The following is a 70,850-nucleotide window of genomic DNA, read 5'->3' as shown; positions in this document are numbered from 1 at the left end:
ATCAGCCTTGCGCCTCTTGCAACCGTCACCGCTTTCCAGGTTTCTCTTCTCTGTTCAATGGGTGCCTCTGTGCAACATCAAAAACGTGCCAAGTCCCATCGGTGCACAGTTGTTCGGGCTGTGTGTGTGTTTTCTTCTCATTTCAGTTTTCTCTCTGGAAGAAAAAAATAAAGCAAAATGCATCGTAGTTACTTTTGGAGCCAAGCTCTTGGCCTCTGCGTTCAGAAAATATTTAGTATCTCTTTCATTTATATAAATAAACTAGCAGCCTAGAACATTTCATATTAAGCACTTAAGTGTTTTCGAGAACCACCATGAGATCTAGAGACCCACAGACAGGCAGCTTGATTCCTGGCCATCTTCCATTGTGCAGGACTCTCCTAGAATGGTTTTTTAAAATGGTGTTCACCACTCAGCTGTTGTTGCCCGGCTTGATGGAGGAAATTCTCCTCTTTAAACGTAACCTCCTCCCCTTAAAAGAGAAGAAGAGGGTAAGATCCAGGACAGCCCCGGAAGGTGGAGAGCTCAGGGCTAGTGGAGAGCGCGTTGGTTCACAGTCCCAGATAGGAAATGGACAGGAATCCGTCCCCTGGACTGAGGTAGGAATGTGGGTCAGCATTTGGAACCCTGAAAATTCCTTCATGGAAATCACTCCAAAGGACAGGCCAGGACTGGTGAGGAAAGGCGTGGCTGTGTAGGAGTGACCAGGTTTCCTGAACATCTTTATCTCTGTCTTGACCCCGGACTGGGAAGTATGAGACTGCCATCTGGGGTATGTGGATGGTACCGTCTAGGGTGTGTGGATGGTGGCATTTGTGGTGTGATGCTTTCTTTCCTTCTCTCTAGTTGGAGGCTGGCAGCGATGAAGATCGAAAATTAAACCTCAGGTAAGCAGACTTTTCATTTTTGTTCTTAAGTCTTCCATGTAACTGAAGAATACTATATTGTTCCTTTCTCAAAGGGAATTCCTTCACAAATAATAAATCCATTTTTTTAGTGCCTTGAAAATTATACATAAAGCAAACGTAGATGTAGTGCTTTATTTATTTATTTATTTATTTATTTATTTTTTGAGTTGGAGTCTCACTCTGTCGCCCAGACTGGAGTGTAGTGGCCGCTCCCGGCCACCGCAGCCTCGACCTGCTGGGCTCTGGCAATCTTCCGCCTCAGTCTTCTAAGTAGCCGGAATTACAGGCATGCACTACCATGCCCGGCTGATTTTTTGATTTATTGTAGAGATGAGGTCTCACTGCCCAGGTAGGTCTTGAACCCGCGGGTTCAGGCAATCCACTCACCTCAACCTCCCAAAGGCGCAGGATTACAGGCTGAGCCACCGAGCCCGGCTAGATGTAGTGCTTTAAAAGTTACACATATGTTTAACTATAACCACCTATAACATTATAGAACACTTGGAAAAGAAGGAAGATCATTGCTAAGATTCCGCCCCCCTTTGCATTACCATTACGAGCATTGTTAGGTATTTATGTACATTTTTCTCTGCTTAAAAAAAAAAAAAAATCATCATTAGACTATGCCCTCACTTTTTCATCCTGCTTTTGGTAAGGTATTCCATCTGAGGGAAGCACATCACAAGTACTCAACCCCTAAGTTAATCAATGCCGGGTGGTCGATTTGTGTTATGAGAAAACTTTAGCTCTGCTTATTCAAAAGATTTCTTAAGATGTAGTCCTCAATCTGCCATAGTCACCAGTGGACACTCGAAACATTTTTTTCTTTGCCAGAACTTAAGGCCTGCCTTTGTTTAGGAGTTTTGTGTGACAGAAGGTTCAGCACTTCATTATGTATTGTATTCCTTTGTACCAAGGAGCCAGTCTTAAACTCTGACCTCAGAGTTTTAAAAAAGTAAAGTCTTTCAGGAATATTTTTCTTTAAAAATAAAAATCTGTTTTATCTTGTGAGGAGAAGGAAAATTAATTGGAAAGGAAATGTGTGTTCAGAAATTAGGGTCAGCCATTCCTTGCTGAGAGCGTGACATTCTCATGCAGAAGTGGTAGAAATATGCTGAGCCTCTCTTTGAAGTTTCTGTGTGTTTGACTGGAGGGAGGGGAATTACTTTTACTGTGGCATACAGTGTTTCCAAAGATCGTGTATGTAGGGAAGTACTAGCCTGCCAAAACCAAAGAGATGTCTCATTTCAGTTGCTGGATCCTCGTTTTTTAGGGTCAGGCCCCAAACAAAGGATAGATTTGCTCTTCCTTTCTGGGGTTTTGGTTGGTAAGGGCCCAGGTCAGGATTTGCAGGTGGGAAATAACTGTACTCCCAAGTGGGAGCAGTCATGGACCACGCTGGAGATCAGGCTGTCTGGGTGGAGACAGGGACAGGAGGGATGGAAGTCTGAAGACAGAGCAGGAACTGGGAGAGGAGCTGCTGACCGCAGTGTGGGGCCCTCAGAGTGACTGTGGCCACGGGTGCTGGCTTCAGCCCTTTCCTGGAGTTGGACGCCCTTCCACCCTCGATCCTCTCTGCTTCTCTCAGGGCTCTTGTCTGTGAGATGGCATTGAGTTCTCTCACTTACACTGTCTTTGGGGCAAAGAACTCTTTTTGGTTTTTAATTACCCTTAATTCGCGGACAGCACAGTGTTTTGAGCAGTTTTCAGTTCTTAAGGACTTACAAATTACTGTGACATGGAAATGTGTATGTGGACCTTTCTTACTAATAAAAGCTCCCTTTCTCTGCCTGGTTTGGAACTGCAGGATTTTTCAGAGGGGTGGGAAGTCATGCTTTAGTAGCTTTGTGTGTTCCCATATTTAATCCTCAAAACAACCCTAGGAGGGATATTTTCTTAGTTGGTAAGTCAAGGTCTGAGGCTGCACTTGGGAGATACCATATTCAAAGCGAGGCCTCTGTTGCCTCTAACACTTAAATCTATCCTCCCAAGCCTCCTTGCTGGAGACCGCCGGGTCAGTCGTGCAGCTGAATTGACTGTCTTGGACATGCTGGTGGAAAACTTCCATAAGGGCACCCGGGTAACTAGAGGCAGTGCCAGGGCCAGAGCTGAGGCTCATGTGAACTTGTGGTGGGTGCCTCCCAGGATATCAAGTCATTCCGGCCACTGACAGTCTCTCTTTACTGTTCTCAGCAGGTCCCTATTACCCTGTGACTACTGGGGGACCCCAGGCTGGAGTTGGGTCCCTGGGTTCTCATTCAAGGTCGGATTCTGGGCTCTGGGCTTGACCCCCAGGCTCCTTTTCGGGTCCCTCTTCACTCGCCTGTTGTTTCACCCCTCTTTCTTTCTTTCTTTCTTTCCTTTTTTTGAGCTGGAGTCTCACTCTGTCACCCGGCTGGAGTGCAGTGTGGCATGCTCCTGACCACTGCAGCCTCGACATGCTGCGCTCAGGCGGTCCTTCCGTCTCAGCCTTCCAAGTAGCTGGAACCACAGGTGCATGTCACCACACCTGGCTAATTTCTTGACTTATTGTAGAGATGAGGTGCTGCCAAGTTGCTCAGGCAGGTCTCGAACCCTTGGACTCAGGCACTCCTCTTGCCTCCGCCGCCCAAAGTGCTGGGATGACAGGCTCACTCATCTTTTCAGGCAAAGGACCCATCCTGCTTCCTGACCCTCCTCACCAAGCAGGCAGTCCTTGTGTCCTGGTTTAAGCTTTGACTAAAACCCATTCACTTCCGTGTATTAATTTGCATGATCAGGCCCTTTCTTTCTAAGCCTCTCCTGGAGAAAAGAGTTACGGAATATTCGGGTGTGTTTGTTTGGAGGCAGGCAGGCATGGAGAGATTTCTCTTTGCTTCACGTGGATCCTGAAGGCAAATGGACCTTGTTTCATCTCTAAAGGATGCTGGTAGGGAGAAAAGCTGGATGACAGCGCCCCTCTCTTCCTCTTTTCCAGCGTCTGTCCTTTTTTTTTGAGTTGGAGTCTCACTCTGTTGCCCAGGCTGGAGTGCAGTGGCATGCTTCCAGCCTCCGCAGCCTTGATCTGCTGGGCTCAGGCAATCCTTTCGCCTCAGCCTTCCAAGTAGCTAGAACTACAGGTGTGAGCCACCATGGCCAGCTAATTTTTTATTTATTATAGAGATGAGACCTCACCAAGTTACCCAGACTGGTCTCGAACCCCCGGGCTCAGACAATCTTTTTGCCTCGGCCTCCTAAAGTGCTAGGATTACAGGCTTGAGCCACCATGCCCGGCAGCGTCTGTCCTTAATTAATAACTTCTCTCAGGTCATCCAAGAAGTCAGCCTTGACTCATCCATATCCCGTAAATCACTGGATAGATTGGATCTTCTGAGTCTCACCGGCCCTCGTCTTCCTAGGTCTCCCTGCTGCATCCACCATGTTCAGATCCATCACGGGCTGCCCACCCACTCGTCCCTTGGGCTTCCTGATGCTGCTTCCTCCTGCCTCCTGCCTCCAGAGTGTCCCCTGCATTCCGCCTCCGCCCTTGCATGGCTGCTTTCCAGCTAACAGGACCACTCCCTGCTCCCTCACCGGCGCTTTCCCAAGGCCAATTCCTTTTTCACTTGGCCGCAGTCCTCACGGCCAGCTGAAAGTGTTCCTGCCTCAGATGTTTGTGACTTCCCTCTCTTCTGAGAAAGCAGGGAGCTTCTGATTTCTCTCTCTGTGAGAGGCACCATACCTGCCTTTGGTTGCAGGAGTATGTGCTTTTATTGCATCCCTTAGTGACAGGGCTGGATGAACTTCTGACCCTTTGGTAAGCTGCAGACACGTATGAGAAATGCATGGTGTCGAGGAGAGAGATTAGGGTTCGGAGTCAGGCCAGCTGAGGTTTGGCATCTGATGCTTGCGCTGGTAGCTGGGTTTCTGGACCTCCGAGTTCCTATAGCTCTATGGGTCTCAAATCTTCCATCTGTAAAACATAATCCTGCTGCCTTTCAGGGTGAAGCTCAGAATCAGGTCCGTGGGGGGCTTGGTTGCCATGTTCTGTCTTCATAAGGTGTTGCTTACATGCAGGGTTCACAGCACAGAAGAGATAGAGGAGTTGACTCCCTCTGGGAACTGGGCTGGGGCTGAGAGGGCCCCCACCATGGATGCTGGGTGACGTGGAGCAGTCTGTATCCTTTACCCGGCTGTGTTCTTGTAGGATGTAAATAAGAACATGTACTTTGAGGAGTCAGTGTTGTCATTCAGGAGGTTTCTCTGAAGATCTTCTGGGAAGCATCTCAGATACTGATCGTCTCATGCCCAGAATGTGGATGATGGATGCAACGTGATACGGATCCCGTGCTCTCCCACCTTTCCCCTGCTCCCTGCATGTACAGGCTGCTGCTCGCCGCTAGCAGTCCCTTTTTGGAAGCTGTGCTGCTCAGACTGTGGGAATTGGTGAGCAGATGGCCCTGCTGGCAGCCACTCCTGGCTCCCTCGCCATCCTGGGAGCCGGCTCAGTCTGGCATGAGATGTAAGTGGTTGTGTGCCAGGCGGGGCACTGGGTAGATAATATGGCTGTTTTGTCCCCAGAGTGTGGATCAGGAGTGAATTTTTATTTTATTTTTTACTATTTTATTTTATTTTTATTTTTTTGAGTTGGAGTCTCACTCTGACGCCCAGACTGGAATGCAGTAGCATGTTCATGGCCACCACAGCCTCTACCTGCTAGACTCTGGCCATCCTCCCACCTCAGCCTTCTAAGTAGCTGGAACTGTAGGCACGCGCTACCACACCCGGCTTATTTTTTGATTTTTTGTAGAGATGAGGTCTCACCAAGTTTCCCAAGCTGTTCTCGAATCTCCGGGCTTAGGCAGTCCTCTCGCCTCGGCCTCCCAAAGTGCTGGGATTATAGGCTGAGACACCAAGCCTGGCAAGATTTTTTTTTTTTCCCCAAGTCAAGCACATGAAAGTGGTCATTAGAAGTCTTAATTTTGTTCTTTGCGATTGCCTGTCCAAGCAAACATTTGGACCTGAGCAGCAGAATTTTGTCTTCTCTGTCTTCTTTGGTTTCAGTGGCAAACTGTGAACTTCCTTATACCTGTGCCTTTCCCTCCACACTCCTTTTCCCTCTTGGTCTTGACCTGGAATTCTCTAACAGCCGGGGGTTCTGAAATGTGGTTGTTTCTCCTTCCTGTCTTCCACATTGTTAGGGTGGGGGCTGGTATGTCCTTGCCTGAAGACCATGTTTCCCCGTCTTTATTTAGCAGCCCCTACTTCTGTGCCTGTCCAGGCTCTGGGGTTCCTCTTTTTTGATGCTTTTAGTCTGTACTTTATCATCTCTGTTGATAGTCTGTCCAGCTAAGTCCTGGCAAGAGGTGTTGAGTACCTGCCACATCCAGCTTCTGTGTTCATGTTGGAGATGTGCACGTGTGTATGAGGGGAGACCCCAAAAAACAGAATTATATTTTGGAGAGCGAGTCCCTTGTGGATGGAACAACCACATTTCAGAACCCCTGGCTGTTAGGGAATTCCAGGTCAAGACCTAGGACACCTAGGTAGGTTTTCTAGAAACCCATCAGCATCAGCGTACCAGCTAGTGTTGTGAGGGGCTGCATTTGGCTTCAGTGAATTTTGTGTGTGTGTGTGTTGGAGTCTCACTCCGTCGCCCAGGCTGGAGTGCAGTGGCACACTCATGGCCACCCCAGTATCGACTTGCTAGGCTCCAGTGATCCTTCCGCCTCAGCCTTCCAAGTAGCTGGAACTATAGGCACGTGCTACCACGTCCGGCTAATTTTTGATTTATTGTAGAGACGAGGTCTTCCCAAGTAGCTCAGACTGGTCTCGAACCCACGGGCTCAGGCAATTCACTCACCTTGGCCTCCCAAAGTGCTGGGATTACAGGCTGAGCCATTGAGCCCAGCCAGTGAATTTTTTTAAAGATTCTTTCAGTGTGTGCCCATTTCATGATGGGTGATTTATAAGCACACCTGCCCACACCATGCTGAGTGTCAGCAGTTTTTGACAGAAAATGGCATGCCCCACCCTTCCTATTCTCTTGATCTTGCCCCGAGCAACTTTTTTTTGTTTTTCTGGATGAAAATAGTCCTTGGAGGGAAACATTTTGCCGATGTGGAAGAGATGAAACCAAACGACAGAAGCACTAAAAGGCATCAACATTGATGAGTTCAAAAACTGTTCTGAACAGTGGAAAAAATGTCTCGCTAGGTGTATTACTGGGAATATAGCAGTGACCTAAACAAAAAGATCCCTGCCCTCGAGGCTGACATTCTGCTGAGGGCAACAAGACGGTAAGTGAGATAGACAAATACAACTATTGTGGTCCTGTGTGCCAAGGCGAGAACATACAGCAGGGACTGAGGTGAAAGGAGCGCTTAAATCCTGCTCCTCTCCGAGAGTTGCCTTGTGTACATGATGTAATGATGCAACAATCCCATAAGAAAGGCATCGCTTTTAGTCCCATTCTCTGGATGAGAAGACTTGGCCCCAGAGTTGTAACTGGTGTGGCTTTATATAGCAGCAAGTGTTAGAGCCAAGACCTTCGTACTCCCTGTCTCATGGACTCTAAGACCTGTGCTCTTCATCCCCCAAAGTTCAAGAGCCATCTTTCCTTTCCCTCCTCCTAGTGCACCAGATCTCACTAGGAGGCAGAGTGGAGCTGATGCGGAAGAACCTGGCTTTGCAGTCTGTTCTTCCTGCTGAGCACTTTGCAGCACCACTGTGTGCCCTGTGCTTTGGGCGGGTCTCGGTGTCTCCCTGAGCTCTCCTTAAAGCAGGAATTGTCATTCATCCCTTTCACGTGCTGCAGCCTGGGGAGAGCATCTGGGGAATGATAAGGCTGGCTTCTGTGGGTGCAGCCTCTGGCTGTGGAACGTTGCACACTTGCTCTCACTTTGTTGTCACGGCAGCTGCAACATGGACACACTCCACATTTCGGGAAACTAGCCCCGAGAGGCTGGTGGGAGGCTGGAGCCAGTGTTCAAATGCAGGTCTTTGGGACTCGAGACCCATGTTCTTTGCTTTCCGCTATACTCCCTCACAAGAGACACACAAACATGTATTCCTGTGACCTTAGAGATAGTGACCTCCCATTGGCCTTGTAGGTAGTGACCTTCTGTCAACTCCCAATTTTAAACATTGAGGACACAGACTTTTGAAATTCTGGGGCCATTATGCTGTTTGGCTGTTCCTTTTTGTTTAACTCTGGTATTATTTCTGTGGATTGTTGGAACTTGCAACAACATGCTTTTGCTTTCTTTTTTTTTTAGTTAGTAAACTCATCCTAGAGTGGAAATACATTAGGATAGAGGGTGAAGAGTTACTTTCATTCTATTGGAATGTAATTAAATTTACTATTAATGTTATCTTATAATGAATTTTGCAGCCGGGTGCAGTGACTCACACCCATAATCCCAGCACTTTTGTTCAAGACCAGCGTGGGCAACATAGGGAGACCCCATCTCTATTAAATAATAATAATAATAATAATTTTAATAATAAGTTTTTTACAACTGAATTTTGCTCAGAGTCTAGTAGGTTTCATTAGATGTTGAAATCCTAGTACTTAGACTCCAGAAGAATGCCATGGGGCTATGGTCTTGTTCCTTCCATGCACTTAGCACACCAGGGGAATATGTATGTACATGTGCACAAGAAAGCTCATGCAAGCTCTCCCTGCAGGTGAGAGTGGTCCCAGTAATTATCCTCACAATCAATGGGACAAAGCTGTGAGAGGGAGTCAGAAAACCTAGATTCTGCCTCCAGAGATGTGTCATCTGCTGTGCTGCCTGAGGCAAGTCACTTCACCTCTCTGGGCCTGTTTCCCCCTGTGTAAGGTGAAAAGATGAGATTAGATCATGGCTTCCAATTAAAAATGAGAGTCTTCAGACCCACTAGTCTAGTTCTGTGTTGAATGCTGCTTCTAATCTTGTGCCTTGGGATGATTTGTAACAGACTTTCAAGTTATATTCTCAGTGAGAGCAAGGTCATATACAATGTGGGGTATCCGGCTGGGTCAGGGCTATGGTTTGACTCTGAGAGGGAGAACACTACTCTGGCCGCTGAGAGGAAGTGGACCTTTTGCTGGGACCCACATCCTCCCTAACTGAGGTCTTCTCACCGTGCGCCCAGCCCTCAGGAGCAGTGTTGTAGGGGCCGTTTAGCACGCAGGGACTCCCGCTTGTCTCTGACATACGTTGTACTGTGGTCAGAGCTCTGGATTTGGACAGCCTATTAGAAAATTCCTAAGATGACAAGGACATCCAGACAAGTCGTTCTGCTTCAAGGAAGGCTGAAAATGAGAAACTGGGATTAATCAAAATAAGGAGGAGCCGGCTGGTGTTGGTGTAGGAGTGGGGGTTCCCACTCGGGGGCATAGTAATTAAGTGTCCAGGGAGGTTCCCACAGCGGGGTGACACGCTGGTGAGAGGCCCTCTGTGCGAGGGCAGAATCGCAGGGAGATGTGAGACTGTGCGTGAACGGCAGAGGTCCTGAGTGTCCTCTGTGGACCAAGCAGGGCGTTGGGATCGGGGCAGCCTCTCCACTCGGCTCCCTATGGGACTGACCTTGGGCCGGCCACCTGCAGTCCCTGGAGCCGAGGGAAAGCCCTTCCACTCGAGGGTCCGTGTGAGGCTCAGAGCACATGTGTTTTTCATAGGCTGCCTGGCCTGATGCTCCCGAATCGTTATGCTCAGTGACAGTGACAGTGACAGCCTCTCCTGTGGCTCCTGAGGGGGAAAAAACCCCGAGGCTTGACCTATTTTCCCCCAGTTCTACTGCAGCTCGAACCAGGCTTTTATCTGAGAAACATCATTCTTGTGTCCCCTTATTTTTACAGATTTCTTTCCTTTCTTTTTCTTGAATGGCTAATTTTGAAGCTTTTTTAAAAAGACTGTTTCAAAAAAGACTTTGAGGAGGCCCTGGGTTAGGAAGTGACCTGGCTTCTCGCTGCTGGGGCCACCTGCGCCCTCAGAAGCGTTCCCGGTCCAGGCCTGGTGCATACTTGCCAAGAGTTCTTAGGGCGGGTTCCCCAAATCTGGGCCCCATTAGAATTCCCACAGTAAGGGGCCCATTGGTGTGGTCTGCAGGGAGCCAGCTGGGTTGCTGCCTCTGTGAGTCATCTGTCGCTTTGCAGATGCCCAATCCCACTTGCCAGGCTGTGGCTGCTGCCTGTGGGGGTCAGGGTGTGACTCTTTGGGTCTGGAGTTGAGCCACTGAGCTGTCAGCCGCCAGCTGCGCCCCTGCAGCAAGAGGACTCCCTAAGGAGTCCTTCCTGGGCTGAGGACCCCTGGGCAGTCTCCACCACTTGGGCTGAGAGGGTGAAGTATCTCTCGTGAGGCAGCCTGGTAACTGAGGTGACTTGACTTAGCTGTTTGCTTCATGGATTCAGCCAGTGTGTAATTAGTGCCTCTGTGTATGGGCTCTGTGCTACACGTGGGGATCCCATGTGGAGTAAAAGAGTCCTTATCACCTAGGGGTGAGGTATGTGTGCTGTGCCTGCCATACATAGCAACTTCTAAAAGGGATTTGAAGCAGCTTGTAAAATTCACAGGGAACAATAGCATTTGACATTAGAAAACGAACATGGGGGAGGGAGGGGAAGATAAAATGAGGTTGGGGGAAGGTTGGTACATGGACTATGTGGCATGACGTTGGCACAGCTTGCTAGTGTGGCTACACATCTGACTTGGTGCTTCCTAGTAGTTAAAGCAGAGAGAGAAACAAGATCAGTTTCTTGACTCATGGTGTCCTTGGAGTACCAGCTGATGAGTTCCTCTGAAGAACTCTTTTGATAGGTGCCTGTGAGCATTGGTGAGAAGTCCCAACATGAAGAACGGACGAGCAGGTCATCTCTACAGAGAGCTGGTGCTGCGTGTCCATCCCACCAATTAATCTGGGCCTCTGTGGCCTTGTGAGGTGAAGTCAGAGGCAGTGCTTGGTGCCAAGGCTACTGATCGCCCCCAGCACTGAGGTGGGATACTGAGTCACTTGCTGCAAGGCCACAGCATCCTGGCTTCATGTGCCCTTCATAATAGGAGGCCCGCATGGGCAGGTTGGCCCCCACTGTTCCAAATGTGTGATGTGAGTGGGAAAAGGCTGAAATTAGTCTTCCATGGGCCAGGTCTGTGTATGTGAGAGGTCCCCAGACTCTGGACACGATGGTAGCAGAGCCTCCCATCGCTCTCTGCCGCTTTGTGCAGAGGGAGAGCTACTTCCATTCTGGAAAGCGGCCCTGGGGCCGGGGACACTCTTGGTAGGTGAGGGCAGAAGTATCCAGAAAGTGGAGCCCTAAAATATTGCCAGTAACGATGATCTTCAGTTTCTCTTTTTTTGGGGGGTCGGAGTTTCACTCTGTTAGCTAAGTTTCTCAGGCTGGTCTCAAATCCCTGGGCTCAGGCAGTCCTCTCACCTCCGCTTCCCAAAGTGCTGGGATTACAGGCGTGAGCCACTGTATCCAGCCTAAAAATAACTTTTAAAATGTTGCTTGCTAGGAGGAAGGACTTGAAATGCTCCCAGAGCATAAAAATGATAAAACCTCAAGGTAATGGACACCCCAAATACCCTGACCTCATCATTACACATTCTCTGCAAATAACAGATACTTGTATGTACTCCATGAATATGTAAAATATGATGTGCTGATAAAAAATACTTAAAAAAAATTTTTTTTTTGAGTTGGCATCTCACTTCGTCGCCTAGGCTGGAGTACAGTGGCACGCTTATGGCTACTCCAGTGTCGACCTGGGCGCCCATGATCCTTCTGCCTCAGCCTTTCGAGTAGCCAGAACTGCAGGTGCGTGCTACCATGCCTGGCTAATGTTTTGATTTATTGTAGAGATGAGGTCTTACCATGTTGCCCAGGCTGGTCTCGAACCCATGGGCTCAGGTAGTCCTCTCACCTTGGCCCCCTAAAGTGCTGGGATCATAGGCTTGTGCCACCACGTCTGGCCTACTTTTAAAATTTTTGATGTAATTTCCAACTTAAAGAAAAGCTGTAACACAGTGCAAAGGACTTTTTTTCTGAGCCACTTGAGAGTAAGTTCCACCCTGCTGCCCTGTCACTCTTTGAATATAGACCAGGGCACTTTCCCACAGAGCCACCATACTGTCCACCCAGAACATTGAACCTGATACATTTCCGCCATCTAATCTTCAACCCCCATTCAAGATTTGCCGCATTTCCCAGTGACGTGCTTTGTAGTAAAAGGATCCAGTTTAGGATCATCCAGTGCATCTAGTAGTCCTGTCTCTTGGGTCTCTTGCAGAGTGGAACATTCTTCAGTCTTCCATTGACTGTTGTGACCAGGATACTTTTGTGTCTAGGACTGTCACTTTGTAGAATGTCCCTCACTGTGGGCTTGTCTGATATTCCCTCATGATTAGACTCAGATCATGCATCTTTGGCAAAAATAGTGAGTGTTGCTATATCCTCAATGAGTCCCATCAAGTGGCAAGTGATTTCCCTTTGTCCTCTTATGATTACATCCACTTTGGTCGCTACGATGGGCTTTGCTACTGGACAGTTACTCTTTTCCCTTTCATCATTAAGACATATTTCCTGGGTGAGATACTTTAAAAGGATGTTACTATTCTGTCTCCCATCATTGTACTTTTTGGTGTATTTTATTGGATTCTATTTTATTCAGTGGTTTATAATCTGTTAACTGTAGGATCAATGTCAATGCTCAAATTGTTCCTGATTTGGCCAGTAGGCTCTCATTCAAGCTGGCTTCTATGTCCCTTTGACATATTCTTATCATTCTTTAAGCAATTCCTTGCTTTCTGGCCCCAGATGTTCTAGGCCTCATCTTGTACTTTTTCTGCCCACCTCTGGAATTAATCATTCACACAAGGAGCCCTGGCTCCTTTTAGTAGAGAATGGAATTTCAAAGCCAAGTGAGGTCTGCTTATTGCTGTCAGGATGTTGCTAGCCACAGACTTCTCAGTGGGCAGAATTAGGAAATATTGTATACATATACACATGCATACACACAGGCGTGTTGAAATTATGAGTTCAAACTCACACCTTCAATTCTGATATAACACCTTGGAGTTCATTGTAGTTTTCTCGCTTTCCACATCTGTGACTCCCGTTGTCCCTGTTTTGCCGGTCCCCCACCTGTGAGTGGTCTCTATCTCCCCTGAAGCCCTTCCCTGCCCAGATGTCCTCTGCACCCTGCTAACCACCAGACACCTGGTTTGGGATGCCACATCTCCTCCCTAGTTCTAATGCCTGCTGTGCTCTGCCCCACCTGAGAGGAATCCTGAAATGGAGAGGTTGCAGCCCAGTTCTCAAGATGCTCACAATGATGTGGGGAACCTAGCTGTTGTTGTGTTGTTTGAGGCACTGGGTTGCCTTGAGAATCTGACTTACACATGGCTGAAACTCACAGCACTGATGCTGTGCATCTCATTTGTCTGGTCCATCCTGTGTGTGGTGAGCACCTAGTATTCCCACTGTGCAGAGATTACCAAGGTGAGTTAGTCACGGGATGCTTTGAGACTGTAGAAGACAGCTTGGTCAGTTTATCTACTGGTATTTACTTTGAGTCTACTCAGGTACAGAGGCAGATGCACAAATTATGTGTGCTCTGGCCTCCATGTCCTGTTGTGAAGTGAAAATACACTGGCAGGAAGATGACTTCGCTACCCCTTAGTAGATAAGTGGGTTAGGGAACAAAATCTGGAAATGAGGGGACTTGGATTCCTGTCACTTTCTAAGGATGATCGTCCTTTTATATCCAGGAGGATTGGTTCTGGGATCCTTTCCCAAGGATCTCAAAATCTGCAGGTGCTCAGGTCCCACAGTCTGCCCTGAAAAACCCACAGATTCAAATAGTCGGCCCTCCATGTCCCCAGGCTCCACTTTCCACAAATACTGGATTTTCAATTCACAATTGGTTGATCCATGGATGCAGAACCCATGGATATGGAGGGCAGACCACATATGACCTAGGACAAGTGACTTAATTCCTCAGCCTCAGTTTCCTCATCTGCAAAATGATACAAGGTGCTAGAAGATATTGAAAGAGAGGAACCGTGGCATGAAGCTCAGGCCACAAGGGAAGGCTTCCAGGAGGAGGCATAACACTGGAAGATGTGGGGAGGTAGCCAGGGAAGGGGGAAGGCCTTGAGCAAAGAGCCCAAGCATGAGAGTCAATGAGGACACTAGGAATATCTAGAGCTAGAGGTGGAGCAGAGGATGTGTGGAGTGGAGTACTGGGTGGGGTGGGGGAGTGTGAGTGGCAAAGCAAGGCAGGTTTTTCTTGTAAAGTGTATCCTTTCTAGCAATAGCCGAAGCCTCTTAAAGAGAAGCCAGGGAATGTCAGATGACTGAAACTTAGCCCAGGCACAGAGGCTCATGCCTGTAATCCCAGCACTTTTGGAGGCAGAGGTGAGAGGGTTGCCTGAGTCCAGAAGTTCGAGACCAGCCAGGACAATGTAGCGAGACCTTGTCTTTACAAAAGAAATTTAAAAATTAGCCGCATGTGTAGTCTCAGCTTCTTGGGAAGCTGAAGTAGAAGAATCTCTTGAGCCGAGCAGGTTGAGGTTGCAGTGTCCATGATTGTGCCACTGCACTCTAGCCTGGGCAACAGAGTGAGACTCCGATTCCAAAAAAGAAAAAGAAAAAAAACTTAGGTTAACAGCCTAGATGGCTAATTTGTGGCAGCTGTAGAAAGCTGACACAAGAAGTTGGGCTCTAGGGCAACCCTTTCAGGTCCCCTCCCACTGTGGAAGCTTTTCTGTCCTCTCAGTAAATCCTGCTCTAAAAAAAAAAAGAAGTTGGGCTCTAATCTCTAGATGATGTCGCCTCGCTGAACATTCTGGGGCTGGGGAATACTGTGATGAGAGCTGTGGAGGTTGGGCCTGAGGCCAGGGAGGCCCCTGTTCTGATCCTCAACAGGCTGGAAGCTCTAGTTGAAATTAAGTTTAATGAGCTGGGCTCGGTGGCTCAGCCTGTAATCCTGCCCCTTTGGGAGGCTGAGGTGAGTGGATTGCCTGAGCCCGCGGGTTCGAGACCCGCCTGGGCAGCGAGACCTCATCTCTACAATAAATCAAAAAATTAGCCGGGCGTGGTAGCGCATGCCTGTAATTCCGGCTACTTGGAAGGCTGAGGCGGAAGGATCGCCGGGGCCCAGCAGGTTGAGGCTGCAGTGGCTGGGAGCGGCCACTGCACTCCATTCTGGGCAACAGAGTGAGACTCCAACTCAAAAAAAAAGAAACAAAAACGAAATTAAGTTTAATGAATTGAAGTGAAATGACAAATTCAGTTCCTTGGCCACGCTTACATTTTATTTTATTTAATTTTTTGTGTCTCAGTCTTACTCTGTCACACAGGCTGGAGTGGAGTGGCACAATCATGGCCACTGCAGCCTTGACTTCCTAGGCTCAGGCAATCCTTCCACTTCAACCTTCCAAGTAGCTGGACCTACAAGGTGCGCTCCACTATGCCCTGCTAACTTTTTGATTTTTTTGCAGAGATGAGGTCTCACCAAGTTGCCCAGGCTGGTGCTTGAATCCCTGGGCTCAGACAGTCCTCTGATCTTCTGCTTCCCAAAGTCCTGGGATTACAGGCATGAGCCACTGTGCCCGGCCCTACTTCCTGCATGTTAAGTGTTCAGTAGACACACACGGCCAGTGTGGACAGTGAACATGTGCATTCTCCTGCACAGCTCTGGCCTGCTGGTACCTTCTCAGTATCCAGCGCAGAGCCAGGTGCACAGTGGGGCTGGGAGATGTTGCCTGGCTCACGGGGGTGGGAAAGGCCAGCCCTGGAGTGGTGCCTGAGAGACTAGGATGGAGGAGCTGCTGGAAAAGTTAGGACTTGGTGCTTAATGACGTTCGGATGAGGCTGCATATTGAAGAAAGGACGAAGGACCTGGGCCAATCCGGATAATCTGTTCTTGGAATGTTTGAGTTGTCTCAGAACCTGTCCTTCGTGTGGCAGTTATTTCTGACTGGCTGGGTTGTCTTTGCTGCCATGGCATTTTTCGCACAATATAGCCTTTATATCTTCTACCCATGTAAGGGAGGCTTGGGTCCTAGTGTCACAGAGGCACAGAAGAAGATGCACTAGCTCTGGCTTCCATGGGACCAGAGTGCTCTTGGGGGTCATCAAGAAACTATCGTAAGGTTTGCTGAGCCAAGTCAAGGCAAATCACTTGCTGTCTTATTTATGCAGAAAAAACCTCCAGCTTTTGTGAGCTTCCTGGTTGATTCCACTGCCAGCTTCTATCCGTTAGTGTGGAAGAGAGCTACATAACTGGCTCAGAGAATGTCTCTTACTGTCTGAAATACTTTTGGACATTCCTTCTCTCTGAGAGAAGCCCACGCCTTTTAGCCAAACAATACATGCCTGAGCAGCAAAGATTTTTGTAGTGATCTCTGCCAGCATTTCTTGCTTGTGTGCCTGTGACCCCCTTCCCTAAGTATAATGCCCTGCAGTGCTAGAATTTCTCTGTTCTCAGCATTATGTGTTTAGGGGGACAATTTAGGAGCTCTGGTTGATGGGCTTGTCCTTAGAGTTACTTGTTTTCAGATACTCTGAAGAGTGACATTTGGAATAAGCCCCTGTAGATTGCAGTGTGAAGTGCAGAAAAGAACAAGACCTAAATACAACTCAGGGTCTTTGTGACTTTTTTTTTTTTTTTAGTTGGAGTCTCACTCTGTCGCCCAGGCTGGAGTGCATTGGCACACTCTCGGTCACCGCAGCCTCAACCTGCTGGGCTCTGGCAAGCCTTCTACCTCAGTCTTTCAAGTAGCTGGAACTACAGGCATGTGCCACTACGCCCGGTTATTTATTTATTTGTTTTTAATTTATCACAGAGATGAGGTCTCACCAAGTTGCCCAGGCTGGTCTCGAACCCTTGGACTGAGGCAGTCCTCTTGCTTTGGCCTCTCAAAGTGCTAGGATTCCGGGCTTAAGCCACTGTGCTTGGCCCAGGGTCTTTGTGACTTTTAAATGCAAGTTCACAGTGAGGGAAGAACCTGTGGGAGAGCCATGGGCAGAATTTTCCATCCCACCGGCCATCTTCAGCTCATCTTTCTCCAAAGAGAGTCTTCCGTCTCCTTCTTCTCTTTATAGACTTCACTCTGCCAGGATGGGGTTCTGAATCCATCTTAGTAGTGATTTTGAGATCACTCTGTCTTTACCAGCTTTACTTGCTGCTACTGCTGCAGGTCAGACGATCCTGCCCTCTGCCCTGTGGATTTTGCAGGGAGAGCAGTGAACTTGGAGCCGCTGGTTCCATTCTGCCCGTTATTAGCCACACAACTATAGACAAGTCATTTATCTTCTCCCAGTCTTGGATCCTTCATCAAAAGAATAAAATGGGAAGAATTAAGTGGGCTGGGTGTGGTGGCTTCTGCCTGTAATCCTGGCGCTTTGGAGTTCAAGACCAGTCTGGGCAACATAGTGAGACCTCATCTCTCCAAAAAATTAGCTGGGTGTGGTGGTGTGTGTCTGTAGTCTCAGCTACTTGAGAGGCTGAGGCAGGAGGATAGCCTGAGCCCAGGAGGTCGAAGCTGCGATGAGCTGTGTTTGTGCCACTGCATTCCAGCCTGGGTGACAGAGCAAGACCCTGACTCAAAAAAAAAGAAAAGAAAAGAAAAAAGAAGACACAGGGACAAGGTCTCTGTAAACTGTAAAGCACCATTTAGATGAAAGGCATTACTTACTTATCGAAATCAGTGTGCACTGAGTGCCTGTAGTGCGCCAGGCATTCAAGTGCTGAGAACTTGAGATGCTGACAGCCCAATGGCTCAACCACGTGCCCAAGGTTTGGTTCTTAGCTTTGTACATCCTGAAACCTGAGTTCATGAGTTCACTCAAGGATGATTAAATTCTGAGAAACCAATTTATGCTGACTAAACATATAAAGAACTGATGTATAAAATAAAACTTATGAATTCACAGGATGGCCTTTTATGACAGAGGCCAAATTGTCCTTGGTTTACTACAGGGTGCTTATAACATGATCGCCTTTCTCTTCTGTTCCTCATCTCTGTGTTTACTGATCCTTTGAGGCCCTGCCTGGCATCATTTCTTCCTAGGTATACCTCCCTGAACCCCATTCCGTAAAGAGGATGGTTATCTTTGCCCTTATCAATGCGTAGGCTGACTTATCTTGGCCCTGTACTCCAGACTCTGCAAACATTCGGCTGTTTGAATGAATGAACAGAGCCCTGTGAGGGGATGGCGGAACAGACATAGAATAGAATGTAAGTTAGAACTCAGAAATACGAATTCCCAGACCATAGTTTTTAGTTTTCTTATTAAGCCTTGGTGTACATCAGAGTCACTGTACTCACTGGAGTGGTGCTTGCGTTCACGCCCACAGCACCCTGTGCATTCTTCCACGGTAGAACTTGTACTCTGCCCTGGGCCTGTCTGACCCACTAGACTGTCATGTTGCTCTGGGGCAGGAGCTGTGTCTGTTTCATTTTTAAATCCCCAAGGCTTAGCGCTGACTTGGCACCATAAATGCTCAATAAGTACTTATTCATCTCAATAGAACTGACGGAGCCTCCTCTTTGGCACGCTCACTGGCACCCATCTCTTCTGTGGTGGCAACTTTATGTTAGTTCCTTTTTTTCCTAGAATTGCCATTAAACCTGCTGGACGTGCTACATTCTCCACAGTAGTCAACATGCAGAGCTGGGTAGGGGTGAGAGTTAACTTTATCCATGTAAAAGGAATTCCATTTGTGTCAGCCAGTTCAGTCAATTTTGGACCCTTTACAGAGCCTCTTCTCTTGGCTCATGTTCTCTGATTTTTTTGCAAGCCGTAGCATCAGAAATCCTAACATCCTCCCACATAAGTAACTCTCTGTTTCTTTAGGTATAAATTAGTATAATAATACCTGCTTGGTCTGCCTCAGAGTTTTGTGAAGATCAGATGTATTGACATTCACCAGAATGGCTGTCCATAGCAGAGCTCATCAGGGTCTGATCTGTTGTCATTACTGCCATCATTTTACATCGTCATAATGCAGGGCCTCCTTTAGGGGACAAGGATATTTGCGAACTCTGAAAGTGTGTAGTAGAAGACTAATATCTGGTTTTTTCCCCATGATCTTTTTTTATAAGGTGTTTAATTTTTGCACTGTCAGCGGTGATAATGGCACTTCTTTCATTCCTGATTAGGATATTTCTGTTCTCATTTTTTTCTTTTTTCCTTTTCTAAATACCTGTTTTGTTGTTTCCATAGAGGGTATTATTTTGGCTTGGACTCTAGTACGACCTCCCTTGTTGTACCTAACCGTGTTATTCCCCTTCTGAGAGGACCATGTATTTTTGTTGGTGCTATTTTTTACCAGCAGAAAACATTGATCTTGCACTTATGTGTAGGATGATGATGAAGCCCGTGGGAGAAGCCAGTTTTCACTGTATTTTCTGTTGTCATTTAATTCCAGGGTTCTTAACTTTGACTGTGCATCAGAAGCACCTCTAGAACTTTAAAAAAGTCATTGCTGACTGGGCTCGGTGGCTCAGCTTGTAATCCCAGCACTCAGGGAAGCCAAGGTGAGTGGATTGCCTGAGGTTTGAGACCAGCCCGGGCAACTTGGCGAGACCTCATCTCTACAATAAATCAAAAATTAGCTGGGCGTTGTAGTGCACGCCTGTAGTTCCGGCTACTTAGAAGGCTGAGGCAGAAGGATCACCGGAGCCCAGCTGGTCAATGCTGGGGTGACCATGAGCATGCCACTGCACTTCAGCCTGGGCGATGGAGCGAGACTCTAATTCAAAAAAATATAATACAATACATAAAATAAAATAAATATAGCTAGTGCCCAGGTCTCATCATACTCATCATAGACCTGCTGAATTAGATTCTGCTGAGGCTGTACCTGGGTACAAGTGTGTTTTTGAAGTGTCAGAGGTTATCTGGATACATAACAAGAGTTAGAAATTAGGGGGCATTTGCATGAGATTCTGTAGTGGTGTTTCGGCACCTGCTGTTCTTGTTCTTCATGGAATGATGTTTCTGAGTGGCACAGCACACACCAGTGCTTATACCCATTCCTTAAAGAGCATGTTATCTTTGCCCTTTTTGGTGACTGAGCTGGCTTGGCGTGGCCCTGTCCTTCACAGTCTGCAAATATTTGGCAATTTGAATGATTGAACAGAACCTTGCAAGGGAATGTCAGGAAATACATATAATTCTATAAATTGGAACCCCCAAATATGGATTCCCAGGCCGTTGTTTTTATTTTCTTAAGCCTTGATATGCACCAGCACCACAACAGGAGTTATCCATGCTGTCCCTCGAGATTATTTTTCAGATGCCTTGACTGGCGCCCTTCCTTTGGAGAAAATAATACCTGTCCTGCAGAGCTGCAGGAATTCAGTGGCATGGCATAGCTAAGTGTCTCGTAAGATCTCGGCCACGTGGTGGTGCTCAGTAAATAATAGCCCTTTCGATGAGAAACCTGCTTTGAAAGCCACTTCTTGGCCAGTGTGGCTATGCCACTCACAGAACTCCTCAGCGTTCCCATTCTGTGCAGAAGGACTGAAGGTTGTGTCCTGTCCCGTAACTGCGGTGGCAGCAGTGGGTAGGGTGACGCAGTGGGTCTCCCATCCTTCTGATTGCCCATGGGGGAGGTGGAAGAACCCTGATGCAGAGTCTTCTCTTTCTGGAGTTCTGTTCTCCCGATTCATTCCTTCTCTTTCTTTTCTGTGCATGAAGCATTCAAATGTTGGGAAGACGAGATCCTTGTCTGACTTCTCAATGATGTGTGGTTTAGCTGAACCCAAGCAGTGGTATTGCTGTCAGCCACCTGGGCAGGCATGGGCAGAGGTAACAGTGGCATAACGGCTCTGGTTTTCACTCTGGACGAGTAGAACAGCATTCCAGGGGTGAAGAAGGTGGGCGTTGGGCAGATAGACCCAAGTCTAGTCCTGTCTTGTAAAGATGTATGCTCCTAGGCAAACTGGAGTTTCCTCACCTGCAAAGTAAGAATAACGGTGGTGTGTGTTTCACTTAATCCTTTAGGGAGGATTGCTTGGTCGTCTGGACACTGGGGGAAGCTTCTAGACAAGGTCTTCCTAGAAGCCCCTATTCAGTGCTGCCTCCTTGAGGAAGTGTTTCAGAACCAGTTAAATGCTCCCTCTGTTCTCTTGCAAACCTTAGCCAAGTTCCTTTCTTAGCATGCTTAATCCCATTCTGCCCTGCATTTTGGTTAGTCATATCCCAGATTTATTTCACTGACTTTAAGAAGCACTAAAAACACAGCTCTTGACCAGCCTCTGGTGGGTGGGTTTTGGGATCACATCCCTGTCCTTTGGGACCTTTGTGGCCTGACCTGCCCTGGGCACTGCAAGTATGTCAGAGCTCCTCGTATATGTGCATGGGGTTCCCTCTGCCTGGCGTATCCCTTCAAGTATCTTTTAGTACAACTGAAGAATGAATGCTCAGAATGTGGAATAGCTTAGTATGGCAGCTGCCCACGTTGCTGTTGGGTGAAGGATGATGATTTGAAAGAAAGAGACACCCTTCAGATGTCTACTTGGTCCCTAAGGGAGTCCTGATGGGTGGTGTTGGCTCCCCGGTGGCCAGCTGTGTCCCTCATGGTGTCTCCTGCACGCGCTGTTGGCCTGTTCCTTAGGCCTATGGAAAAACCTGTAGGAGTTGAGTGATTGGAGGAACTTCAGCTGTTTTGCTCCCTCTAAATGGCCCTCTTTCATCAGGATGTGCTGGGACAAGGGCCTTTTTAAGCCAGAATATCAGGGGAAGTCAAGAGGGCCACAAAAGCCTCTTGCTTTCTGGGTGGGGATGGCATCCGAGGAAGACTCCATGCCACGGCTTTCACTAAAGGACCCACCAGCCTCCTCCTGGCCATTCCTTTTTCTAGGGTGGATGGTGGGAGGCCTGCAGGGTGTCAAGGATATGAATGTGGCAGCCAGGAGCCTTTTTTGTTTTACTGACTGCTGCATCTTCCTTTGGCCAACTCAGTACTTCTGCTGTTCAGAGGTTTCCAGCCCAAATTAGTATGTATTGCCACCCTGATTTCTGTTTTCCTTCTGTTTATTGGTCTCTGGATGACACTGGCTGTTTATATTCTGAGGGTTTGGGGTTTTTAGAGGAGCATTGATTGAGATTTTTGTCTGTCTTCAGTACTCTGGAGAAACTTTAATCTTATGAAGTTTCCCGAATGGCAGTAATCAGTGTCCAAGAACAGATTTGTGTTGTGGAGATAAAAGTGCTGAGGATGGCAGGTAGGGAGGGCAGTGGCTGGACCTTTTTTATCCCTTGTCAAGATTTTTCTTAAAGTGGCCAGGCACGTGGCCTACGTCAATAAAGTTAGTACTTTGGGAGACTGAGATGGGAGGATCACTTGAGGCCAGCAATTCGTGACCAACCTTGACAACATAGCAAGACCTTGTCTCTCTCCCACCCCCTGCCAAAGATTTTTCTTAAAGCAATGAAGGAAGACATTTCTGTTTTGTTTATCTGGGTCTATGACTTTAGTCACTCTTTTTGGTGACTAAAATCTCTGGTGAGAAGGCTGATTTTTCTGTAGCTGGGATGGGTGGTTTTGGGGGTTTGGGCTTCCTGGCCCTGGGTACCTAGAATGTGTACCACCACCCATGTGGGTGTCTTCACAGCCTTCCTCAGTGGGGCACTTTGAGGCTCTGGTGAGTCGTGGTCCTGTGCCTCTCAGCGTTAAGAAGCCAGGCAGAGAGACCACATAAGGCCCTGGCTGTAGGAAATAGCTTTTGAATCTGCCACACAGAGGGCGCCTGAGGCTCCGAACCTGCATGGAGCTCAGAACAGAAGCCAGGTCATGGAGAATATCTGCATCTTGTTTTCATAAATCCCATGACTGACCACGCTCTGCGGCCTCCCACCACACCTGCTGAGAGTCCTCTTGTGTGGTTTTCCTCTTGCTGTATCCCCTTACCGTATTCGCAAGATACAGGGTGATCTCACAGCCTGGGAATAATGTGCTCCTTGGGCTTCCCTGCAGCTTCTGGTCCTGCTCCTTACAGTAAATGCCTGTTCCTGATTGTCATGGGGAGACAGGGTGTTCCCGGGCCCAGTCACTGCAATCCCCGACTTCATGTGTGGGGGAGGCTCTGATTCTTACCAGGCTAGGAACACGGAGGAACAACACTGGCCTTGTAAGTGATTACAGGGTAAAACCATTTTGTACTTTTGCCTTGTTCCCTTTTCTTTTCCAAAGGAAATGTAAGGGCAACTGAAGGGGACTTTTTGCCTATGATTTCCAAGACAAAGGTCTCTGTTAATGGTTGGCTGCTTTCAGAGTGCTCCGGGTTTCTGGTCAGTATGAATTTTTTTTTTTTAACTCATGAACAAAAAAGGTTGATGTTGCCTTGAAAAGATTTCCCCAGCTGCTTTCCACAGTTGATTGCTGTTTTAAGTGTCATGGGTTTTGGAGTATCTTGCACAAGTAGTAAGTAGTCTGTGCTGAAAACAGAGTAACTCTGAAACAGACTTGGTTGTAAAATTCTAAGGAAGGAGAGGATGACGCGCTTTAGGGGTAGAAAAGGGTTAGGTGATTCTGCAGCCTGCTAAAATAAGACAGCCTGGATCTTAAAACGGCCAAATGGGTGCTCATGGGCTTTTACTTCCATGGGTGAGGGTGAGACAGTAGAGGAAGGGCGCTTCTCATTTCTTCTGATATTTTTTATCTTGGACTCCGCAACGCTTGGAATTTGCAGCACAAATATGCAACTGTCATAGTGTGGAATGAATAACTTGGCAGTACATTTGCAATAACAGATAAAATGCTATGCAGATGTAAAGTATAGATATTATGAAATATATAAAACCAGTTGTCAGTAATTCAGAAGCCTGGGCAAGAGAAGCAGAACTAAGTCTTTTTCCTTAACATTTGAACAGTCAACCAGAAAAACTAATAGATTATATTGTAGACTTAATAGCAGAAGATAACAGTTTTTCTGATTTCAGGAGCTGCTGACTTAAAATGCTAGTTCGGGCAGCATTTTGTTGGCACCTACAGTTGTATCTTAGACTTAGCTGAGTTTTTAATTTCAGGATTAGAACATCTAACTACTAACGTTAGATGCCTGGGGCAAAAGTGATCTTCCTTTTTTATATTACATTAAAAAATTCCTTGTATTTCATGAATTGACTTGCTTAAGTTTAGGGTTCTATTTTTTTTTTTAAATTTATTGTAGAGACAAGGTCTTGCCAAGTTATCCCAGGTTGGTCTCGAACCTCTGGGCTCAGGCAGTCCTCTCGAATAGGCTTCCCAAAATGCTGGGATTACAGGCTTGAGCCACCGCGCCATTTTCTATTTTTTAAAAAGGACTACTTTTTCTTAGAGGTTTTTCCCTTCACAAAACCATCATTTATATGTTAATTGGTTGCTAAAGAGAGAATGATTTTTATAATTCCTTATAATTTGAACTGTGGACTGCTATCATAAAGTTAATTAAAATGTTACTTTTACTATATAGTATGTGTTTTATATTACTCTGAAAAAACTATTAATTGGGTGTATTTTATGACTAATTTTGAGTTATGGTATTTTTGAATAATTAGTAGTAGTAATTGATAGCTGAGATATTGTTTTGCTATGTCTTAACTTTTACATAAGTTGAATAATTTTTTTGGTAGCCAAATCATGAAAGTGAAAGTTTTTTTTAAGTTGCCATTTTTAAAGGTACAGGTTGATATAAATGTTATTGCTAGTTAGAGTAACAGAGACCAAAGATTCATTCTGCTGAGAAATTCATTGGGTCAACTTGAGGTTTTCCACAGAAATTGGACAGCGCAACCTTGACTAAGTTAAATCACAGGTCAGTAGCCACCCATTTTTCATAAAATACAAACAACTAGTTAAAGTTTAATTTCATCTTCCTCGTATTTCATTAAGGGACGCCAACCAAGAAGCAATGGGATTGTTAAAAGTCAGAGTTAGAGGCAAAGATAAACAGCAAGAGGGTGAAAATTCACTAAGCAGGCCATCTCTCTTAATCAGGGAGTTGTTCTCTGTTTTCAGAAAATGTTACATTATGTGAGAGCCCTTTCCAGTATTCTACAGAAAGGAGCTCTTGGCCCCAGGTGTGCCCATGCAAAACTTTGGGTCTTGTAGCAGAAGCATTATTTTCTCATGAAAACTCCAGCAGCAAGCTTGTAGCAAAGGCAAGGTTCGGGGCTCCGTGTGAAATTCTTGTAAAAGCAGCTTCATTCCATTTGCATTTCTCATGCCATTTGTCCACTCCAAAGTTTTTTCCCCTGCAGCATTTTTTTGCCCATTTTTCTCCCTGAATTTCAGTCTAACTGCGCTCTGCTTTTTTTCTCCCCCCAGCTTAAGTGAGAGCTTTTTCATGGTGAAAGGAGCAGCCCTCTTCTTACAACAGGGAAACAGCCCACAAGGCCAGCGGAGTCTCCAGCACCCCCATAAGCATGCAGGTGAGGGCTCTGAGTTGATACCCTTACACTGGAACTTCTTTTGTGCACAGGGGACGGCATTGTGGGTGATGAGCAATGTGCTGGGTTTTAAAGCTAGAGAAAAAGTGGGATACAGGTATGTAACAGCCAGTGCAGGTAGAGGCTCAGGTGCTCTTTCCTGGAGCAGGCCATGTGTGTTTTCCAGGTAGCACTGGGAGCTAGCAAACCTTTTAAACCATGTGTGTCTGGGTGAGAAGTTAAGGGGGGCAGCAGCGTCCTGCTGGGACTGCAAAAAGTATCTAAACACAGCTTATCAGTTAACTGCTGATCTTAAGTGACAGTATGACTTTTTAACACATGTTTCAAATTGTCTTGTAGCCAGATGTTGTCCCCTTGACAATAACCTTCTGAGGTGCTGTCTGCCTAGTCTGGGGAGGTATTTCTGCAAGCATTTGAAAAATACTCATTTGAGGAATTTCTTGAAGAGTCCTTGGCTCACGCTCTGAGCTAGTCCCTGTGGTGGGAAGTTTTGATTCTTCAATGGAGAGTTTGGTTTTTGGGAATGGACAGAAACTTGGGATCAAACTAAGTATTAATTTAGGTCCAAAAACAAACAAAGAAGAAATGTCTATAAAGTAATAAGACTGGTTTTCTTAGGTGACTTGACTTGAAACTGAAGGCTGTTTGAAAAGAGGAATTCAAAAAATTCTCACGTGCAAGTGAATCGTTGCCATAGGCGGATAGCGTCTCAGGGCATTTTTTGGACAGGCAACACATATTTGAATCTCTGAGAGCTGGGAGGGCCTTTGCCTTTCAGAGCAGCCACAGGTGAAACCTATTAGCCATTTGGGACAGTTTTCTTGTCACCCGTGATCATGTTGTCTGTTTAACCTCAAGTCATCCAACTTCATTTTAGAGCTGAGTGCTCAGGTTAGAATTTCATACTTTACAGCTTATAGCAAACACCAAGACTCAGTATTTTTAGGTACTAATACTTATGGTCAAGATTTAGGTCTGTTTTAAGATAGGAAAATAATTGTCCTACACAAGGAGGTAGTGTGGTTTGTGGAAAGAATATTTGCTTTGGAGCCAGACAGACTTGGCTTCTGATTTCAGTTCTGCAACTTATTGAGCAGTCAGTCTTAGGTCGACTTCTGAGCCTTGGTTCTTGTTCTTTTCCTTTCTTTTTTTGAGTTGGGGTCTCACTCTGTCACTCAGGCTAGAGTACAGGGGCACAATCGTGGCTCACTGTAGTCTCAACTTCCTGAATTTGGGCGATCCTCCTGCCTCAGCTTCCCAGCTACATGTGTGTGCCGCCACACCTTGCTTGCTAATCTTTTGAGTTTTTGTAGAGACAAAGTCTCACTATGTTGCCCAGGCTGGTCTCGAACTCCTGGAGTCAATCTTCCCGTCTTAGCCTCCCAAAGTGCTTTATAGGCGTGAGCCACTGCATCTGGCTTCAGTTTTCTGTTCTTTTCAGTGGGCATCAAATACTGGTACCTCAGACAGTATGGACATTTAAAATTATGCATGTAATATATCTACCTTTTAGTAGGTGCCCCCCACTCCAAAAAAAGTATATAGGAAAAACTTAAAATTGTAGTACTCAGTATATATCTATAACAAAAGATGAATACAAGTTACATTTGACTTTTGCAATTATGAGGGGTGCTCAAAGTGGTTATTATCATCAGCATCTAGACACTTCTGATTACTGCAAACTAAAAGTAATGCATAGATAACATCTCTTAAAATGCATATACGTTTTTGGGAGGGATCCCTGGTGTGTGTGTATATGTATATATATGGATAGCTATAGTTATTACTACCATGACGTCTACTATAATAAAACTATAAATAGGCTCTGCTTTCTTTTTGTTTGTTTGGAGTCTTCCTCTGTTTCCCAAGTTGGAGTGTAGTGGTACGCTCACAGCCACTGCAGCCTCGACCTGCTGGACTCAGGTGATCCTTCTGCCTCAGCCTTCCAAGTAGCTGGACCTACAGGCATGTGCCACCATGCTCGGCTAATTTTTTTGATTTGTTGTAGAAACGAGGTCTCGTCAAGTTGCCCAGACTAGTCTCAAACCCGTGAACTCAGGCAGTCCTCTCATCTCAGCCTCTTAAAGTGCTGGGATTATAGGTGTGAGCCACCGTAACCAGCCTGGTTCTTCATTCTTGAATTTGCTAATAATTCTGCCCTTTTAGGAATTTAGCCATTGTTCATGTCTTAACTGTAATGTACACACAAAGCAAACGGTCAAACTTTGCTCCCGAAATATCAGATGTCTCCTTTCTCTAATTCAAAGAATAGGAATGTAGGAAGCAAGCCACTGGCTGGTTGGTCTTCTGCCCCCGAGGTCTGGAATGGACAGTGAGATCAGGAAGGCAGAGGGGCCGCCAGCCAGCCATGGATGCTCATAAATGCCCTTGGGACAGGCACAGACTAGACCTTACTTTCGTTCTTTTTTTCCTAGAATTACCATCAGGTCCCCTGAATGAACCAGAGTCCCCCTAGTAACCACTGTGCAGAGATAAGTATAGTCGAGGGTTAATTCTATCCATGTAAAAGTAATTCAGTTTGTTTCAGCCAGTCCAGTTAATTTAGGACCCTTTCTAGGGCTTATATTCTCTGATTTTTTTGTGTGTGGATGTCTGACTGGCGATTGAATTTCTGTCTGTCAGCAGTTCCATATCTCAGCAAACAGTTCCACTGAAAGGAGTTTATCTGTGTGGAAAATGTCCCTTTCATTTAGGCATTTATCAGACAAGGGATTTGTTTTTGCTTCCCTCCGTGCAGCTCTGTGACTCGGTGCGGGGGGGTTGGTGAGAGGACCCAGACAAGTGAAGAACTAGCCCGTGATGATTGTGTGGCATTGGTGACGTGACAAGTGGGGAAAGGGGGCTCTATGTCCTCCGTAATGTGGATGGTTATCTCCAAATTATTTCTCCTAGAATGTGATGTCAGTGTAGGGTATGACACACTGAGGAATCCTGTAACTGGAGAGAACAGAGCAGAGGGGTGAGGGGCCTGGTTCTTTTCTAGACAAATGTATTGTGGAATGCTTAACATGAGATTTGCCCTCCCTCCCTCCCTCCTTCTCTTCCTTTTTCAAAGTTTTCCTCTGTTGTCCAGGCTGGAGTGCAGTGGCATGATCATGATCACAGCTCATTGCAACCCTGACCTCCTGAGCTGAGGTGATTCTTTCACCTCGGCCTCCTGAGTAGCTGGGACTGCAGCCGCGCAGCAGCATGCCTGGCTAATTTTTTGATTTTTTGTAAAGATGAGGTCGTGCTATGTTGCCTAGGCTGTTCTTGAACTCCTGGGCTCAAGCAGCCCTCCTGCTCCAGTCTCCTAAAGTGTTGGGACTACAGGTGTATGCCACCACACCTGGCTAATTTCTTCTCTTTTTTTTTTTTTTTGTAGGTAGAGGGAGTGTCTTGCTATGTTGCCCAGGCTGATTTCAACCTCTTGGCCCTGCCTCAGCTTCCTAAAGTGCTAGGATTATGGGCATGAGCCATTATACCCAGCTAAGACCTACCCTTTTAACTAGCTGAGCAAGTTTCTAATGATCTGGACCCTCCCTGAGGCAAGAAGTGCAATTTGGACATCATATGTCACCCTGCCTTACAATGAGAAGGATGCTTTTGCAAAAGGAACAAGCACAATGTTTGCTTCTGGAGCATTTGAGTGTGTAAGCAGTATTACTCCTTCTGAGGTTCTAATTGTGATCTTTAGAATTTTTTTTTTTTTTTGTCAGAGTCTCACTCTGTCACCCAGGCAGGAGTGCAGTGGCATGCTCACAGCCACCCCAGCCTCCACCTGCTGGGCTCAGGTGATCCTTCTGCCTCAACCTTCCAAGCTGCTGGATCCACAGGTGTGTGCCACCGTGCCCAACTAATTTTTTGATTTATTATAGAGACGAGGTCACACCATGTTGCCCAGGCTGGTCTTGAATCTGTGGGTGCAGGCAGTCCTCTCGCCTCGGCCTCCCAAAGTGCTGGGATTACAGGGGTTAGCCACCACACCTGGTGAGAATTTTTTTTAAAGAAATTATTTGGAATGTAGCTCAAAATTGAAACTGATACCGACTTCTATGAGTTATTTCTTGACCTTTCTTATAGATCAGCAACATCTTTATAGATGAACCTTTTCTTCAGAAAAAAAAAACCATGAAAAATTATAAAGCAAAATGTATAAGCTAAAGGACAGAGCAGCATTAGAGTCATACTTGCTACTTTCTAATCAGGTACCTCAGTTACAGCTTTACCCCACTGTATGCCCTTCTTCTCTTAGATACTCTTGCTTGGCTGGGAGTCACTTCAGTGGTAAGAAGCTTTCCTCACTGTACCCAGAGACACCTCCTAAACTCTGGGGCAGATTAGAGGGGTTCAAAAGCCAGCCCGCAAGGTGGGCATATAACATTAATAAGGATACCTGATCCCAAACCAGGCAAAGTGAGGACCAAAGAGAGGCCCAATGATGACCACTTATGCACCTAATCCTGAGTTGTAATCCACATCTTTAAAATAAAATAATAAAAAAAATAAGGCTGGAAAAATAAATGCTATACAGATGGTGCTCTCTCTTGGAGGAAAAAAAAAGTCAGTTCTGGATTACAACTACATTTTTTTTTTTTTTGAGTCAGACTCTCACTCTGTTGCCCAGGCTGGAGTGCAGTAGCATGTTCACGGCCAGCCACCCCAGCGTTGACCTGCTGGGCTCAGGTGATCTTTCTGCTCAGCCTTCCAAGTAACCAGAACTACAGGTGCATGCTACCATGCCCATCTAATTTTTTTTTTTGATATATTGTAGAGATGAGGTCTCACCAAGTTGCCCAGGCTAGTCTCGAACCCGTGGGCTCAGGCAATCCTCTTGCCTTGGTCTCTCAAAGTGCTGGGATTACAGGCTTGAGGCACTGTGCCTGGCCACTGCTTCTTTGAAATAATGAAGGAAAAAATTAATTTTTGGCAAGAAAAGAGAAAATAACAGACTGTTGTCTACGTGAATTATTTGTAACCTAGAGGTGCCCAACATATAGCTACTATCTATAGAGTCACTTAAACATTTCCCCCTGCCCCCAGTTGTAGAAATGATATCTGTCTCTTATGGAAAATACAGAATAGTCTGAAGAGGAAAAATGACACTCTATCCTTTTTTTCTCAGATTAACTCTTATAAATACCTTACTTCCAGCCATGGGTGTAGTTTCTGGCTACCCCAACCTGCCAACTGGTATTTGTTTGAGTGAAATAACATTTTTTTCTAGACTTGTCTGTATTTTCCAAATTTTGTATTTTAAAAAAAAACCTATATTGCACATATTTCAGAAAATAAAAGCAACTGTTAATAATTATAGTTAAGTAAGCTCTATGTCACCCGTCCTCATCATTCAATACTCATGGGTAGAGTTGGAGAAACCAAAACTGTAAGTTTCTGGGATGTTTCTTCTGTAGTGTAGGTAGACTTCTGAGTCTTCTTCCAGACCTTCAAAATGAGCCTTCCAGAGGATTTTTCTAGGAAGTAGGTGGGAGCCCTTTTAGAACTTTCTTCATTGATCCAACAGGTGACCTGCCTCAACATCTTCAAGTAATGATCAACCTTCTGCGTTGTGAAGACAGAATCAAGCTGGTAAGAAGTGATGAGAGTAGCACGTTTTAATTTTTAATTGTGAAACTTGGTGGGGAACCATTCATGAACAAGAGCTGGAAAAACTTTATACATTACCCCAGATTCTCCCAAATCGTGCCCAAAAGCTGAAGCCAGGTTTACTCTTCAGTACCCCAGAGGGGCCAGGGGAGGGAGGAACCAGGTCTCTTGCAAATTGTGCTAAGTGAGAAGTTTCTTTCTCTGGATTTCATTTGTTCGCTTATTTTGCGTGTCTCCTTTGAGCCAGGCTCTGCCCTGGTGCTAGGGATGTAAACGAGACCTGGCTTTTGCCTTCAAGGATTTCACCTTCTTTTGTAACTCACAGAGGGAAGGGTAGAAAACTAATGTTCATTCTTTTCTTTTGTTTGAGTTGGAGTCTCACTTTGTTACCCAGGCTGGAGTGCGGTGGCATGCTTACAGCTATTGCAGCCTCCACCTGCTGGGCTTAGGCGAGCCTTCCGCCTCAGCCTTTCAGGTAGCTGGAACTACAGGCACACACTTTCACGCCTGGCTAATTTTATCGTAGAGATGAGGTCTTGCCAAGTTGCCCAGGTGGGTCTCAAACTCGCGGGCTCAGGCAGTCCGCTCACCTCAGCCTCCCAAAGTGCTGGGATTATAGGCGTGAGCCACCGTGCCCAGCTAAAACTAACATGCTTGACTTAGGTGTGGGGACAGGAGGGAGGTACTGTCTCCAAAGGCAGCCATTGAGAGCATCTCTGCCCCGTTTCAGGCTGTGCGCTTGGAGAGTGCCTGGGTGGACCGGGTGCGGTACATGGTGGTGGTGTACAGCAGCGGGCGCCAGGACACGGAGGAGAATATCTTGCTGGGAGTGGACTTCTCCAGTAAGGAAAGGTGAGTCTGATGGGATAGTGGGTCCCTTCTGCGAGGCGGGCAAGAGCTGCTGCTGGAGAAAGGCTTCCATGGTCCCACATCCACGTGAGATAAGGGAGAGATTAGACCTGAGAATGGTGGGGCGTGGGGGGAGACTGAGGTTCTGAGAACGACAGGGCATGTATTTCAGCTCTTGTATGCTGAGCACTGTGCCAGATCCAGTCTCTGCTGCCAGGGAATTCAGGGTCGACTGAGAGGATAGAAAGTTCCACTGTGCTTAGAGGATTAACACTAGGTGTTGCAGTGAGAAGCTCCTTAGCCAGGAGTGCTTCCTGAAGGAGGTGAAGGAGTGGTTCTCTGAACACCAAAGAGCACACTGGAGTCAGCCAAGTAGAGCAGGGCAGATGCCTTCTGGGCAGGCAACTCATCTAGAAATGTGTGATTGGTAGGCTTTGTCTCAAGCACCTGACCCAGTAGTGCTAGTCCACGGATTCCCAAGGACTTCATGGCAGGTCCTTGGTCAGAGGCTTTAGGAGAGGCTTGGAATTTCCCACTAACTGTAGGTTAAGTAATTATATCATAAACCTTATTATATGTGTGATGCGACGGTGTATGGCTCCCCTGACATCTAGGATAAATTGATGTTTGTGAGATCATCGCAGATCTGAATTTGTTAAAACTAGATACAGCAAGGTCAGGCATGATGGCTCACGCCTGTAATCCCAGTACTTTGGGAGGGTGAGGCAGGAGGATTGCTTGAGCCCAGGAGTTCAAGACCAACCTAGAGAACATAGTGAGACCTCATCTCTACTAAAAATAAAAAAAATAACTGGGCATAGTGGTGTGCACCTGTAGTCCCAGCTACTTGGGGGGCTGAGGCAGAAGGATTGCCTGAGCCTAGGAGGTTGAGGCTACAGTGAGCTGTGATTATGCTACTTCACTCCAGCCTGAGTGACAGAGTGAGGACCTGACTCAAAAAACAGCAAACAAACAAAAAACTAGATTAAAGTACAATCTCTTAATTAATCATTCATTAAGCATATAATATGTTTACATTCTCCTGTGTATGAAGCAATGAGCAGCAGTATGCACAATCTTGAGCCCAAGGGGTCCATAAGTTTAGTTTAGAAGATGCCACAACCAGATATGAGAGGAAGCGGGTCGGTGGGGGAGAGGTACTAGGGTTTTGTGAGAAGCCTGGAGGGGGTGGAGGAGGCTGTTGAGAGCACATGGCAGAGACTTTCTGGAGGGTATGGTTCCCAAGCCATCTTAAAGGATGAGGGGCAATACGGCAAGTTCCCAGTCTAGGCAGAGTAGGGAGAGGCATTTGAAGAGCATTTCAGCCAGAATCAGCAGCAGAGGAAGTGAGTCAGGGAGCATGAGTGGCATGGTGACTGTGCAGTCTTCTCTTGTTCCCATGAGAGCTTCTATGAGTCCCATGCCAGCGACTAAGACTCAGCTGCTTGTTAGAGGTAAACGAATAAAAAGGGGAGGACGTTTCTTTTATGAATTGCCCCTCCCTCTAATACATAAAAAATGACCTCATGAGAAAACTGCCTGCGAACACATGGGGACTGGAGTTTGGGCTGGCACCTGTGGCCTTGGGCTGATCGGGGAGCTGGGTCTGGAAGAATGCGTGGTACACCGTGTGTTAGGAGCACCATGCAGAGCCCCCTGGAGAGCCCCCTGGAGAGCTGAGGCTTGGTCATTATGTCGGGAGACCACCAGGCAGGTGCTCTTAGGCTGGCCTGAGCTGGGCTTTCTGGCTGTGATCCGCATGGCGTGAGGCGTTTGGTGTTTCACAGTGTTGCTGCTGTGCCTGTTCTTCCAGGGGCGGTCCGGCCTTTCTGCACTCTCTCAGGGCAGACTTCTTTACTCAGCATGGTTTATTCCAGCAGTACTTTACCATTCTGGACTGACATCTGCCCCTCGCGGGCATACCCATCATCGTGGTCCTAACTGTGGGAGCCATGCAGAAGCCCAGTGCTCCTCCCAGGCCCCTCTATTGCTTAGCCATAGAGTCCAGTATGCTTAGCAGAATGCCTCCAGGAACATCCCCTGTGTGTGGGTAGCCCTGCCGCACATTCCGTGTGTGAGGAGTTAGAAGCTCCTGGGGCTGCCGTGACTGTGCCAGGGCCATCCCAGTGAGTAGCCGAGCTGGGACTCAGATTCGAAGTTTTGCCTGGATATCTACCTTGTGCCAGCCCATGCATTCCTTCCCAACGTGCGGCCCTTCTCTCCCATGCACTGCCTCACTGGTTCCTTTATCCTAGCTCGTTGTGTCCATGCTGGGTGACTCTTCCCTGTGCCACATGCCCTGCTGCAGCCCTGAGCATGTCAGGCATGCCTGTGCTCTCACAGAGCTCATGCCAGGGGTCACAGGTGCACGTTGCATGCACACACTCTCCCTTCAGGCCATTCTTTTCCAGCTGGGGTGGACGGACATGTGTACTGGCTCCCACTGACTCTGACGTGCTCTTCCCTGCTGCCCTTTCCTCCCTCTGTCTCCTCCGGGCACCCGGCCTTGCTCCTCGCAGGCCCCCTCTCCTTGTGGTCCTCCTGTCTCCACCGTGCACTCTACTCTCAGGCCCGAGTCTCTGTGCTCTCTGAGCTGAGCCACAGCCTGCCCAGAGGAGCCAACCCTGAGGCCAGGCCTGGTCTCTGGAGGCTGCAGTGGGTAGTTGAGAGGCCACATGAGACAAGCAGGAGTCTGGTGGGGAATGAACTAAGCCAGCCTTCCTGCTGTCAGGCCTGATGCAGCTGTCACCACGCTCGGGCATCCTGGGGGGCTGGAACTGGGTGTTCTGCAGCCCCCACGCTGCCTGGGCACCAGGCTCTCATGTGCTCCCTTTTTTGAAAACAAATCCTGGTCCTCACCAGAAGCCTTTGGCCTGCTGAGGGTGTGATATACTTGTTTTTCTAAATTCCTGCCATGAGATTTTTTTTCCTTAGTTCATTAACAAAGAAAGAGAGGAGCACTGGTCCCAGAGGGCGTCTTCCTAGGGAGCCCGAGTGCAGTGTTGGAAAAGATAGTGTTGGAATGATGGCTGCAGCCAGCTTGCTCACTCACTCGCTTGCTTGGAATTTTATGTCTACATGTGCTTCTTCGGGAGACCCAGGCAGCCACTTGAGGGTTCAGTCATGGATTAATTTTTTGTTTTGGATTTGGGAGAATTTTGAATGCTATGAGCATATACCTCCACGCACTAGTGTTTGTTGTCCATGGGGGCTCGGGACAGGCCTGTCTTCTGCCTGGACCTCCAGGCCCATCCAGCTTCTCTCCTCCCGCAGTGAGGCCCCCAGGACTCTGAGCCTGCTTTCTTCTGGAGTTGCTTCCACTGGCTTTATCCTTAGGGTCATTCTTCCTCTAACAGATCCAGTTTCCATACCTGCATTTCCCTTCCCTCCTTCCCATATATAGAACCCCATAGGCCCGCCTTCCTTATAGAAATAGTACTCTTAACTATTATAGGACTACTAGAAATTTGCACAAATACTAGGTGTGGGATGACAGACGGTTTGCAGAGCTGTCACAGCCATACGTGGTCTCTGCTTCATGCTTTTGGCTTTAGTTTAAGGCCAGGGGCGGAGGTCCTTCTTGGACTCCTCCTGCTGGTGGAGTGCTCACCAGTCCTTTGGCCATCTCTGTGCTTAAGCGAGGCCAGCTGAGGGGTTTAGGTGTCCCCCTTGTTTCACATGGGCAGCTTTGTCCCTGCCGCCGCTGCCTGCCCTGAACTGTCCACCTCCTGGCCTGGGCCAGGCTTTGCTCCCCTGGCTTGTGTTCGTTCTCTGCAGCTCTTTGTGCCATGACCTGCCTTCTGCCCAGTCCTGGTGAGGGTCAGCAGTGTTCAGGTCTGGTCTTCCTGCACGTACCTGGGACATGTGGCTTTTCCCACATCAGACTTGGGCTCCAAGGGGACCCCTTCATTGCCTCCTCCTGGCTCTGACACAACCACAGCCTCCAGAGCTCCTCGGGGCTCAGCATACACGTTAGTCCATCAAGAGTGAGAAGGACTACAGAGTGGGGCCTGGGAGTTTCCCCAGCCCAGAGGCTTTCTAATCAGTTGGAAGGCCTTGAAACTCCCTTCTTCACAGTGTAGGAGTACAGAGTTGAAAGGGTTGCTGCCCTGGAGGAAGAGCTGGTCTGTGAGCCCCAGAGGCCCTGTCCCGGGGTACATGGACATGTGACAGTACTCCCTGAGAGAGCTGTTAAGTGGCCGCAGAGATAGAAGCTCAAGACTCCCAAGGTCATGGGAGCTGGCCCTTGACTCTGTTACGTGGTTTCTCACAAGCCAACTCTTTCTTAAATGCCTGAAGAATTTTTGTAATAATCCAAGGAGACCCTCTGATAAAGCCTTTCTTCCCTTCTGTGTTTTTCAGTGGCGCCAGTTGCTAAAGTCATTAGGTATCATTTCACTGTTAGGATGGGCAAAACAAAACCGGATTAAGCTAGTTTGTAAAACAGTAGCTACATGAAAGGTACAAAAGCACAGGTCCTAGAGTGAATGCCAGCAATGGGGTGAGCTCTCTCCCCTGCCCTGCCACCCCTGATAAGGCTGGGGCTGGCTGTGGGGACTTGTCCGTATACCCCAGAATACATATGGCCCCTGCCAGCACAGCCCAGCCCAGCCCTCGGCGGCTTCTCCATGTGTTGCGGTGAAGCCTTAGCTGAGCATTTATATATGGAGTTGCATCCACAGGGCCATCCCAGCTCAGGGGTAAACTGTCTCCATGCAGATAGCCTAAGAGCTCCTCCCAGCTCCACCCAAGTGGGATCTCCTGCATGAGCTGGAAAGCCTGGGCAAAGAGACAGAGAAGGAAGACCGTGCATGTGTGTGGGTGGGCGCTGACTCTACACATCTTCTCTTCCCCCTATAGTAAAAGCTGCACCATTGGGATGGTTCTCCGACTGTGGAGTGACACGAAAATCCATCTTGATGGAGATGGGTAAGGAGATTGCTTTGAAATATTTTTTCACTGTAGACTTTGAAACACAAGCTGGTTTGGACATCCATGGATAATCACTAGCACAGAGTCACATGTGTGACAGGTTTATTCCAGAAGAAGAACTATGGCTGCCTTTGAGTAAACTTCCCAAGGAGGGGAAATTTTGGGTATTCTCTGAGGGAGCTGAGGTCATGAAGTATCAGTGGAAGCATATTACAGGAGACCTGCACTGTACAAAGTTCAAGACAGCAGTAAGATGATGTTCATCCACTTACCCTGATTTGCCTGGCAAATGCTCACTATATGCCCTCCATGGGGCTATCCCTGAAAGTTTATAGGTGAATGTGATGCAACAGAAGCCCACTTGCTTTGGGAGTGTGGGCAGCCACATGTGAGTAACAGCTACTGTGGTGTTTCAAGCACCATTTTGGGGGCTGTGGAGGAGGAATTGTCCAGTTGGGCAGGTAATCAGGGGATGAATGGCCATCTGGGTTCTGTGCATTCACTCCCAAGGAAATGCATGGGTGCCATGAGGGGTAGAAAGAGACCGAATAGGAGGTTGTCTCTGCAGTGGAACCCCACGCAGGTTAGTTTCATTGTCTCATGGGTAAGATGGGAAAGGAAAAATAAAGACCTGACTTGATGAAGTGATAGGATTATAAGGCTATTTTTTTCCTATTTAAAATTTATATTAATGTTTTATATTAATATTATTTTTACTGACATATTAATATCTCTTGATTATTTTCCATGCAGTTCCATGAGTGTATTTTCCACATATAATCTATGGGAATTACTAAAAGACTGGCTGGATATGTGGAGCAGGAGGCAGTGGTGGGCAGGGACAGTTGTAGGAACATAGAAGAGATGTTGAATGCTGGCCTTGCCTCGCACCCTTTGCTGGGCTTTCAGTTTTTGGTAGAGCTCACATTGCTGGGTTAAAAGCAGGCCTTTGGGCTGGGCTCAGTGGCTCAGTCTGTGATACCAGCACTTTGGGAGACCCAGGCAAGTGGATTGCCTGAGCCTGTGGGTTCAGGACCAGCCCTGGCAACTTGGCAAGACCTGTCTCTACAATAAATAAGAAATTATCCAGGCATGGTAGTGCACGCCTGTAGTTCTGGCTACTTGGAAGACTGAGGTGGAAGGATCTCTAGCGCCCACCAGGTCGACGCTGGGGTGCAGTGTGTCACTGCACTCCAGCCTGAGCAACAGATTGAGACTCCAACTTAAAAAAAAAACAAACAGGCCTTCATAGGCCAGGTGTAGTGACTCACGCCTGTAATTCCAGCACTTTGGGAGGCTGAGGTGGAGGGTTGCTGGAGACCAGCCTAGGCAACATAGTGAGACCTTGTCTCTACAAAAAAAAAAAAAAAAAAAAAAAAATTAAAAAATTAGCTGGGCTTCGTGGCACACACCTGTAGTCCCAGCTACTTGGGAGGCTGAGGCAGGAGGATCAGTTGAACCCAACGGGTTGAGACTGTGGTGAGCTGTGATTGTGCCACTGTACTCCAGCCTGGGAGACAAAGTGAGACCCTGACTCAGGAAGAATAAAGAAAAAGAACAGGCCTTCCTTGTTTGAGCACATACTGCTTTCTGGTTTTGCCTTTGTCTCTGGTGCAGTGGGGGCTGTGATCCGTCATCAGACAAGTGAGGTGTGCTTATTCTTAAGCGTCCACAGTGGGCCTACTTCTGTCATCTCAAAGTGATTTGATTGAAAGGGTCTGATTTCTCACCAGAGGTATCTTTCTGTTTTTCATTCTCAGTGGGTTCAGTGTGAGCACAGCAGGAAGGATGCACATATTTAAGCCTGTCTCTGTCCAGGCCATGTGGTAAGTGTGCTCTTAGGAACTTTTAACTTCTTAGATATATATTTTTTAGCTGATAGCACATCATGAATAGAAAATCTCCTTTGCCCAGGCACAGTGGCTCATGTTTGTAGTCCCAGCACTTTGGGAGGCTGAGGTGAGAGGATTGCCTGAGCCCAGGAATTCTAGACTGGCCTGGGCAACATGGTGAGACCTTGTCTCTCTAAGAAATAAAAATATTAGCTGGGTGTGATGGTGCGTGCCTGTCATCCCAGCTACCTGGAAGGCTGAGGTGGGAGGATTACCTGAGCCCAGCAGACTGGGGCTGTGGGGTTGGCTGTGATTGTGCCATTGCATTCCAGTCTGGGCAACAGAGTGAGACTCCAACTCAAAAAAAAAAAAAAAAGACAGAAAGAAAAAGAAACCCCCTTCCACTGAGAAGCTCATTCAGATGCAAACACTTATGCATGTCTACCATTTTAACTGTTTCTAAGTGTAAATTCAGTAGCATTGAGTACATTGACAGTGTTTTACAACCATGACCACTCTCCATTTTCAGAACTTTCTCATCATCCCAAATAGAAACTCCATGCATTAAATAATAACTTCTTCTTTTTCCCTGCCTCTGGTAACCTGTACCCTACTTTCTGTCTCTGTGATTTCTACTACTCTGAGTACCTCATGTAGATGGAACGATACGATGTTTGGTCTTCTGTGTCTGGCTTTCACTTAGCATCATGTTGTCAAGGTTCATCCCTGTTGTAGCATCTATCAGTATTTCCTTCCTTTTTAAGACTGAATAATATTCTATTGTGTGGATAGACCATATTTTATTTACTTGTTTGTCAATTGATGGACATTTGGGCTGTTTCCACCTTTTGGCTATTGTGAATCATGCTGCTGTGAGTGTTACTGGTTTGTGTCCCTGCTTTCAATTCTTTTAAGAAGATACCGAGAAATAGTTTAACTGCCAAACTATTTTCTGCAGTGTCGACATCATTTTGCTTTTCTTCCTATAAAGCAGTGTTTCAGTTTTTTCATATCCTTGTCGACTCTTGTTATTTTTCATTCTTAAAAATAATTTCCATCTTAGTGGGTATGAAATAGTATCCCATTGTGGTTTTGATTCACATTTCCCCCATGACTATTTGTCATGAGCATTCTTTCATGTGCTTATTGGCCATTGGCCATGCGTTTGTCTTCTCTGGAGAAATGTCTGTTTCAGTCCTTTACCCATTTTTAAATTGGGTTTGCTTTTTTTTATTGTTGAAGGTGTGTTCTTATATCTCTGTAGCTCCTGCTGACAAGATGTTGCTCTGGCATAAATTCATGTATCCGCTGTACCTGGCACAGTGTGAGCACTCAGTTCGCCCATGAAAGAAACAGCACTCTGCTAGACTCTGGGCACTTGGGGAGTCATAAATGGACGTAATTCTGTCATCACAGGGTTTAAAGTCTGTGAAGAGGAGTGGCCACAAATATATGAACAGAGCCTTGTTATACAAAGGAGTGCTGGGAGGGGTGTTTTCACAGGACGTCAGGCTATGGAATATTTACTGCAGGTCCTGGAACCTGGGTGGGAGCAGGACTTCCCAGGGAACATTCTGCCTTTAGGACGAGGCAGCATTGGGGTGAATAGGCTACAATCACAGTTCCTGAACTTGGCTCGTTTTATATCTTTGTCTTCCTTGGAGGGTTACGCAAACTGTTCATGCAGCAAACTCGACACCACAGTCTCCTTTGAATACTCTGAAAAAAGACACAGGGAGACAGCTGGTATCATAAGAAGTGTTCTGTCCAGTGTTTTTACATGATTCAACTTCTCTCTGGGACCGTGAATGTCATGCAGGATTCTCCTGTGGTTGCAGGTTAAAGTGTGCTTCATCTGCACCCCCTCTTAACTCACATGGCAGTCAACTCAGGATCATTTTGGGGAAAATCATGAAATCATAATTCTGGATGAGGAGCCCACAGATGTCCCAGGTGTTTCTCTGGGTTTCTGAATAATATGTTGCCGACAGGCAAGTAAATAATAGGCTCACGTGTTTTTCTAAAAACTTTGGAAACAGAACTAAATTTAGTCAGCATTCAGCCTCAGTGTGTTCTCTCAGCCATCCTACAGATGGGACGGATTATGTGCAGTTGGAGAAGCAAAGTGGATTTTTAGTATTTCTTTATGCCACCGCTGAGCTGTTCTCTGACGATCCCTTCATCTCAAGGCTTCACTCTTCCATCTTCATTGATGCCTAGTTCGTCCCATTCACTAAGAGAATTTCAGCCTATCTTTTTGTAAAAAGAAATAAAAGAGAGTGACTAAGTAAAACGCACACATTTTAAATAGTTTCTTCTGCCTCATTCTGCTTCCCTAAACCTCTTCTTCAATTAGTTTGTGTATTAAGATGAGTTTCTAGAATTCATTTTCTAAGAAATCTAAGCATCTCTGCTAGTTAGAAATTAAATTTTTTAGAATGCAGTCACAAGTCTCTGTTGCATATTAAAGACTTTTCTCTCCAGTTGCCAGACTTAATTGTGGTTCCTATGTTCAAGGCTATCACAGCTTCAGAAGTAAACCTTAATTCTTTGGAGTTAATTGATGGAATGTAAAATAACGTGTGAACTAACCTGATTGGAAGAGTTATGAAGTTTGCGGTTGGTGTTTCTTTTTCTCCTTTTTGGAGATGGTGAGGGATGTTCTGTCCACTTTTGGACTCAGTGACTGTGTCATGGGGACTAGCTCTGGGATCTGACAGGTGGGAAGTTTCCAGCTGCCGTGTATCCCCCACATGCCTTCTGTGTAAGCACTACACCAAGAGTGAGTCCTTTGGGAACTACCCTCTCCGGTCCCCATTTGAAAGCTTTTGTTGGGAAAACCCAGTCCTCCTTCTGCCTTCCCAGGCCTTACCCTCTCCCCCCTCACCCAGGTCTGCCCTGCAGGTGCTCCACAAGGCCTGCGAAGTGGCCCGCAGGCACAACTACTTCCCCGGGGGCGTAGCTCTCATCTGGGCCACCTACTATGAGAGCTGCATCAGCTCGGAGCAGAGCTGCATCAACGAATGGAACGCCATGCAGGACCTGGAGTCCACACGGCCTGACTCCCCGGCCCTGTTTGTTGACAAGTAAGTGCGGTGGCACCTCCTGTGCGAACCCGCCAGTGCCCACTGGGGCCTCCCTCATTTACTCCCATCCTGTGCCTGACGCTGAGCCTGCAGGAGGTCAGACTTTCTGTGGGATCCCTTCATCGAGAGCTGCCTTTCCCAGAACTTTAAAGCTAGTCTGTAACATGACCCTCCCCCCTGCAAAAAAAATTATTGACAGATGTGGTGAATATATTTCTGGGGGTGAATCCATAACTTCCGCTAGTTTTTCAAAGGAATGTGTGGCCCTGTATGTCACCAGTAACTCGTAGTGCTCTATGGTCTGGCCTTTCCTTGTCAGATTGCCACAAACTTCATTCCCAAAGTCCCCTCCCCCGCTCTTAGGAGAGTTATGAATGTGACCTCTGCTTCCTTGGAACCTATAACACAACTACTGAGGGCATCCTGCCTTAGCAGCGGCAGTGGTGAGTCGCATGATCGGTGTCACATGACCTCTGATAGTGCTGGCGTGGCCGGAGGCCACACTCCTTGAAGCCTGGCTGAGAAAGAGGAAGCTGATTGCTCCACTCTCTTGGTCAGGACCCCAGAGTGTTGAATTCCTCCAGGACACTTGTATTTTCGGAGGGCTGTGGACAAACTGCAGCGTGCTCAGAGGGAACCACCTGAATGAAGGAAGCTGTCACACGAGGCCCCAAAGAGACCATGAGACAGTTTGGGAGAAGGATACTTGCTCTGAGTATTTGAAGGGTCATCATGGAGAAGGATTATCCTGGTCTGTGTGGCCCCAAGAGTTAAAACTAGAGTTGTATGCAGGGAAATACATACATTTTGATTCTGTGTGAGAAGGAGATCATGAGAACTGGCCACCACGGGGCCTGTCTGCCTCGGGATGCAGTGAGGTCCTTATACCCAGAAATGCTCAGGCAGAGACCAAAGGGCCCAAGGGCATGGAGACGGTACAGTGGCTGTTCCAGCGTCCTGCCTAGAGAGTGTCTGACGCTGTAGGGCCTGAATGAAGAGTGAGTTTCCAAAGTGACACCCGTCCGATGGATCTGCTCTCCACTCTGTTGACTCCTATGGGAATTCTAGAGATGGAGCGAGTTTTCTGTGTCCCTCTCCCAATCTCTGAAGAGCATGCAGTCCCAGAAGTGAGCTTCTTGTGCCAAGCCACACCCTGTTTAGACCCAGGAGCATCTGGCTTCTGTAACCTCTGACCTCAGGTTTCCCATAGTTCTGTACTCTCCTAAACTTTTTTTCTTTCCAGGCCAACTGAAGGGGAAAGGACGGAGCGCCTCATTAAAGCCAAACTCCGAAGCATCATGATGAGCCAGGATCTAGAAAACGTGACCTCCAAAGAAGTAAGAGCACTCCCCCCTTCCTAACAGGCCAGAGGTCCTATGTGTTTGTGTGTCCTGCTGTCAAAAGCATGGCAGAAGTGACCTGGCACCAGGTTGTCTTTACAACCTGCCTATCTGCTCCCTGGGCTTTCTTTTGCCTCATTCTACCCTGATGGCAGGGCTCAGTGGAAATCTCACAGACCTTGGAGTCAAACTCTAGTTTGACTTCAGATCTGCTGCTTAGCGACTGTGAGACTTTGAGCAGATTTCTTGACCTTCCTGAGCCTCACCTATGTGACCTTTGGTGGGAATTCCACAAGATCTGTAGAAACACTGAGAAACATTTACCTGTTGACACCTGCTCTTCTTCCTTCTTCTGCCTCATATTACCTTGACTTTCACGGAAGATGCAGCAAACTGATTTCTCCTTAGGACTGCAACTGATTGGCAAGTTGCAAATTCTGTACCTTCTCTTTGCCTTTTAATGTTTTCCTGGATCACTTTTTTCCATTGCTTTTTGTTCAAGGAATGCATGGAATCATAACAGCTTAAACTACCTGGGTAGTTCTCAGAGGTTGAAATTGCCATTTTAAAAAGTCATATGTAATCTTTTTATTACTTAATAGATTTAAAAATTATATTTTGATACCTTCCTAAGCAAAATGGAACTGATCTTAGATTCTGTGATGTATTTAATATTTAATTGTAAAAGTGCTGTAAACTTAGCAGAAAAGATCTCATGGAAATCAGATTTCTTATTTGACATAATAAGCTTTCCCCAGTTGGGCTTACTTTTAGGCTAAGTAACCTTCATTCTTGCCATCCACACATGTGTGCCGCACATGTCTAATGTATTATTCGGGGAAGAACACACACATACCTTTTTTGGAGACAGTCACAGTTTGCGTTGTAACTTTCAATTCTTTGAAGGTGGACAACTGCTTTCTTTAACAAATCACTTTTTCTGCTGTTTTCCATCCTCAGATCCGTAATGAATTAGAGAAACAGATGAACTGTAACTTGAAGGAATTCAAGGAATTCATAGACAATGAGATGCTACTGATCTTGGGACAGATGGACAAGCCCTCCCTTATCTTCGACCATCTATATCTCGTAAGAGGCACGGCTGTGGCAGTGTTTGGTTTGGTGAACATAAATCAGACCCTGATTGTTTGGATCTTGCAGCAAGTTGGAGAGGAAAAGCAGGCACAAAACTTGAGTTACTGGAGCCTCCCTCTCGACTGACGGGAATGCCCCTCTGATCCCTTCTCCGGCCTGCAGCCTACTGGTTTCCTCTAGAGCCAGAGGTTGGAGATGTGGTTCCCAGCTGTTCTGCAGGGAGTTGCTTGGGAGCCATTTGGCATAGTCAGTGGCAGGTGTCCTCAGATTCTCTCAAACCTCTGTCTTCTTCGATCACTAACATACAGGCCTCATCCAGTTACTTCCGAATGGTTCGTGGGCTACAACACCCCAGCTACTAAAGAATACATATTCACCAAATCCCAGAATTATGCCTAGGCCTCCTGAGACATAAGAAATGACAGGAAAGAAAGATCACACAGCTGAAACCCAGCTTTCCTCCCAAGCTTGTTCAAACAACAACTCCCCTGCCCTGATTCCAGAGCCCTTTGGAGGTGCCTTCCCCGGATCCTGTAGCTCCGGGTGGGTAGTACTGACCCCCTGCACCTCTGTGGCTTGCTCAAATTATCTTAGTGTTGTAAATTTCCATAGAAGGCAACTGGCAAAGTCGGAATATAGAGCAAGGCATGTTGCTAAAATTAGAGAGACCATGTGGTGTCATGAAAAGCAGACCCTCTTGGACCTGAGTTCCCACTCCTCAGCCTCACCAGCTGTGTGAGTCAGAGCAAGTCACTTTGCCTCTCTTATTCTTCAGCCTATACCTCATGGGAGGATTATAGAGGATTCAGGGAAATACAAGCTGGGCACAGTGGCTTGAAATGGTATCCCTGGTTCCTGGAGAGGCTGAGGTGGAAGGAGCACTTGAGCTCAGGAGTTCAAGACCAGTCTGGTCAACGTCTCTAATATTTTAAAGGAAAATAAAATACATATTTAAAGCACCAAGTGCACTTTCTGTAATGCTGATAAATGGTGACCATTGTTGGAGGAGAAAGCTCTTCTTGGGGAAGCTGAGGAAGTGCATTTGCCACTAGGGACGTGAATGACTGCTGCCTGTAGGAATTAAGAGTTGTCCAAATGTGTCTGTCATGGTTGTCTATAAATGGATAGCTTTATATATATATATATATATATAAAGTGTATTTATATATATAAAGCTATTCACATAGACTTCATATTTCTATAGTAACATGTATATAAATGTGTGGATTTGAAGCCATCTTGAAAGCTATTTGGGAAGCATTGGACACTAATCTCTGGGAAGTTGATTTCCTTGGCAAAAAGTGAACAAAAGGTACCCTCGTCCCGTCTTTCTCCACTAGGTGGTGGTCACGGCAAGAGGATGCTCACCATCTTAGTGGAGAGTTCTTTACTTTTTCACTGTGATTTGGTGCTTTATGTTACTTTTTCCATGAGAGATAACAAAGGAATTTATGTGTTTGGGCCTCTCCCTCAGATACAAAAGTCCAGCTTGCACTGTACTGCCAGCTTACTTGGGGCCCTGCAGCCCCCGGATCCTGAGGTGTCTGCCCTCTTGGGAGCTTGGGAAAGGATGTCTTTATAGGGAGTCTAAGACGGATTCTTTTGGTTTTTGTGATTCTGGTTGTTTGCGTTTCTTAAGAGCAAAGTGATTTTTTCCCCCTTTTTCATGTTCTTTGAATGCTTGGGAATGGAAGGTTTGTTTTTTAATGATACCATTTTTGAAAGTATTAAATTAAAACATGGCTGGGTGCAGTGGCTCACACCTGTAATTCAAACACTTTGGAAGGCTAAAGCAGGGGGATTGCTTGTGGCCAGGAGTCTGAGACCAGCTTGGGCAACATAGTGAGACCCCTATCTCTACAAAAAACGAAAAAGTTAGCTGGGCATGGTGGTACATGCCCATAGTCCCAGCTACTTGGGAGGCTGAGGCAAAAGGATCGCTTGAGCCCAGGAAGTCGAGGTCATGATTGCACCACTGTACTCCAGGCTGGGTTACAGAGCCAGATCCTGACTCAAAAACATAAATTAGTAGACAAATTAAAACATGTTGCAGAAAGTCTGGAAATAAGTCTAAAAAAGGAGAATAAAGCATTCCCAATTTCACAAATCCAGAAGTAGTCACTGTTAGCATTTGGTATATTTATTTCCATGTCTTTTGTTTTTTTTTTGTTTTTTTTAAATGCATATATGGCTTCTTTAAAAAAGAAAGAGAAAGATGCTGATGCTTATAATCCCAGCACTTTGAGAGACTGAGGTAGGAGGATTGTTTGAGCCCAGGAGTTCAAGACCAGCCTAGGCAATGTAGCAAGACCTCATTTAAAAAAAAAAAAAAAAAAATAGCTGGACATGGTGGCATGCACCTGTAGTCCCAGCTACTCGGGAGGCTGAGGTGGAAGGATTGCCTGAACCTAGGAGGTCGAGACTGCAGTGAGCCATGATTATGCCACTGCATTCCAACCTGAGACCCTGACCTCAAATGGAAAAAAAAAAAGAAAGAAAGAAAAGGGTCATGCTGTTTGTTTACATAGTTTTATAACCTGCTTCTTTTTACATTTTCCCCCTAATGTGCTGTTTCCTTATGTCATTAAATATTCTGCAAAAAATATGATTTATTTTAATGGCTCCATCATGAGGATTCGTCATCATTTATTTTATTAATTTTTTTCCTTTTGGGTGGTTTCCACTGTTTTATTACAAATAACCGTAAATATCTTCGTACCTGTCTCGGTATGAATTCTGATTATTTCCTCAGGGTAGCTTTTTGTAAATGAAATTACCGGGTCAGAGGGTGGGAACTTTTTTAATACTGCCAAAATACTTCCCAGAAAAGATAGAACAATTCCCTGCTTTAATTAGTGGCCTGTGAACATGCCCTTCCCTGGGTGGGAGGTCACAGGTCATTGCCTCTAATTATGGGAGCCCACTGAAATCAGGAAAGGAAGTGGGGAGACAAGGAGCAGGTTCTCCTGGACTTGCTCACCCCTAAAGCCAGGGAGCCAGTGAGGGCCCTGACTCATCCCTCCTCCCTCTCTCCCTGCTTCCTTTCTTTCTGTAACACTTTGGTGATGCAGCAAGTACTCAGGAACCGATTCAAACATCGGCCACTGTTCTTTCTGTTCTCTGAGGCCAAGGGCCCATGAGATAAAGACCTCACCACCAGGCCTAGGGCAAACCATGCACCCCCTAAGCAGCTCCGAGGCTGGCATGTGACACTCACAGGGGTTTGTGTGATCTGTCTCCCAGGGCTCTGAATGGAATGCATCCAATCTGGAGGAACTGCAGGGCTCAGGGTGAGTCTCCTCCCCGTGTCTTTCCCTGTCCTTCCAGGCAGCTTAGAAACCCTCCACTCTGCCATTGAGGGCGAGACCTCGGCCGCCTGCCTGTAACTGCCTGCACCCTGGTCTCTGAAGTGGTTGTGGTGATGCTTTGCATAGCTACACAGATGTGCTTCAAAATGCCACACCCTGAATAATTCACGGAGTTTAGACTTTACTGGAGTCTCCTGTGATTGTGTGTGTCAGGAAGGACATTTCTAAATCATACTCCATTGGAATAGGACAGCCTAGATATTGATTAGGCTCTGAGCTTTCCCCTGCCACCTCTCACTGCCCTGCAGAGTTGCTGCAAATTCCAGGGTGGATGCAGAGATCTGGCCTCTTTGCCATTCAGCAGCCTTGACCCCTGGGCCCTCCTGGCTCCATCAGAGATTATGCTTTTGGGCCTGGTGGGAATCTCGCAACTAAACACTGTGTTGGCCAGAAGCACATGCCTGAGTTGGTCTGAGAAATGCTCAGCAACGGAAATGGAGAATGTTTAAATCTAGACATTCAAGAACAGATGTCTGGACTTTTTTTTTTTTTTTTTAACAACACAGCCACATAATCACCATTCTTTGGGTCTGACCTGATGGCATTCTTGAATTACTACATTTAAAAATCAAGACTAAACAAATCTTAAAATATATCTTTGGAACGACTGGTTAAGATGTATTCTTAAAATGTAAGATAATATGCTCTAGGCTTTGTGTCTTGTTGGGAGTAAATTAATGACTTTTAAAGTTTTTTTAAAAAAGCATGTATAAGTATTCTCCTATGAAGTCTATTTGAAGCATTTTGTAACTCCTGACATTATTTTGTTCTTCCATAAATAAAAGTATTGATTAAGTTTAAAGGACTACAGAACCTGGCTTAGCAGGCCCTTTCAAATACTAATTTATATCTTGTCTTATTTAAAAAGGATTTAAGGCAATTCCCAAGGATATTAAATAATGGATGGACATACTCTTTTTAAAAAACAATTTAAAAGTGGAGACTGGTTTTTAAGTTTTTTTTTAGCTTTTGTGTTCTCACACAAGTTATGAATTTTGAAACCTTAAAGAGTTTAGAAATATACTTACGTAATACATATATTTACTTTCCAGAATGCTTTTGAACTGAATTTTCTTTTGCATAAGGTTTTTAAGAATAAAGAAATGTGGTATGTTAATAAAAATATAATATATGCCTGTCATACAGAGGGCATTTAGAAAATACAAAAAAAAAAAATACTACAAGGAAAAACAAAAATCCCACCACAAATATGTTACCCTTCGTTAATGCTTACTTATTTTTTTCTCTGCCAGTTTTTTATTACTTTTTTTGGTAGTCTCTCATTCTGATTCTCCAAATTTGTGTTTTATTCTCATTGCAGGGTTGACTACATTTTAAATGTCACTAGAGAAATAGATAACTTTTTTCCTGGCTTATTCGCATATCATAACATACGAGTCTATGATGAAGAGACAACAGATCTTCTTGCCCACTGGAATGAAGCTTATCATTTTATCAACAAAGCGAAGTAAGTGGGCGGAGGCACCGTCTGAGGAAGCAGCTGACCAGCAGATGCTAGGTGGCTGAAACCAGTGGTGACCCTAGACACAGGAGTTGACTTGCTGGAGGGCGCATTGATGTCTGAAGCACCTTTGGTTTTAACGGCTTAGCCGTTCTTGTTAGAGGTGTTCATGAGCGTGTTCTCTCCCACCTATTCTTTATTGTGGCATTTGACCCCAGTGTTCCTCACTGAAACTGGTTACAGGCAAGGATGCAACACCCACTGGACATTCTTGGGAGATCTACCCCTGCGGACTCACTGAGCCACAGGTGGGCTGGCACATCTGCAGGCTTAGAGTTCCTCTGGGACTACCTCCCCAAAGAAGACAGCCCAACTGAGTTAGTGTCATGTGGGATGGACAGCCTATCAGAGGTCATGGCCAGCCCCACCGACCCTAGCCCGCCACTGGTTTCACCCACCTCTCATGCTCATTTTATTCTCCTGCCTTATTGAACTCTGCCTTATTGAAGTCAGAAACTGAAAGAGGGATCCCCGTGAAATGCTATCAAAAGAATAACCAGCCAGGCGCAGTGGCTCACGCCTGTACTCCCAGCACTTTGGGAGGAAGATTGCCTGAGTCAGGGGTTCAAGACTAGTCTGGGCAACTTGGCGAGACCTTGTCTCTACAATAAATTAAAAAATTAGCCGGGTGTGGTGGCGCGCGCCTGTGGTTCCAGTTACCGAAAAGGCTAAGGCAGAAGAATCAACTCAGCCCAGCAGGTGGAGGCTGTGGTGGCTGTAAGCATGCCACTGCACTCCAGCCTGGGCAACAGAGTGAGATTACTACTCAAAAGAAAAAGAAAAACCCTTTTGCTTTGTCCCTTCTGGGTCAAAGCTTCAAAATGTGTCCTTAGCAAATCTTAGTTCTCTCATGTTCCCAGGAGACATACTCAGATTCGACTGAGTTTCAGACCAGCAAAAATAAAACACCAAAGACCAAAAAATAAAAATAAACCCCCCCCCCACAAAAATTGCTGAGATTTGGGGAGAAACTTTAAGCTTGGGCTGTAGGAAACAGGAGCCTGCTTCTACCTGGTGGGTCTGCCTGCTGCACAAAGTTTCACAGGTGCAGCCCTTGCTGGCTTGGTGCTTCCTCACACGCCTGAGCAAATGATATTTAAGGCACATTCCCCAGCCTAACTTTATCTGGCAAATCAGCTACACCTGGGCCAGCACTGCCTCCTTACAAATGCCAGCTCAGCCCGTATTCTCCCCTGGCTTCTCTCTCCCTGGCCTTCCTGTCTGATGAGTGTCTCACTCTCCCAGCAGCTTGCAGCTTTCAGTTTGCTGACCCTATTTTTCCATAGTAACTTGGTCCCGTTCTGATGTAGCAGCTGAACAAGAGCCTTTGCAGAAATCCCTTTCGCTGCCCAGTCGCTTCTCAGGAAAGGGTTTTTGGTCACGTAGCCTGGCCCAGGATGTGGGAAGATTCCTATTTTGTCCCTGAAGGCAGCCAGATTCTAGAGCACTCCCTGTAGGAGCCTGGCCAGGCAAGGACAGATTTCTTTGGATTGCCCATTGTATGCCAATTGATTTCATAGGGAAGTTACTTCCTTTAGAGGGTGGGCAGAAATCTCATTAGGACAGAGGAGGATTTAGGCAATGAGACAACTTCAGTGAGATAAAAAAAAGTTGAGTAACGCCTGAGAGAATGAAGTTGCCTGCCTTGCTGAGATGCTATCTCTTTCTCTCCCCTCTGACCTCCCCCCCCCACCACCCGGTAGGAAGAACCATTCCAAATGCCTGGTACATTGCAAAATGGGCGTCAGTCGATCTGCTTCCACGGTCATAGCCTATGCAATGAAGGAATTTGGCTGGCCTCTGGAAAAAGCATACAACTACGTGAAACAGAAGCGCAGCATCACACGGCCCAACGCAGGTTTTATGAGGCAGCTGTCTGAGTATGAAGGCATCTTGGATGCAAGGTAGGTGCCTGCTTGGGGAAAAGCACTGGCAGATGGACCTGGGGCAGCCCATTGGCTTGTGTGCGTGCTCCCACTTGACCTGGCAACAGATTCTGCAGCCAAAATCCTGCCTCTCGGGGGGTGCCAGTTTGAGAAAAACTATTGTTTTGGCTTTGATTTAGTGTTTCCAGGAGGGATCTGCTTTGATTTTGTTGGCACACACATAAAGCTGGTTTTGCTACCAGAGGGAACGGTGCCCAGCTTCTCAACCAAGGCATGACCTTGGTGTGTGGTATGGGCATGTGTATGTCCCGTTTCCTGGGCATCTGCTTTGTGCCGGGCTCCATGCACAGGCTTCGCTGTGGGACAAGCCAAGGATGGCAGAGGCAGATCGACCAGTTTCCACTGATGATGGGCTGGGTGCATTAGGCCAAACTCATCAGTCTCCCCAAACCTTGGTTTCCTTTTTGGAGTTCAGAATTAATGCCCACTTTAATGTGGGTATTATTGGTACAGGCGCTGTGGGAAACTATGGTGCCTCCTCAAAAAAAAAAAATAGAATTACTGTATCATCCATCAATTCCACTTGTGGGCATATATCCAAAATAATTGAAAGCAGCGTCTCAGAAAGGGAGTTGTACATTAATGTTTATAGCAGTATTTACAGTAGCCAAAAAGTGGAAACAACCCAAGTGTCCATCAGCAGATAATGGACAGACAAAATATGGCCTATCCACACAACTGGACATTATTCATCCTTAAAAAGGAAGGAAATACTGGCACTTGCCTCAACGCAGATGAAGACATCACATCATGCTAAGTGAAATAAACCCGACACAAAAGCACAAGTACTGCATGTTTCTACTCATATGAGGTGCTTGGAGTACTCAGAATCAGAGACAAAGTAGAAGGATGCTGCCAAAGGTAGGAGGAAGAGGGCAGTGGGAGTTGTTAAAGGAGTCCAGTTTCCATCTTACAAGAGGAAGAATTCTGAAGATGTGGGTGGTGGTGGTGGTCACCCAACGTCACAGATGTACTTAGTAGTCAGGATGGCAAATTTTATGTTATATGTGTTCAACCACAGACAAAAATGGGGGAAAACGTTCCCTAATAGGACTGTTGTGAGGTTTATGTGAGTACCTTACAAGTTTACATTTACACTTGGGTTCTTTGGCAGATCTGACTCCTAGCAAATACTCAGTTAACTCACCTTCTTTTATAATATCTCTCTCCCATCCAGAAAGGTCTGCAAAGTCCAGGTTATCCCCCTTTTCCTGGGGCAGGGGTGGATAAGGAACTGATGGTTAAGAGGTTAATTTTTCCCCCCCGTCACACAGCCAGGAGTGGACACACCCAGGTCTGTGGGCCTCCATGGCAGGGGTGCTTAGTGCAGAAGGCCTAAGGCTGTCCTGCCCACATGAGATTGTAGGGGTTCTCCAGGGGTCCCAGAGGGATCTGTACCTCCAACACTTAGATTCTTAGGTTGGAAGCCCTAGCTGAGGTCCCACTTTCTCCCTGCACCTTTTCTATTCTGTCTGTATGAGATACACCTGCAGGGAGAAAGTGAGACCTCAGCTAGGGCTTCCAACCGCTGCTGGAAGGAAGCCACAGCCTAAGTCCATCAGCTTCTTGGCTAACTTTGGGGATGCAGGCATGCCTTGGCAAGGCTGAGCAGGGTCCAGAGAACAGCTCTGGCCAACTCTGGACTCCTTCGCTGTCAAGCAGAGAGCCAGGGCCCAGAGAAGGAAGATGAAGAAGGACCATCCTGTGCTCCTCACTCGCAGTCCTTCAGGTCCTTGCTGCATGCAGTGCCCTCTGCGGCCTAGCCAGGGGTTCCCAGACTGGGTTCCCGGCAGAACTGCTGTGACCTCAAATCATGCCAGATAGCATTTGCACATGGAGCAGACTGGAATGAGTGGTTGTGGTGCTCCTAGCACCGAAGAACAGCAGCTCATCACTCACACTGTACTTTCTATGGACTTCTCTCTTGTCTTGACCCTCCCAGCCCCATGGTGTTGGTATGAATTTAAGGTCCTTGGGGGTGACTTAGTCACCTTACTCCACCATAAACCTTTCTCTTTTTATGCCCTATGCTTTAAAAATGTGTTATAAAAACAATACTCTAGTAGTAGAAGAAATAATTTCAAAAGTGATTGGTAATCTCTCTGACCTAAACAGCCATTTCCAGCTATCCGGAATCTTCCTGGATGGGTTCGAGTGTGATGGGTGTTTCCACAATTGCGTTGTGTGTATGTATTCTGCCATCCTCTCTGCTCGGATCCCCATCCTTTCCCTGTAGTAGAGGCAGGAGAGGGTCGTTACCCTCATTTGCAGATAGAGAAACTGAGTGATGGAACATAAATGGCGTGACTGAATTCACAGAACGAGATGGCACTAAATACTCAACACAGACACAGATGGCAAGCCGATACGTCCTTCATATACCTGCCTTGTTGTCGTCAGGTGATAGTCTTATCAGGCTTCCTCTGTGAGCCGTGGTGATTTAGGGTCGTTCTTGTGTTTCTTGGGAGCAAATGAACAGAGAGCCTTTACCTAAATGAGCCATGGAGCCTGCCCCGACACCCACCTGATGGTGAGCTGTCCTTTGTTGCCCACCGCACCCTCCTCCTGGGACCCTCAGGGAACTGACCATCTCCACTCACCTTCCTCTGCCCTTTCTCCATAGCAAACAGCGGCACAACAAGCTGTGGCGTCAGCAGACAGAGAGCAGCCTCCAGCAGCCTGTAGATGACCCCGTGGGACCTGGTGACTTCTTGCCAGAGACCCCAGATGGCATCCCAGAAATGCAGCTGCCCTGCCTAGACAGTGCCACCCTGCCTGGGCTCCCAGGCGGCAGGACCCTGGGAGGGCCCACATTCCCCTGCTGTTTCCAGCGACTCTCGGATCCCCTTGTGCCTTCCCCCGAAGATGACACTGGCAGCTTGGTCCAGCTCGAGGATCTGGAGCGGGATGCTCTATTGGAGGAAGCAGCTCAGCTAGCAGAGGGGCACAAGCCCGCTAGACATTCCCAGGAAGGTTCTGGGCTCTGCGAGGACATAAAGAAGAAGCTGGAGTTCGGGATCCCCAAAGCCCGGAGTGGCTCCTTGCTGCAGGTAGAGGAGATGGAAAGGGAGGAGGGCCCCAGAGCTGGAAGGAGGGGCCGGCCTTCAGCCCAGCTGGATAGAAACCTGCTCGACTGGGAAAACCTAAATAACAACAACAGCAAGAGGAGCTGTCCAGATGACTCTGAGGTAGGCTCAGGACCAGTGTGTGGGGGACACACATTGCTCTCAGAGCAGCTCCTTCTGAGCCGCCCTGCCAGGCCAGCAGTTCTTGTCCCCAGTGCCCAGTGGGTCAGTTCAGGCATGGTTCTGCTGCTGACTGGGAACATGGTATGTGTGTCACAGAGTGGACCGGGGCTCTCTTGGGAATGACACAGGTCCCCACATGCCATCTTTCCCTGTGTGCCTAAGCCACTTGTCAGACAGGACTTCCAGCTCAGTTCTTTTTTCTGATGTAAAATGTAAAACATAATTTATCAGCCCTCTTCAAGCTTTGTCAGTATGTGACTGTTCTTATTTCATCTCACCCCCAACCAGCTTCCCCACACCCTGGTCTATTTTGAAACAGATCCCAGACATGTCATTTTATTCATCCATGAATGTTCCAATATGCAGCATGGCCCCAGTATCCTTCACACCTTTAGAAGACTGGCAGTGATTCCATCAAGGGTCTAGTCTTCAAACTCAGATTCTGAGACTTAGCTCCACTCACTCCTTGTATTTGTGATATTTGGTGGACTGCCTGCAACAAGGTTCGAGCTTCCACCTGGTGCTCACTGAGAGGACTGTTAATTCTAGCCAGCCTTCTCCCTCCTCTGGCAGCGTGAAGTGACCTGGGCGTTGGCTGGCTTAGTGATGGGGTGTGCTGTGCAGCCTCATCTCTGCTTTTGCCCCGCTCCGCTGCTGGCTCGCCCAAGCCTAGGGCAGGTCTTTCCTCTGCCTCACCTGGCCCTCTCACGGGTCCGTTGTGATTCTCAGGTAGGGGCACTCGGGATAGTGACAGATGTGTTGAAGTACAAAACCCGTTTACGGTTAATGTCGTGGTATGTTGCAAGCAGAACTGGGAAGCTACTTCTGCCAACCTCCATGTCATATAACATACTCCAAACCCAATATAAACCACCCACAGACTCCCCACCTCCCTACTTAGCACTGTCGCAAAGATCAAATGCCCATAAAGACAGATGACACAAGCCAGGTGCAGTGGCTCACACCTATAATCCTAGCACTTTGGGAGGCAGAAGTGAGAGGACTGCCTGAGTTCAGGGGTTCGAGACCAGCCTGGGCAACTTGGTGAGACCTTGTCTGTACAATAAATTAAAAAAAATTAGCCAGGTGTGGTGGTACATGCCTGTGGTTCTGCCTCAGTTACTTGGAAGGCTGAGGCGGAAGGATCACCTGAGCCCAGCAGGTTGAGGCTGTGATGGCTGTGGTGCCACTGCACTCCAGCCTGGGCGACAGAGTGAGACTCCAACTTGGAAAAAAAGAAAAGACAGATGAGACTAGACCGTGGGAGATGTGGGAGGGCTTTAAGTTTCCTCTGGCTGTGTTCACCTGGGATGACAGTGGCTTAGAACTTGGAACGAGGACACTGGAAGACAGAGCCCTCCTGCCTGGTCCTGCCCTCCAACCTGTAGTCCTGTGCCAGGATCCTCCTCCCCTGCCTGTCTGGGCTGCATACTGCTCTCTCAGCCTGGTCAACACCCGCCTGCCCCAACAGTCTCGGCAGAAGCGTCAGTTCCCCTGGGCATCCCTCCCTCTCTGTGGAGAGGCTGAATGTGCCTTTCTCTCTGCTAACACTTTTCATGTAGCATTCTGGCCCATTCCCATGGACAATGGCTTCCTGCAGGCAGGGGCTGTGTCTTGTCCACAACCCCGCACCTGCCATGAGTCCCAGCCTGAGGCAGATGCTCCATCAATATGAGCTGAGTGGATAAGTCTCTCTTCCCCCACCGTCATTGCTCCATGGGCTCTGGAATGTGCTCTCAGATCCCCCACCATAGCTATTTCAGTCTAAGTTTTAGAGACATGCAGACACCTTAGTTAGAGCTTCAGAGAACTCTCTGGGTCAGGAATTCAGGCCTCAGCCAGGTACGGTGACCCACCTGTAATCCCAGCGACTCAGGAGGCTGAGGCTAGAGGATCACATGAGCCCAGGAGTTCAAGACCAGCCTGGGCAACATAGTAAGACCATGCCTCTTAAAAATAAAACAAAAATAAAATAATTCAGACCTTGCCATGAGGATACCAGGTTGTTGATCAGGACTCAGGTCTTACTGGTAGACCCGTGACTGGCCCCAGGGTTCCTGTCTAAGAGAAGACCCTAGTTCCAGGAATAGCAGCTGTGCGTCCTTTTGATACCCTCAGTGTTGGTCTACAATATGGTGTCAGTCCCTGACAGTTGAGAAGAAGGGGTCACCCAAGCTGCTCTTGCAGGGAGAAGTTATGAGAAACCTACATCATCCCTCTGCCTGGAAGGCTTGTTTTAGACCAGCTTAGGAATCTCCCAGCTAAACAGCTCCTGGAGAGAGTTGGCTCCCTCGGTTTCCATTGTGTTTTCTTGCCTCAGTTTCAGCCCAGAAGAGCTGCTCTGCTTGTCAGTTGGCCTGTGAGGAAGTGAAGTGAGTGCGTGTCACATTCATTGATACCTAGTGACCAGACGCAGGGGGTTTTCCTTAGGAAACAACACGGACATGTTTTCTTTTGGCATTTAAAGCCCACGCCATTGGCTGGGCACAGTGGCTTACACCTGTAGACCCAGCACTTTGGGAGGATGAGGTGGAAGGATCACCTGAGCCCAGGAGGTCAAGAGTGTGGTGAGCCGTGATTGTGCCACTACACTCCAGCCTGGGCAACAGAGTGAGACCCCAGCTCAAAAAAACAAACAAACCCCAAAAAGCACCCCACACCAACCTGCTCTTCTCAGGGCCCATGGGCATCAGCATCTGGGTCTGCGATAGAGTCTTTTCAAAAGCCCTTTTCACCCTTTGCCCATTTTGTGAGGACCACAGCTGGATGATGGCTCTGGAGCCACACTATGGCCAGCTGGACAGGGAGGGCTCCGCTCTCAGGCTGTAGACTCCCTAGACCAAACTTCTGAAGGGTGAGGCCTCTTCGGTTTTCTTCATTGAATTCTCACAGTACTGGTAGGTGGGATTGTCACCCTGTTTTCCAGATGAGACCAGGGGCAGGAAAAGACTCATGCTGTGTAAGTGGTGGAGGCAGGGTTTAGATGGGAGGTCCCTGGAGGCTCTTACCATGCTGGCCGTGCATCCAAGGATTGCCGAGGTCTTAGGCACTTAGCCTCTGGGAAGTTGGTTGGACATCGCCCCCTCCCCACCTGCACGGTTTATACCAGGTGGGCTTTGAGAGGGCTGTTCCTGTCCTAGATGAAGTGAAAGCTGCCTCTCCAGTGCCCGCCCCTAGGCCTCCCCCTGTTTTTGGTCTTGGGCTTGTGGCTGCACCCTCTGACGATGTTCTTGTCCCCTTGCAGCACGATGCTCTATTTGGGATCCTTAACAAGGTGAAGCCTTCCTACAGATCCTGTGCTGACTGCATGTACCCCCCAGTCAGCAGGGAGACCCTCGGAGAGCAGCGTGAGGACCCCAGTGCTCCTGCCATCTGCACCCAGCCAGGTTTCCTGCCTCATATCACCTCTTCCCCTGTGGCCCACACAACCAGTAGGCCCCGAGCTCCAGAGAAGCCGACCCCTGGCCCAACCGAAACTCCACTGTTCCCATCACCAGCAGGCTCTAGGAGGCCAGACATCAGTGGTTCTGGGACTGGGGCTGCCTTGGAGCTACCAGCCAGCCTTCTGGAACCTTCCAGAGAGACTCTAAAAGCCCTGCCAAAGTCCCTCCTTTTGAAGAATTCTCACTGTGATAAGAACCCTCCCAACATGGAAGTGGTGAAGGAAGACTCATCAACCAGGAAAGAGCCGAAGCCAGCCAAGGACCTGAGGCTTCTGTTCAGTAACGAACCCGAGAAACCCACAGCCAACAGCTACTTGATGCAGCACCAGGAGTCCATCATTCAGCTGCAGAGGGCAGGCCTGGTCCGCAAGCACACCAAAGAACTAGAAAGGCTGAAGAGCACGCCCGCAGACCCAGCGTCTCTTTCCAGGGATGGCACCACTGACAGGCTGGAGACCAGCATCCCCGAGGAGAGCCAGGATCTGGCTGCTCTCCGTGAGCCAGGACCCCCGGCATTGTCGGGCCACACTGGGAGTGATGGGAAGTCGGAGGCCCCCCCCGCCCTGTTGGAAGGAGCCTCTCTCAAGAGCCCCCCGCCCTTTGGCTCCCGCCTGGATCACACCAGTAATTTCTCGAAAGACTTTCTGAAGACCATCTGCTATACCCCCACGTCCTCGTCCATGAGCTCCAACCTGACCCGCAGCTCCAGCAGTGACAGCATCCATAGTGTTCGCGGGAAGCCTGGGCTGGTGAAGCAGCGGACACAGGAGATCGAGACCCGGCTCCGGCTGGCAGGCCTCACTGTCTCGTCCCCGCTGAAGCGCTCACACTCTCTTGCCAAGCTCGGGAGCCTCAACTTCTCCACAGAGGACCTGTCCAGTGAGGCGGACCCGTCCACTGTCATTGACTCCCGGGACGCCACATTGAGCGAGTCTTCCTTCTTGCGGGAGCCCCAGGCAACACCCAGGAGCCTAGCTGCAACCTCCAAGCCATCAGGGAAATCTGTCCCAGAAAACTTGAAGACCCCCCTGTGGACGGGCAGAAGCTGACCCACCTGTGCTGCTCTGGGACGTGTATTTTCATATGACTCTCCCTTCGTTTCACTGTGGATTTTGGGCATGATGTAATCATGATTTCTCTGAAACAGTTGAAGTCATCCTAACTTTTCTTGCCACAGAGAGGAGGAAGAGAAACAAAAATAATGTGCAACACAAGAAGAAAGGGAGCTATTAGCTGTGTGACCTAGAGAACCCAGAGGCCCTTGGCCGGTGGACATAGAACTCTACTCCCAAGTCCTGCGTTTCAAGAAGAGTTGTACACAGATATGCTCACGTATCCTGACTGTTCCGTTTGCAGCCTGTGAAAGGAGAGTTGTTGTGGTGGCAGCATTCCTGTCGCTCGCAGTCTAGCTCATTCTGGCCCTTGCAGAAGACTCTCGGATGGCAACATAAGTCCTACCTCTGTTCTTGCTGTGCTTTTCAATTTTAAAATACAAGAATGACCAAGGCTCGTTCCAGGGAATAATGCTTTGTTGAAAGGGTTTTTACAAAAGAGAATTTTTGTTTTTCAGTTGGGACCCCAGGCACGTCAAGACTTTTAACCTGACTGTACCAAGTCCTGCTGGCTGATGGCCTCAGACAAATGCCTTCCACACTGTCCAGCTCTGGGCCGAGTGGTGGTTAAATAACGTGCTCTGCCCTGGTCGTGTTGTTACAGCTGAGTGAGTGGGTGGCCAGCAATGGGGTCAGGTAGGGAAAATGTGTGTGATGATCTCAGTTGTTGCTAATGCTGAACCTTAAATTGTCCCTTGTCACGGGGAGGACCCACCAAGCAGCGTGGAGCCTCATCTGCTGTTGAACCGCACATAGCTGCGTTTAGGGTTTGAACATGCTCACATGTCCAGTGGGGATGGTAGTTCTAGACCCGCACTGTCTTGCTGGCGGCCCAGACACTCAGGCTGTGGCTACTCCTGTTTGAGAGGTCGGGGGTTGACAGGAGATCACGCAGTGAGAAATTGTCAGTCCCTCTCCAGGAGCAGCTGCTCTGAGAGGAACGGAGCTTAACTTGACAAGCCTCACAGCTGTTTCCTGCAGCAAAAATACTGCTTCCTGTCTCTCCAGCTGCCCAGCAGTGGTGGCAATGTCTGAATCCAGGGCAGATCTGTGGTCTGTGCCTTGGCTCTGTGGGTGACCCCTTTAAGAGTCAGGGGAGCTTGAGGAGTCCTGCTGCCCTGGGCGCTGTGTTTGAAGGACCCTCTGGTGTTCCTGGGGGAGAGACTGTGAAAGCGTTTTGAAGAGAGAGAGAAATAGCTTGGCACGAAGGCAGAAAGGTTGAATTCAGGGATCGTCAAGCTGTAGTGTGTGGCCCGTGAGCTAAGAATGGTTTTTATGTTTTTAAGAGGTTGTAAACAAAATGAAATCATATGCAACAGAGACCACGTGGCCACAAAACCGAAGGCATTTACTGCCATGCCCTTTGTAGAAGAAGCTGGCTGACCCCTGGTTTTATTTGACCACACAGGGCAGCGCATGACCTGCAGGAAGAAACTGGGCACATTTAAAGCCTCCTGTGCCTCTCAGACACCTCGGCCAGGCCCTCCCCCTATGCCTCTCCCAATCCCAGGCCTTGCCAGCCCCCCACTTGGCGGTGGGGGTGCAGGAGGGAGGAGCAGTGTGTGTGGTGGAATCTGGGCATGCCTCTGGCTGAAGTCTCTCACAGTGCCATCTTGTCCTCAGCTGCGTCCACCAGATTAACTTGGTGAAACCAGAAATCCTCCAGGGGTCAGCACATTCTGATAGCGGGTGAGAGTCTTCATCTTAGCATTGGTCAGGAGCAGGTCCCAAAAGTGGCCATTCTGAAAGCATCCAGGCAAGGTCTTTAGGAACAAGGCTGGCTCATCCTTCAACTGGTGGGTAGTTTTTTCAAAGACCCTCTCATGAGAACTTTGTCTCGCTGGTATGTTTCTTTAAAATATTTGTTATTTTGCTTCATAGGAAGTTATTTTCCCACTAGTGTCTATTAAAATCACTGTAAAAGGTGATTATCCACTCATTCCTGAAACCCTGTAGGTTTTCTCCCTCACCTTCAGCGAACAAAAGCATAGTCTCAAAAAACACCAAGTTCAGTATGCTTTGCCAAATTAAATTTCATGTGGTAGATCAATTTTTGTGTCAAAATAATTCTTTTAAATTTGGTGATGACAGACTTTTTTTTTTTTAACCCTGTGTATGAGAGTGATATATTTTTGAGAACTAATTTTGAAAGCCATAATTTTTATTCAGAGTAGGGGGATGGGGAGGATTACACATGCCAGTGGGACTTGGGCTTTTGGCAAATGTAGCCATTCATTGTTGGAAGCACAGCTAGTATCTCAGCATCTAAACAGATGAGGGCACCAGCCCCATTATCAGAGCAAACTGATGCATTCTTGATTTGATGGTTTTTATGCCTGGCCTGGAGGAAAGGATGAAGATTTTTCTTGGAGCCCCAGATCAGTGGCATGTAAACATATGGCAGGTTGCTGTTTTAAATGCTGTAGGAACAAGAGGAGCATTCTGGTAGGCTTGGGGGCACCTTGGCAGAGACAGATGCATGCTATCTCTGAAGAAGGTTTGCTCCGTAAGCTACACCATGGTTTGGCTGATGCTTTGTAGTCCGTCTTAGCTGAGGGGGAAAGTTTCAGACACAAGTAACACAAGAAGAGGAGGTTTCTGCTGTGCAAGTTACTGGTGTTTTTGTGACTGTTGTTTTCATTGAATGCCTTTGTTGAGTTAGTTCTGAGTCAGCTTGATACCCTGTGGAGTCAGCCGCACCTCACCTCATGAGGCATGCCAAGAGTTAGACTGAGCTTTCTGCAGCTTCATCTCGCATTGATATGGGGACGTCTGTCTTCCCTCAAGTTTTCTTGAGTATAAGGGGACACTGGGTGAAGGAGAGGAAGAGCCTGGCTGCCCTTGGGTCACAGCTTGACCATGCCAGTTTCCATTTCTGTTTCAGTGGTGGCTTTGGCGTCTTCTAGCAATGTCTCTGGTTGCATGAACTTCCCAAGAACAAGGCTGCTTTCTCTTTGCATTCTCTGCCTTCTGGCTGTCAGTGCCAGGACCCCTGCCAACCTCTGGGCTGTCAGTAGTTTGCCACCAGGAGGCAAGCCCTTCTCTGAGGCTCTGTTGCCCAGGCATGAAGATTTTTCACCTTGTGTGCACAGGCAACTACACTGTCATGTCCTTTCTGTTCCATCTGCCCTCCTCAGCTAAAGATTGGCCTTCCCTCAGGAGTTCCCAAAGCATGCCCAGGACAGAGCTAAGGTTGAACGTGATAGACCTTCAGGACAACCCTGTCTTTCCACGTTCTTGCCCCAGGGCTGGACCATCCTGGAAGGTTTGATGAGTCCCTCTTTCCCCTGGGGACCATTTCTCCCTAGAGGGAACAAATGCTGCATCATTTAGTCAAGATCATATTGCCCGAGGCATCTGAAAGAGGGAATTGCTTGCTGTTGGCCAGAAATGCATTTCACCCCAGCCCCTAGATTGTTGGCTGGCCCTCCAGCAGAGCTCCCCTCACACACAGCCCAGTGAGGGCATCTGTTCACTTCTCCTAGGAGAGCTGGGCACAATGCAGGGTCCCTTGTCCTGGTCCCACCATTCGGGTTTCTGCTGACCTTGCAGCCAGATGAAGGTTGTTGACTCACGCCCATACTTGGCCCCTTGTTTTGTTACTGAATGCCTGTGTGCATGAGTCTGCTGTGCAAATATATATGCATACATACATATATATGTATGTATATATATTTGACTATATAGAACTTGAATCCAATTGTCATGTGCGTCCACACACGCTGTGTCACCCCTTGACCGATCTGGAGTGATGCTGCTAGCACCACCCTAGGTGGGTCCTGAGAGACAGCCTCGTTCTCGTCTTGTGGTAGATGCTGTGCCAGCTGCAGCCACTCTTAGACTAGAGTCTTGCTAACCAGATCCCCAGTCCGCCAGTCTTTCCTCTCAGCCTTGCTACATGAGACCATAGCTGCTTCCTCCCTCTTTCCTACACTGTAATTATTGTTTTACAGTTGAGTGCCTTAGTAATAGTTTACAAATACTATGTATTTATGCGAAACTGTTAAACCCTCATCTTTGTGGTCAGATCCTTTGTCTTGTCGGTAGTGGTTGGTATTAGGATGTGAGCCTGTCCTACTCCGTGCGTGTGTTTATTCTGCTACGCAGTGTTACCGGTGTTCACAAGGGTCCTGGGGGAGCCTTGGTAGAAGCAGCACTGATAGTTCCTGCAGGCAGGATAGGCCTGGCCAACACAGCCTGTTGCAGCAGCCTGTGGAAGAGCTCGGTTTGGCTTGCTGGGGGATGGGGGTGGTGAGCAGTGATGCAGGCCAGGCAGCTTCTGACCCAGAGCCTGGCGCCTCTGCTGTTCCCGCAGTTACACAACTGTCCTCTCGTTTAATAGAGATTCTGTTACCACCTGCGCCACCATACTTTTCCTCTCCGTGTTCTGAGCTCTTTCACAACAAAATGTAGGCACAGACCATCCTTCTCCCTGCCCCCCAAACCAGGAGCTCTGCCAGACCGGTTGTTCTTTGGTTTCTCAGAAGCTGCCAGTGGATTCCTGTGTATGGCGTTACAATATTAATGATTTTAAAAATTATATTGTTTTTTTCTTGTTTTTTATATTATATATTTAAAAGGCGGTATCTTTTGTACTGTGAATTTGCAGTAGAAGATGCATAATGCACTTTTTTTTTTTACTTTTGGTGTGTATTGTACATAGCGTGTGTGCTTCTTGTGATGAAAATAAACTTTTTCTTTATAAATGCCTGATGACTATGAACTTGTACAAAAGGAAACTGCCTCTTCAACCTGGGCTGATACAGTCTCATGCATCATCATTGTGGCCAGTCTTTGCTGACCACCTGCTGTGTGCTAAGCTCTATGCTGGGAAACCTGGACAGGTTACTCCAAAGAAAGAACCAGAGTAAGAAACGTTAACTCCTGCCGGAAATAGTCTTTTTTCCTCCTGGTTTTGTCTGTAGGGAAGAGTGGGTACACTTGCGGATGGTCCTCTGTGTACCCAAAACTGCTGCCCACCTGGATGGGGTCTGGACTTTGGGTGGATGTTCTTCCCATACAGGTAGGAAGCATAAGGCCAGAGGCAGGCTCTAGAGAACATCCACCCTGCTCCATCTGTGGACTGCCAGGAGCTAATCCCTGTGATTGCCAAGGCAGGAGTCTCAGGAAATGTGTCACTGAACACAGCACAAGCTGGGCTTGTGCTCCTGATGTAATCCACTGCATGCCAGCAGCTTTTGGGGGCTCTCCTCCCTTGGAGACTCAGGAAGCCAGGCTGCTTCCTACTTAAAATTCTGCCCCCTTAACCAGACACGGTGGCTCACGCCTATAATTCCAGCACTTTGGGAGGCAGAGGTGAGGATTGCCTGAGCTCAGGGGTTTGAGACTGGCCTGGGCAACTTAGCAACACCTCATTTCTACAATAAATCAATTAGCTGGGAGTGGTGGCGTACACCTGTAGTTCCAGCTATTTAGAAGGCTGAGGCAGAAGGATCACCTGAACCCAGCAAGTTGAGGCTGTAGTAGCTGTGAGCGTGCCACTGCACTCCAGCCTGGGCAACAGAGTGAAACTACAATTCAAGAAAAAAAAAATGAAACACAGGGTCACAGTTCAGAATGCCCTTCCTTGGCAAGGCTGGAGATACCTGACAAATTCCCTCTGGTCTCCAAATGTGAATCTGAGTCTGGGGATGGGGCCCAGCAATTTGTATGTTTCTGTTGGATTCCCTGGGAATTCTGAGGGCCAAGTTTAGAGACCTCCAGAATAAGAATGTGATGCAGTGGAGTAGTCTCACATGCTGCTAGTTACCATCACAGTCCACACATGCTTCCTGGAGACAACACCCACATCATCCTAATATGGGTGTTCCCAAAATGCAACAGATAATTACTCAGGCCCGACAGAATATTCCTATAATTGGCTGCTTTTGCCCTGATTTTCTCCTCAGAGGAACCATCCTGGGTTGGGTGTGATCCCAGATCGCACCTACGGTGGGGGTGGTTTTGCAGGGGAGAAGCCACGTGCTTGTGTTTCTGTCTGGGGAAGCCCCTCCTGGTGAGAAGCTTGGAAGAGGCTCCACAAGGCAGAATACAGAGGAGGACTTGGAATTAGGAGGATTCACTCCATTGCAGGCAAGGCTTTTCTAAAAGGCAGGTCCACTAATAGTGCACAGGTGACCCCTGCCCAGGAAATGCCACCTGCCATCCTGCACCCAATGCCAGGGTGCAGCCTGGACTTATCATCTTTCTGAGCTATTTACATATGGAATCTCACTGAATCCAACCACCCTGTGGATATTCTGCTCAGTTCACAGATGAAGAAACAGACCTGCAGAGGGGCACCTGTTTGTCCACAGTTACCTTCAGAAAGTGATGAAACCAGATGGGTATTGCTCCCGTCCTGTCTGAAACCCTTCCCACAGCTATGTCTCCCACCCAGAAATAGAAAGAAGCAAGCCAAAGATGCATCTTGATCTTCCTTGTGGTGTCTGCAAGAAAGCAGGGGAGCCAGGGATGAAGCCTCCAGCACCTGGAAACACTGACCCACTTCTTTTTTTTTTGAGTCGGAGTTTCATTCTGTCGCCTAGGCTGGAGTGCAGTGGCATGCTCATGGCCACACCAGCCTCGGCCTGCTGGGCTCAGGCTGTCCTTCCACTTCAGCCTTCCAAGTAGCTGGAACTACAGGCATGTGCCACCATGCCTGGCTAATTTTTTGATATATTGTAGAGATGAGGTTTCACCAAGTTGTCTTGAATCCTGGGCTCAGGCAATCCTCTCACCTTAGCCTTCCAAAGACCTGGGATTATAGGCGTGAGCCACTGCACCTGGCCTTGACCCACTCCTAAAAAGTGATGAAGCCAAGGAAGTATGGCTCCTGCCCCATTTGAAGGGGATTTCCCTTCCTTAAATCTCAATCACCACATTTTGTCTTTAAGGGGAAACTGCTCATGCACCCTGAAGTATAGTTGTACAGAGTTCAGTTTTAGCCTGAAGTTCCTTTTTTTGCAAACTGTTAATGGCAAATGTTATTTATAGCCGGGCATGGTGGCTCATACCTGTCCATAATCCCAGCACTTTGGGAGGCCAAGGCTAGAGGATTGCCTGAGCTCAGGGGTTCGAGACCAGCCTGGGCAACTTGGTGAGATCTCGTCTCTACAATACATCAAAAAATTAGCTGGGCATGGTGGCATGCGTCTGTAGTTCCAGCTACTTGGAAAGCTGAGATCGAAGGATGCCCTGAGCCCAGCAGATCAAGGCTGCAGTGGCTGTAAGTGTGCCACTGCACCCCTGCCTAGGCAGCAGAGTGAGACACTGACTCAGAAAGACAAAAAAAGTCACTTACATTAGCATCCTCCCAGCCTAGGAGAAGATACACTAGCATGTGACATTAAAAAAAAAACCTACATTCTCCCAGAAGTGGTACACTGGGAAAAGGGAGAGCTCCATCTGGTTCTTGAAATTGGATATCAAAATGAAACTACCCACTGTGGCTTACACCAATAATCCCAGCACTTTGGGTGGCCGAGGCAGGAAGATTGCTAGAGCCCAGGAGTTTGAGACCAGCTTGGGTAATATCAAGACCCTGTCTCTAAAAAATTTTTTTTTAAATTTAGCTGGGTGTGGTGGCACACACGTGCAGTTTCAGCTACTCAGGAGGCTGAAGTGGGAGGATCAACTTGAGCCCAGGAGTTTGAGGCTGTGGTGAGCCGTGATCATGTCACTGCCCTCCACACTGGGGGCGGAGTGAGACCGTGTCTCAAAAACAAAACAAAGGACAATGCCGCCTACCTCATGGGGCCATTAGTTTGAGACTTAACTGATGATACTTGCAAAACTCCTTCTGCCCCACTTCATACTGAAGAAATGGTGGCTGTTATTGTTGGAACTGGCAGGCAGGAGGGGAGTGGAGAGAGGCAGGAAGGAATACACACTGAGCATACTAGCTGCAAGTGTTTTACAAAAAGTGTGAGTTAACCCTCACAGCAATGTGACTCTTACAAATGAAGGAGCAGATGCTCAAAGAGGTGAGATAACAGGGTCAGGCCACACAGCCAGGAAGGGGCAGAGGCCCAGAGCACCTGACTCCAAATTCATGTCCCGTCCAACCCACCAGTCCCTCCCCAAAGGAAAGAGCCCCGAGGGACTAAGTGCAGTGCGTAGAGGGTAGTGAATACTCTGCGGGTGTTTGAGAAAGGGTGGGTGGGTAAGTGGGATGTACCATGAAAAGGAGCCTGGCATTCCCCAGCTGCCACTGCGGTGCTTAAACAGGCGATAGAGGCACAGTGCCGGGCCTGCCTGCCTCGCCCTTGTCCCTCGATTGCGCAACCACCCCACCGGTGCTGGTTCCCGTGGACCCACCATAGGCAGGAAGTGCAGGCTGCAGGGGAGGGGGCACCCATCCTCATGGGGGTCCTTCTGCACGTGCCCTGACTTCCTCTCGTCCTGTCTGGGTTGGTCATGGACCCCCAGAGCCACCACGGGTGCTACAGAGAAGCTCGCCTGGCTGGCCATGTTTTCTTGTGACTTTAACTGATGAGCAATGCATTTGTGAAGGCCACATCACCACAGTGGTGGCGGCCTGGGGGTGATGAGTGATGGTGATGCTTTTCAGGATGGGGGACCCCCGCGTTCTTCCTCTTAGGTGCCAGGCGGTGGACCTTGACTTCAAAAACACCCACTTTTTACAACTTGGCATCACGAGGCTGAGGAGGTCAGTTAAAAGCTTTGGTTTCTGGTCGAGGTTAGTGTGTTTGGTTTTTCAAGAAGGCGATTTGCTAAATTATTTTTACTGGAATGTTTTGAACAAATTTCAGGCTGCAGACTTGTTAGGCTTTATAATCGTTGGCTTCTCCAAGGAAGCTCGGAAGTCTCCAAACACGGCTGTCAGTTCATCTTAGGGAAGGTGGTGTTTATTGCAGTTTGCATTTTTATGGTGAAATAAAACTCTTTTCCAATGGTGGTGGGGGAGAAGGATCCCCAGTGGCTGGGCATAGTGGCTAACACCTGTAATCCTAGAACTTTGGGAGGCAGAGGTGAGAGGATTGCCTAAGCCCATGGGTTTGAGACCAGCCTGGGCAACTTGGTGAGACCTCATTTCTACAATAAAATAAAAAAAATTGCCTGAGCCCGCAGGTTCAAGACCCACCTGGGCAACTTGATGAGACCTCATCTCTACAAAAAATAAAAAAATTAGCCGGGTGTGGTAGCGCGTGCCTGTAGTTCCAGCTACTTGGAAGGCTGAGGCGGAAGGATTGCTGGAGCCCAGTAGGTCGAGGCTGCGGTGGCCGGGAGCGGCCACTGCACTCCATCTGGGCGACAGAGGGAGACTCCAACTCAAAAACAAACAAAACAAAACAAACAAAAACAAACAAAAAAATTAAAAAATTAGCTGGGCGTGGTGGCGCATGACTGAAGGCTTAGGATCACCTGAGCTCAGCAGGTCAAGGCTCCTGTGACCCTGAGCGTGCCATTGTACTCCAGCCTGGGTGACAGAATGAGACTCCAACGTAAAAATGAAGAAGAAAAAGGAGTTCCAGCATCACTCACCATGGCCTGGAAAGTTTGGGGATGCCCGAAACTGCCCAAACCAGGTTCCTTTGGGGCAAGGGTCGTGTCTCAGTCACCTCTGGATCCACACAAGGGCCTGGCACCTTGGGACTGAGCCCTGGCTCAATGACAGGCCTTCACTGTGAGTCAAGGAATCCTGAGTTTGTTAGAGTCCGGAGAATCCCAAAGGTCATCCAAGCCAAGCCCCTTTAGAACGTCTGTCCACTCTAGCATTCTTCCCCAGTCCACGGAGCCCCTGCCATGGGCCAGGCTCGCGGGTCAAAGAGGAGGCAGTCGATGTCATTCCTAGGGGTCCTGGTAGAAAGCCTTTCTGTAACAGACAGAGAAAACATGCCACCTCCTAACTGCCACTGGGGTGAGAGAGATAGAATTCAGGCTTATTTTGATCTTTTATCTATTTTCCCAAATCTCTGCAACCGGATTTTCTTTGTTATTTTCTTTCTTTCTTCTTTTTTTTTTTGTTAGTCAGGGTCTCACTCTTGCCCAGGCTGGAATGCAGTGGCACAATCATGGCTCACTGCAGTCTTGACTTCCTGGGCTCAGGCAATCCTGCCTTAGCCTCCCGAGTAGCTAGGACTATACAGGTATGTGCCACCACACCCAGCTAATTTTTCTATTTTTTGCAGAGACGTGATCTTGCTATGTTGCCCAGGCAGGTCTCAAAGTCCTGGGCTCAAGCAGTCCTCCTGCTGCTGCCTCCCAGAGTGCTGAGATTACAGGATTATCACACCTGGCCTAGATTATGTTACTGTCATAATAAAAAATAAAATGCAGAGATTGAATAAAAGGATACTTTTGTGTTGAGCTAAAATTTGCTCTCTGAGCACCCAAGTTCATGGTTCTAGGGAACTCAGGTGGCATTTTGGGGAGGAGGGTCTTGACTTCTCTCTCTGATGGGGTGGTGTGGGTCCCTTGGAACAGAACCCTCTCAGGTCGCTGGAGCACAGAGGTGCTGGGCAGAGGCTTACTGTCCTGGGCTTTCCATTGCTCCAGGATGCCTGCGCCTACCCCTTGGAGCTTCTGGGCATGGCTGTCACACTCTGGTGTGGTGGTGAAGTATAGCGTCCAGGGCTGGCTTCCGGGCAGTTGCTCAGGACTCCAAGTTTGCAGAGACCCTGCATTTGGGTTTCATGCTCTGCTAACACCATCGTGAAACTTCTAATAGCTTTTAAATAAGAGCCTGGCCTTTTCATTTTGCACTGGGCCCAGCAAAGGATACAGCCGGTCCCGGAAGCATCACATATCGGATCAACAGGATTTTGGAGCAACACAGCCTCGGGTTCCAATCCCACCTCTGTAATTGATTTGCTCGGTGACTTGGGGAAAGTGATTTGATCTCTCTGTGCCTCAGTTTCCTCGTCTAAAAAACAGGAATCACCTCATAGTGTTGTTATAAAGATTAGCACTATGTGTAATTAGCACAAAGTAAATACCTCTACATTTTGATATATTTGTTATGTTAAGTATTTAGCACAGAGTAATTCCTCAATGAGTAGTTGCTGTGATAGTGGTGAAGAGGCCGGGCATGGTTCCTCACAGCTGTAATTCCAGAGCCACTTCTTCCAGGAAGCCATCCCTGACAGCCCCTCCTCTAATCTCAGAAGAGATGGTGGTTTAGTCTGAGCATCCCATGGGCATGCCCAGGACCGTGAACCCTTGGAGGGCGGGAGCTGGGTCAGGTACCTGTTCTTGACACAGTAGGTCCTCAAGAAATACTTATTAAATGACTAAACAAAGAATACACTAATTAATGCATGAACCAATGTTAGGGCTGATCTATTTTTCTCGTGGGTCATGAGAGGTTTGGGGGAGTCAGGCAGGCCTGAGTTTGAGTCTTTGCTCTGCTTCTTCCTGGTTGTGCAGCCTTGGCCCTGTTACATAACCTCTCTGAGCCTCCATTTCCCTCTCTGAAGCAGGAGTGCAGTCTGTGGGAGGGTTGGAGAGAACCCATGATGGCAGACACACAGTAGGTGCTCAGGAGTAGCACTGTAGAGAGACAGTCCAGGCCCTGAAGTCGGTCTGCTGGGGTTCGAATCTCAGCCCCAATGCTGGGGAGCCATGTGACTTCGGGCGAATCACTTACCCTCTCTGGACTCTTGCTCCCCAGACCAGGGGTCCTCAAACTATGGCCTGTGGGCCACATGTGGCCCGCCGAGGACATTTATCCAACCCGCCGGGTGTTTTTGCCGCCTTAACTTGTTACGACTAGCAGTGACAAATATGGAACCGGATGTTGACCATCTCATTAGCCAACAGCAGGCCCATAGTTCCCACTGAAATACTGGTAAGGTTGTTGATTTAACTTTACTTGTTCTTCATTTTAAATATTGTATTTGTTCCCGTTTTGTTTTTTCACTTCAAAATAAGATATGTGCAGTGTGCATAGGAATTTGTTCATAGTTTTTTTTTTAAAACTATAGTCTGCCCCTCCAACGGTCTGAGGGACAGTGAACTAGCCCCCTGTTTTAAAAGTTTGAGGACCCCTGATCTTTTGTATATACTGTTGGACTCTGTTTGCTGGTATTTTGTTGATGATTTTTGTATTATTATCCAGGGTATTAGCCTGTAGTTTTCTGGGGTTTTTTTATCGTGTCCTTGTCTGTTTTTGTATTTTTGTTTTCTTTTGTTGTTTTTGTTTTTTGAGAC

At 47.6% G+C, this 70,850-nt stretch overlaps 1 protein-coding gene across 1 annotated transcript; it reads left to right on the top strand.

Moving 5' to 3' along the window:
• Nucleotides 1-22,972: 22,972 nt before the first annotated feature.
• Nucleotides 22,973-59,269, top strand: SSH1 (slingshot protein phosphatase 1). Its single transcript, XM_021718242.1, has 14 exons — nucleotides 22,973-23,157; nucleotides 25,175-25,278; nucleotides 30,821-30,885; nucleotides 31,634-31,755; nucleotides 36,613-36,681; nucleotides 38,445-38,510; nucleotides 41,408-41,602; nucleotides 42,846-42,939; nucleotides 43,903-44,031; nucleotides 47,281-47,327; nucleotides 48,727-48,873; nucleotides 50,631-50,831; nucleotides 53,497-54,061; nucleotides 57,366-59,269. Exons 1-14 carry the CDS (start codon nucleotides 23,123-23,125, stop codon nucleotides 58,611-58,613), a joined length of 3,087 nt encoding a protein of 1,028 aa, XP_021573917.1. The 5' UTR covers nucleotides 22,973-23,122; the 3' UTR covers nucleotides 58,614-59,269.
• Nucleotides 59,270-70,850: the final 11,581 nt, after the last annotated feature.

Source organism: Carlito syrichta, unplaced genomic scaffold, assembly GCF_000164805.1.
Source record: "Carlito syrichta isolate Samal-C Ts95f unplaced genomic scaffold, Tarsius_syrichta-2.0.1 Scaffold311991, whole genome shotgun sequence".
NCBI classification, from domain to species: Eukaryota; Metazoa; Chordata; class Mammalia; order Primates; family Tarsiidae; genus Carlito; species Carlito syrichta.
The sequence above is the reverse complement of the archived record's forward strand: the minus strand, read 5'-3'. Positions and strand labels throughout refer to the sequence as shown.

Coding starts and splice junctions, on each gene's coding strand:
- SSH1 (XM_021718242.1), top strand. CDS start 23,123: ATGGTTGGCTGCTTTCAGAGTGCTCCGGGTTTCTG. Junction 48,874..50,630: donor CATTTTATCAACAAAGCGAA/GTAAGTGGGCGG, acceptor ACCACCCGGTAG/GAAGAACCATTCCAAATGCC. Junction 50,832..53,496: donor GAAGGCATCTTGGATGCAAG/GTAGGTGCCTGC, acceptor CTTTCTCCATAG/CAAACAGCGGCACAACAAGC.